Source organism: Centropristis striata, chromosome 4 (genome assembly GCF_030273125.1).
Source record: "Centropristis striata isolate RG_2023a ecotype Rhode Island chromosome 4, C.striata_1.0, whole genome shotgun sequence".
NCBI classification, from domain to species: Eukaryota; Metazoa; Chordata; class Actinopteri; order Perciformes; family Serranidae; genus Centropristis; species Centropristis striata.
The window spans coordinates 42028959-42089906 of record NC_081520.1 but is presented as its reverse complement, the minus strand read 5'-3'; the positions used below and the strand labels follow the sequence as shown (position 1 = coordinate 42089906).

The 60948-nt window shown below is 37.2% G+C and overlaps 5 protein-coding genes across 6 annotated transcripts; 3 read left to right on the top strand and 2 right to left on the bottom strand.

Annotated features, from left to right (window-relative positions):
* The first annotated feature begins 9630 nt into the window (after positions 1 to 9630).
* otol1b (otolin 1b) lies at positions 9631 to 16308 on the top strand. The gene is made up of 5 exons (XM_059332170.1): positions 9631 to 10015; positions 10564 to 10872; positions 10956 to 11045; positions 15169 to 15240; positions 15321 to 16308. The coding sequence occupies exons 1-5, from the start codon at positions 9631 to 9633 to the stop codon at positions 16217 to 16219; spliced, it is 1755 nt and encodes a 584-aa protein (XP_059188153.1). The 3' UTR covers positions 16220 to 16308.
* Positions 16309 to 18457: 2149 nt separating this feature from the next.
* LOC131970055 (high affinity immunoglobulin gamma Fc receptor I-like) lies at positions 18458 to 23143 on the bottom strand. The gene is made up of 6 exons (XM_059331314.1): positions 23119 to 23143; positions 23001 to 23033; positions 21735 to 22013; positions 19943 to 20215; positions 19393 to 19668; positions 18458 to 19252 (listed from the first exon to the last, which is right to left on the bottom strand). The coding sequence occupies exons 1-6, from the start codon at positions 23141 to 23143 to the stop codon at positions 18750 to 18752; spliced, it is 1389 nt and encodes a 462-aa protein (XP_059187297.1). The 3' UTR covers positions 18458 to 18749.
* Positions 23144 to 26451: 3308 nt separating this feature from the next.
* On the bottom strand, positions 26452 to 34583 carry rabgef1l (RAB guanine nucleotide exchange factor (GEF) 1, like). The gene is made up of 9 exons (XM_059330999.1): positions 34457 to 34583; positions 33169 to 33363; positions 32846 to 33018; positions 32254 to 32429; positions 31941 to 32022; positions 31706 to 31838; positions 30907 to 30998; positions 30542 to 30798; positions 26452 to 29657 (listed from the first exon to the last, which is right to left on the bottom strand). Exons 2-9 carry the CDS (start codon positions 33339 to 33341, stop codon positions 29226 to 29228), a joined length of 1518 nt encoding a protein of 505 aa, XP_059186982.1. The 5' UTR covers positions 33342 to 33363; positions 34457 to 34583; the 3' UTR covers positions 26452 to 29225.
* LOC131969797 (caspase-1-A-like) lies at positions 33325 to 43629 on the top strand. Of its 2 annotated transcripts, none has more exons than XM_059331003.1 (3): positions 33325 to 33407; positions 42234 to 42512; positions 42716 to 43629. In XM_059331003.1, exons 1-3 carry the CDS (start codon positions 33368 to 33370, stop codon positions 42730 to 42732), a joined length of 336 nt encoding a protein of 111 aa, XP_059186986.1. In that variant the 5' UTR covers positions 33325 to 33367; the 3' UTR covers positions 42733 to 43629. The 2 variants fall into 2 exon arrangements, with proteins under 2 accessions (XP_059186986.1, XP_059186987.1); XM_059331004.1 differs by lacking the exon at positions 33325 to 33407 and adding an exon at positions 40228 to 40583.
* Positions 43630 to 44350: 721 nt separating this feature from the next.
* caspa (caspase a) lies at positions 44351 to 55621 on the top strand. The gene is made up of 8 exons (XM_059331000.1): positions 44351 to 44481; positions 50432 to 50710; positions 50824 to 50912; positions 51889 to 52065; positions 52165 to 52402; positions 53350 to 53520; positions 54226 to 54335; positions 54461 to 55621. Exons 1-8 carry the CDS (start codon positions 44475 to 44477, stop codon positions 54563 to 54565), a joined length of 1176 nt encoding a protein of 391 aa, XP_059186983.1. The 5' UTR covers positions 44351 to 44474; the 3' UTR covers positions 54566 to 55621.
* The last annotated feature ends 5327 nt before the right edge of the window (positions 55622 to 60948 follow it).

The following is a 60948-nucleotide window of genomic DNA, read 5'->3' as shown; positions in this document are numbered from 1 at the left end:
GCCACATGTTAACGCTCTTTACTGCTACAGACACAAGTTAATCAGCTTTAAGGATGATAATCACAACCTGTTTTTAATACTTACTGGTAGAATAATGTGAAAGTAATGGTGCTGAAATAAAAATGATCTGGAATATTGTCAGCATTGATGTTAGATGAGGGAGCAGGAAACAGTTTAGGGTATGTAAGGTTATGCTTTGTAACCAGATACCTCCACCTTGTTTGTCCTCCAGTAGCTGCAGACCCTCAGTTGAACCTGCACATGTAATATTACTACACTGCAAAAAAAGAAAAGTTGGGTGAACTCAAAATTTCAAGGCAATAAACTTCGATAAAATTTTAAGTTGGACAATTAAACTAAATATTTTAAGTTTCAGATTTTTGTCAACTCAACTGTAAGTTGTACTAACTTATAATTTTACATTATAAGTCATAACAACTTTTAATCCTCACTTCTGCTAACTTCTGCAATGTGCTGAATTGGCACAATTGTAACACCGCTATGAAATGTCAGCTAATGTTGCGACCACAATTTTGAGTTAGCATTGATACGCTAATGGCTACTCTTGTAGCTGTAACAAGCAGCGCCGCTAGCATCAGTTAGCCGCTAGCATCAGTTAGCCGCTAGCATCAGTTAGCCGCTAGCATCAGTTAGCCGCTAGCATCAGTTAGCCGCTAGCTTTCGCTAATGACCGAATTTCCCAACAAAGAAATAAGAGTTATCAGAACTATTGTCCCTTGTTGTGAACCCCAACTTAAAGATATAAGTAACAACAACTCACCAACTTGTTTTTGAGCAGACAACTGGCTTCCTTTGTTGTGCTAACTTACATTATTGCTCTAAATGTCAATAATTTATATTTCCAAGTTTTACCAACTTAAATCACTGTTTTAGGCCAAAAAATACAAGTTGGCTTTTTTGCAGTGTACTGATGCTCTCTCTACATTGTTTCCTTCTGTTATTTGTCTTTACTTTGCTTTGCTTCTGTTTCTTTACCTTTATTTACTCTCCTTACGTCCTTTCCTTCATTTCCTTTTCCTTTCCTTAAAGCTGGGGTAGGTCATTTTCTGGAAAAGGCAAAACAGAAAACAATCCTCCCACAGCTCTCCTCTCTTTGTCCTGGTCAGATCCATCATCTATTTTAGCTTCTCCTGATTATGATTGTGATCATAATGCTGTTACATCGTGGTGATTCTATGAGAATTACCTGTCCTGTTTTCTCTGCAAACTTACTAACTTACTTTGGACTGAAACTCAATTAAAACACCCGTACCGAGCTAATATCAATTGATTTAAGCAGATCAAAGGATTATATTATTACTCCATGTAAGTTGCATCACTTTATGTGTCAGGAGTCCACAGTTTCCCCGTTCCTATTGCTGCCTGATGCATATCTTATTGCTTGTATCCATATTTGTCTCCTTAAAAGCTCAGTTTGTTTGTTGTCATCTTATAAAACGTGTTGAGTTAATAACCTGTTGACATTCCACCACACAGCAGCTGTTAGACTTTTTTTCAGGCATCTCCACACCAGACAAAGTCAATAAGAGCGATAAAAAAAAAAATCAGAGTAAATTCTGCTCTGTCTGTATTATGAAAAGTTATTAAGTTATCTTTTAATTTTTGCCCAATGACGCACAATTATTATGTATTATGTAAAAATACCAAGAAACAGGCACATTTCAACGGTATGCAATTTTACGTCTTTTTTGGTCAATTTGTGTCTTTTTTTGGCCATTTTGTGTCCCTTGTTTTGTCATTTTATGTCTCTTTTGGTAATTCTGTGTCTTTTTGTGGTCAATTTGTGTCCTTTTCTTGGTAATTTTATGTCTTTTTGTCAATTTCTGTCCTTTTGTTGGTCAATTTGTGTCTTTTTTTGTCAATTTGTCTTTTTTTGTCAATTTGTGTCTTTTTTTGGTCATTTTACGTCTATTTTGGTCAATTATTGTAAGTCGCTTTGGACAAAAGCGTCTGCTAAATGACATGTAATGTAATGTAACAAAAACCTTCCTGTTGCAGTTTTAACTCTGCTTCACATTCTTCTTCTTTCCTTTCTCTTTTATTCCTTTCCCTTAGTTTTCTTGTGCCATCCTCCATGGTCCAGTCTGCTTCAGGCTCTTTGAAGAGTCGTCTTTACTCTCCATGTTAGTTTGTGTCTCATAGAGGAGGTCAAAGGTTATCTCCGTCAGGACAAAGTGTAAACAAAGCTATGTGCAGACTCAAACGCTCTCAAAACACTCAGAGGGAGGGTGTAGTGTTTCTGCTGTGTTTACATGTGGCCTGTGACCCAAATCAAACCGGAGGGGGGCGCGACGGCGGCGACTCCTAGCAACTGTCACGTCTTTAGTTCAGCTCGCTATTCCTGCAGGTGCCAGTACAATGAACGCTTCCATGGTTATAACCCAAGACTCCCTTTAGCCACAATGTATGACAACAATAGACACGTTGGACCGCACACACACACACACACACACACACACACACACACGGCATTACAGCAAAACAGAATCTGCTATTATGTAATTTTCTTTAACTGGAGTGCATTTTTTATTTGTCTTTGATTTGTTTCCTGTACATACGAGCACAGGCACTTCTATTGTTGCTTAAAGTAATATGTTTTAACCCTTTATCAGGCAAAGAACTATATCTGGTAACTTCAGGTAATATTTTGAGAAAAAAGTTGCAAATTTACTAGATTAAATAGTATAATTAGTTGAAATAGTATAATTCAATTGCTCAGTGGTCTTGAATGGCAAATACAGTGAATTCTATGTAAAAAAAAAAAAAAAACTTACAGTAAAACCTTTTATTTAACCCTTTATCAGGCAAAGAACTATATTTGGTAGTTAGAGTCAGGTAATATTTCGAGAAAAAAGTTACTAGTTTACTAGATTAAAGTGGCAAACCTACAAGAAAAAAAGTTGCAGATTTAAGAGATTTAAAGTGGCAAATCTGTGCGAAAAAAGTCGCAGATTTACGAGAAAAAAGTGGGAAAAAAGCTACTTTTTTCTCCCAGATTCACCACTTTAAATCTCATAAATATGCACATTTTTTCCCCCGTAGATTTGCCACTTTAATCTCGTAAACTTTTTTCCTCAAAATATAATTTTCATATGTTTTTTTTTACACATTCTGGCTGTATGTAATATCCTCCAATATTCTCTAGGGTTGAAATTTGGAATTTGCAGGTATTTCAATGAGTGTCCTATTAAGAGTTAAGGCTTCCAGTGTTCAATAGAAGCATTAAACACATTTATCAGGTGTGTTAATACACATCATGTTGACACAATTGACAAAACTACTGAAAGTGTCTGTCTTCTAATCGCAGGACAACCTTTAAAAGATAGTGATCTCATCTGTTTTCATGACCCAGTGTATTGAGAAAAGTATTCAGAACCTTTACTTAAGTATGAGTATTAATATCACACTGTGAAATTACTCCACTACAAGTAAAAACCCTACCTCTACTTCGTAAAAATGTACTTAAAGTAAAAAAAAAAGTTCATATTATGCAGAACGGACCCATTCAGATTGTTATTTATATTCTAAAATATTATCAGAATATAATTATTGATATTTTTTATGTAAGCAGCTTTTTTATTGTCTCAAGATACAAACCTTTCCAACTACTCAATATGCTGTTATGAGGTTTAATAAAGAAAAAAATATCCAATCACTTTAAATTGATCATGTTATTTGTGTTAAACGTAACTAAAGCTGGCAGCTAAATGTAATAAATGCAATATTTGCCTCAAAATGTAGTTGATAGATTTAGTTGATAGTTGATAGTTGGATAGTAGTATAACGTTATATTAAATGGTAAAAAGTACAATACTTGAGTAAATGTACTTGCTTACGTGATGTTTTTTTTTAATCTGCTCCATCTGAAAGAAAAAGATTTTGCCAAAAAATCAGCACATTTTACAAAAAAGTCACGTGAATTTGACATGTTTGATATGATTAACTCATGTGACCAGTGTTTTCCAGTTGGCTGCATGACTCAGTCTTGTGATTTATTGTGAAACCTAAAGCTGAAACCACTGGGCAGAGTTTGAATCACTTGAGTAAAAGAAAAAACGAAACAGGACAAGACAATACCCTGCTATTATGATGCATTAGAGTGTCATTTAATAGGCTTGTTTTGAGGGAATATTGTGTTTACTGTTGGGTTTATGTGCGTCTCTGTTTGTGTGTCTCCATGTCTCTTATTTAACTGTCTTTGTTTAACTAACTCTTTCACTCGTATCTGTCCTCGTAATGATAAGAAAGGTCAGTTGTCCAAAAAGCCCCATCCATTCTGAATTGATGTTTTTATGGATATATGAATTAATTACCTCATTAAACCCTAATCTTTGTTGGCCAACAAGCTTCTGTACTTCTTTAATAGTTGATTTTTTTTGCTTTTTAATTTAAAAAATGTTCATAAATGGAGAAAAGCAGAGGCTCTAAACACATTGTTGGCAAATCACTGAGCAAATGATAAGCAGAGATTAGATTAGACTCCTGAATGTAATCACATCCACAACAGAGACCAGCTACAGGATCATTATCCTCATGTGGTTGGAGGATAAATTAATATATTGTTTTATCTCCATGTCAGCAGCAGATTCGGTGCAATCAGACATGGTTTGTGCTGTGGCATTTAGAGTGATTGTGCAATTATATTGCCATTCTTTGTTGATCAAAGATGGAGGAGGAATTCAGCCCATGACACAGCTCCCAGTTAAAGCCCAGTATATCTGAACAATGAATCAGTCAATATGAGTTAAGGAGTGGTCGCCTGATAAAAACTGAGCCCAGCTAGGCGTTAAACCACAGCTGGAGCCAAACCCTCACATGCTCAATTCACTTTCACTTCAAATGAAAACATGTTTTGCTGAATTTTGCTGAAGAGCAGTGAATATTAATAAAGATACATGGATGTAATGCGCTCATATACACTTATGAAAGCAACAACTTCATCACAATCTGGATATTACTCATTTTAAAGCCTTAACCCTTAATAGGACACTCATTGAAATTCTTGCAAATTCCAAATTTCAACCCTAGAGAATATTGGAGGATATTACATACAGCCAGAATGTGTAAAAAAACATATGAAAATAATATTTTGAGAAAAAAGTTTAAAGATTAAAGTGGCAAATCTACGAGAAAAAAATGCGTAGATTTATGAGATTTAAAGTGGTGAATCTGGGAGAAAAAAGTTGCTTTTTTCCCACTTTTTTCTCATAAATCTGCGACTTTTTTCGCACAGATTTGCCACTTTAAATCTCTTAAATCTGCGACTTTTTTTCTTGTAGATTTGCCACTTTAATCTAGTAAATTTGCAACTTTTTTCTCTAAATATTACCTGAAGTTACCAAATATAGTTCTTTGCCTGATAAAGGATTAAGAAATGAATATAGTAAGAGAGTAGAGTGGAGTATATATGATACATGTGTTGATATGTATTTATGTGCATCAGGATCCCTGGTTACACCTGAAACAAGTCTGCCACCAAGTGGTTAAGTAAAGGAATAATCTTCTGCTCAAAGTCCAGATGTGCTGACAACCATCTCATTCTTTGCACAAGTTAAACCACCACAAGTCTCTGAATCTAGTTAGAAGTGCTAATAATACGTTGTGTCTTTTTTGGTCATTTTGTTTCCTTTTCTGGTCATTTTGTGTCTTTTTTTTTTTGTAATTTTGTGTCTTTTTGGTCATTTTGTTTATTTTTTGGGTCATTTTGTGTCTTTTTTTTTTTTGGTCATTTTGTTTCCTTTTTGGTCATTTTGTGTCTTTTTTGGTCATTTTGATTCTTTTGGGATCATTTTGTGTGTTTTTTGGATCATTTTGTGGTCAATTTGTGTCTTTTTTGGTAATTTTGTTTCCTTTTTTGGTAATTTTGTGTCTTTTTTTGGTAATTTTGTGTCTTTTTGATCATTTTGTGGTCAATTTGTGTCTTTTTTGGTCATTTTGTGTCTTTTTTTAGTCATTTTGTGTCTTTTTTGGTCATTTTGATTCTTTTTGGATCATTTTGTGTCTTTTTTGGATCATTTTGTGTCTTTTTTGGTCATTTTGTTTCCTTTTTTGTTAATTTTGTGTCTTTTTTTTGGTCATTTTATGTCTTTTTGATCATTTTGTGGTCAATTTGTGTCTTTTTTGGTAATTTTGTGTCTTTTTTTGGTCATTTTGTTTCTTTTTTGGGTGATCTGAACTGTGCGTGTGAGATTGTGTTCAGTGAGTGGGGGTCGCGGACAACATGTATGTTAAATTGGGGGTCACGACTCAAAAAGGTTGAGAACTACTGGTTTAGACTATCTGGTTCACATTGTGGTATGGTGCTGTGTATTCACAGAAAAGAAGCACATTTTCATAAACATCCGAGTGCTGCTGTGAAGGAATGTTTGACAAGTTACCAAGGATTTTAGAGTAAAAACACAAGAGGAGGGAGTGAGACAGAGTTTTGTCATTTTCACTTGATAGCTGATCTTCACAGGGTCATGAGGCTGTTAGCTGAGCTGCAGCCCTGAAATTGAGTGGTGCTGAAGGCAGAATGGCCATTTATTTTATATTTCTTTGTAGGGGTGTTCTATGATTTAGGTGCATATGGGAGCAGTTTGTGTTCTGAGTACAGGTTTGAGGTAGGAGAGATAGAATGATGTACACAAAATGTGCAATATCAGTACATTCAGTACTTCATTCAGGTGTATTATCATTCCACTGTGCAATATTAATATTTTTTCTGTGTGTTATGATGCAATTTCAACTGTTGAGTCCGTCTATATTGTATATATTGTTCCTTATTAGGGCCCGAGCAGGCAACGACCTGCGAGGTCCCGATTGAATTTCGAATTATTATTATTTTTTTCTTCTTCCCAAATGATCGCATTTTTCACTGCCTGAACATACCCCACAACTCATGAAACTTTAAATATAAGTCACACCTGGCGAAATATTTTATAATCTATTGTCATCCTGAATTTCCACCACCAGGTGGCGCTATAATAAAGGAAAGTGCGTTTTGGCTAATAACTCCCACATACTTCATCGCACATTCAATAACCTTATATCCACACGTTCACTGAGTTGTGCTGAATCTCGTGATAAAGGCCACTCCCATTTTAGAGTTTTTTTCCCCGCAAATTCGCGAAATGTCGTGAACCTACTTTTTCGAACTCCTCCGAGGCAATTTCATCGTTTTGCACCAAACTTTGCACACAGCATCTATGGACCCTATTACTTTTTTTTTTAAAGTAATATACTGAACCCCAAATTGCTCCAGATACCGCACTTATCGTTGTAAAAAATTAATAAATATATGCCTGATGGTGGCAGGTAACCCCCGTCCACCAGTGAATGAATGTGTGTGAATGGGTGAATGAGCGGAGTCTGTAGTGTTAAATTGCTTTGAGTGGTTGCTAAGACTAGAAACCATTAACATATGAGGCTAGAGCCACCAGCTGGTTAACTTAAAGGCACAATGTGAAGGATTTTCCTAAAAAATATTGTATAGATTCATACAAAAATACCCTTTTAATCCACACTTATGACCTATTAGAAGGAGGTGTGGAGGTGGAGGTGTGTAAAGGTTTTACGCAGGATTATGTGTTGGAATGTCATGGGACATAAGTCTTGTTGTGACTGTGAGGGGCAGACAACATGTGGAGATTTAATTTGTTATTTATTGAGCATTAGAGGCACAAATAGACATTTTTAACCTTTGGATACATGCAGGCTCTGTAGTTGCACATTTAACAGATAAAATACAGAGTGATATCATATATCTTTTTATCTAGATATTGGGAAGTAAATTAAAAAATGACAAACTATTGACTATCTGAAGCTCCACTGCCTTCATCAGTAGAAGTAAAAAATAGTAAAGTGCTGAGTAAGCTAATGAAGAACTCAATCAATAATGAATTAGAAATAAAAACACAACATGTTTTTCCAAGAATGCAGAGCTCAAAAACAACATCCAATGACATTATGAAAAAAAATCACAGATCTCTTTTCCATTTTAATATCCTATTTAACATTGAACTGTGCCTGTTGGACTTTTCTCTTCATGTTTACACATCGAGCACATTAAAACCAGCTCCTACCATCAGAGAGGCCTGTCGGGGAAAGTGTGGCAGGAGAAAGTGTTTTTGTATTCGGTCTGACTACATGAGAAGCGTCTTCACTGCCAGCAGATCTCTCGCCAAAGTCATTAGCTGCTAATTCTGCAGGATCTAGATTTTCTTTGATAAGAACCCACAATACAGAACAAAAAAAAAAACAGTCCACGGCCTTGTTAGTGCTTGAATAATCAAGCAGAAAGTGACTGGTTGCTGTGTTGGTTACTAAACAAGTCTCTGTCTGATTGTCTCACTCTCACCCTCTCTAAGTCGCTCTATACACATTCACTGTAGCTTCAAGATCTCCTTTACATGAAAAGGGGTTAATGTAAGGCAATACACCTCCATCCATCCATCCAAGTCATCTTTGGTCCTCGCTCTGCTCGGCTGCACCGTTGAGTAAGTTAACTCTTCCTTATCCCTGGTGTGTGTGTGTGTGTGTGTGTGTGGAGGTGAGGGCAGGGCTGGTGCCAGAGTTAAATGAACGGACAGGTGAGCGGCGCCTGAGTCCTCTGTGACCAGCTGGGCGCTGTAAGCTGACCGCTGCTGTTGTGTGTGGTCTGAATGGAGCTGAGAGACGACGGGGTTGAGGTCGGGCCACGGAGAACCCCAGAGGAACCCCTCTCTCAGGACTCCGCTGCATATCCTACACTCCTTCTGTTTGTCTTTTAATGGAGGGGTGAGTCAGGGACACTTCACCTGAGCTGCTGGGAAGGAGGGAGAAGAAGAGCGTGTAAATGGAGGCGAGGAGGTAAGGAAAAGTATACGTAAGAAGATAAAAAATGGTTTAAATCAACACAATCTCCTTTTTAGTCGCCCTCATCACCACCATTACCCCTCTCTGTTTCCCAAATTTCATTTCCCTTCTTCCTGCTCCCTCACAGCTGGTCATGGATCCCTCTGAGGACGTGAGGTCTTTGACAACTGAGGCATGTCCGCTGCTCAAACATTCATTCAGTGGCCAGTCGGGAGTTTCGACTAGACAGCTAACAGAAAATCACTTTTCTACAAAAACCCGATGCTATCTTGTTACAGCGTAAGAATGAATCTTTGTCCAGCAACACAGTTTGAATCATAGTTAGCAAATGTAGCTGCCAGCAGACCTGGGGGGCTCATGTGCAGAAACTCGGTCACAGTGATCAGGCAAGCATTGCAACTGCAGTGATTTAAAGCAGATAAGCTCGTTCCTTTGACAAACAGCTCAGGTTTAGCAACTGTTGAGTGAAGAGATTATCAGTGCTCTTAAGCTAAAGCTTTCTCCTGGATCTTCACCAAGTGCCAGTAGATTGTAAATACTGAACTCCCTGTGCTGCGTGCCAGCTTGCAGGTCCAAGTCATTTTAAATGAATAGCTGCAGGTATTGCCCTCGAGGTGTACTCAGAAATTTCACTATAGATGTAAAAGATTTGCAAACAGCTGCACCTTCCTGCTTGCGCCTTCATGGAAAATACTGTCCGAATCCATGGTTGAAAACAGGCTGTTGTAGTGCCCTGGCCTCTGTCACAGAAGCCTCTTTGCTTGGCTTTGTCAAATGGTAAGAGCCTGGGTAGTAGGTTGGCTGTTGGAGGAATGCCTCCCGTATCAGGTGACCCATTGCCCCACGGCCTTTGCTCCTCACCTAGCTCGCAGCGAGGGAGTGCTCCTGGCGGGCGCTGTATCCCGTGTCACAAAAGCACCTTTCTACACAACAGGAGTACAGAGAATGGGCCACAGCACAGTGGTTCTCCTTGGGTCGGCTCCAGACTGCCGTAGTTGGGTTTCAGACCTCCCCCTGTGCTTCCAGCAAACACCCTCATTGGTGGGGATGTTCTTTCGCCCAAGCCTGGCAGAGATATCACAGAGACCTGGAACTCCTGGTGCTGCCTCCAAGCCACCGCTAGAGAAGATAAATGACCATACCACTGGTGCAGAACTGGGTGAGTCTTTTCAATTTTGCTAAATTACACATTTTGCACAGAAAGTTAAATGTCAGCATGATGGGTTGGTTATTAAGATGACTGAGTTGTGTGTAAATAATGGCACATAGATGATGAAGATGCAGGTTTTTCATTGCAGCTAAACATTGTAGTGGCTGAATGACTGATAAACAACATAAACTCAGCTTTGGATGGTCAACTTATTTAGGCAGATTACAGAGGAACATAGCAACAAGCTCAAGCTGGCAGTGTATGAACTGCACAAGTGGAAAAGCTGCAGAAAAAATATTGTGAATGATAATTCTTGTAGATGAGTGCTGAGTGTTCTGCAGCAATGAACTGATTATCAGCATATTCTACTTTTATAACATCTCAATTCCAAGTGGATGGGAAATTAAATATATGTGCAGATGAACAGAAGAAAAGAGGCATGAAGCTTTTGAACTCATCTGTTCTCAGATCCCGGTCAACCATGAGGAATATCTCCTGTCAGTCGCCTCTTGTTGTTGTGGTTGTGGTTACACTCACTGTGATGTCCTGCGCTGAAGCTAAGACGACACCCAAACCAAAGTACCAGTACACCAAGAAGCCCGTCCCTCAGATCACCGTGCACAGCCCCGTGACCACCAGCATGCCCAAGACTCACAAGATTCAGCCGAGTGCAAACCCTGTGGAGCCCCATCCACTGCCCCCAACGGAGAACGTCGATCCACAGTACTACACAGAGAGGACGGAGCCCCCTGGTGCCGGCCCGGAGAACTACACTCTAGATTACAACGAGTGCTACTTCAACTTCTGTGAGTGCTGCCCACCTGAGAGAGGCCCCCGGGGGCCGAAGGGAGACAGAGGTCCTCCAGGTAAATACTTTTGATTTAATCAGCTCATTTTTCAGTATGTTTGCTTTCAGTATTTTCAACTTTGCATGTGTTTGCTTGTCTAGGACCACTCGGTGACCGAGGCTTTACAGGAGCAGCTGGTTTACCTGGCCCAACAGGGGTGAGTGGCCCTATGGGCCTAAGAGGGGACAAAGGTGAGAATAAGCTCATTATCTAAACATTACAAATATATATATATATATATATATATTTATTTTATTTTATTTATTTAACCTTTATTTAACCAGATAAAAACCCATTGAGATCAAGACCTCTTTTACAAGGGTGACCTGGCCAAGAAGGCAGCAGCACACGTCAAAAGTTACAAGACAGACGAACAATAAACAGGCAGCGAAAAGTCCAACATATTAAAAAGTACTAAAGTGCGAATGAATAGGCGGTATAAATAGGTAGTATAAATAAGCAGTATAAAGTGCAGCAGTGATAAATACAGTAGCAAATTAGGAACATGAGCACTGTGCAAAAGATTTACATTGACGTTTTTTGAGAGTTGTGCTCCCAAAGGAATAAGTTCTGATAGTTTCAGCTCAGATTGAAGGGTATTCCAAGCAGAGGGGGCAGAGAAACTAAAAGCTTTTTTACCTTTTTCGGTCCGGACACGAGGGACAGAAAGGTGCACAATATCATTAGATCTGAGGTCATAACGGCTACCAGATCTCTTAAGGAAAGTGCATAGATATATGGGAAGCAGGCCAAGAAGAGCCTTATAGATCATGGTCATCCAGTGCGTATGACGTCTTACAGTAAGGGAGGGCATGCCAGCTTTAGCGTAGAGTTCACAATGGTGGGTGAGGCGGCTACAGCCAGTGATGAATCTCAGGGCACAGTGGTACACAGGAGTTAAAGATTGTAGGCAGGTGGCTGAAGCTGACATGTATACAACATCGCCATAGTCAAGTGCAGACAAGAAGGTGGCTGAGACCAGAAGCTTCCAAGCCCTGAGGGAAAAACATGATTTGTTTCTGTAAAAGAAACCTAGCTTCACCCTTAATTTTGAAATCAATTTTTTCACGTGCAGTTTGAAGGACAGTTCTTCATCAATGGTGAAGCCCAGATACTTATAATTGGTGACCAGCTCAAGAGTTTCACCCCGGACAGTTTTGATTGACGGAATATTTTCCAACGGAGTAGATGAATTTGCAAAGATCATTAGTTTTGATTTATCAGCATTTAAAACCAGTTTCAATTTTTCCAGACGAGTCTGCACTGTATTAAAGGCAGATTGCAGAAATTCAAAAGCCTGAGCAATGGCATGTGAACAACAGTAAATAACAGTATCATCCGCATAGAGATGATATGAGGCATTTGATATGTTGGCACACAGATTATTTATGTAAATTGTAAAAAGGATGGGTCCTAAGACTGAGCCTTGCGGTACACCTTTTGTGACCTTAAGAAAGGAGGAACTAACTCCGGCCATCTGAACACATTGTGTTCTGTTTCCCAGATAATCAGCAAACCAAGAAGCAGCCTGCTTGGAGATACCATTTTTCAATAAAATTTGCAATAGGAGATCATGGTCCACAGTATCAAATGCCTTAGACAGGTCAATGAACAAAGCCACACAAAACTTTTTCGAATCCAAAGCCTCAAACACATCATTTAAAACTTTCAGAGCAGTAGTAACAGTGCTATGCTGCTTTCTAAAACCAGACTGAGGAGAGAGGATTTAGTATATTCTTCAGTTCCAAGAAATCCTTCAATTGATCACAGACCAATTTTTCAAAAATTTTGGCCAGAATACATAATTTAGAGATAGGCCTATAATTATTTACAATTGAGGGTTCACCTCCTTTTAGAAGTGGGAGGACAAATGCAGACTTCCAAACTTTCGGAAGTTTGTTTGTGCTGAGGCTTAGATTAAAAATACTGGCAAGAGGCTCAGCAATTAAGTCGGCAGCCAGTTTAAGAAAAAAATAAAAAATATATATATATATACAGTACAGGCCAAAAGTTTGGACACACCTTCTCATTCAATGCGTTTTCTTTATTTTCATGACTATTTACATTGTAGATTCTCACTGAAGGCATCAAAACTATGAATGAACACATGTGGAATTATGTACTTTACAAAAAAGTGTGAAATAACTGAAAACATGTCTTGTATTTTAGATTCCTCAAAGTAACCACCCTTTGCTTACTAGAATATAAGACATGTTTTCAGTTATTTCACACTTTTTTGTTAAGTACATAATTCCACATGTGTTCATTAATAGTTTTGATGAATCTACAAAGTAAATAGTCATGAAAATAAAGGAAACGCATTGAATGAGAAGGTGTGTCCAAACTTTTGGCCTGTACTGTATATATATATATATTTTTTTTATTTTATTTTATTTATTTATTTATTTATTTTATTTTTTTATATATTTTATTCTCTCTCGAAGTCAATGTTTTTTTTAATGGGTTAGCTATGGTGGCCCTGAAGTGCAAATCACAACGGCAAATCAGAAAACACAACAACATATCTTAAAACACAACAGCAAATCATGGTCACTGATTGGACGGTGGTCTGTAGTCACCAGTCCAATCAGTGACGACTCATGTTGCCCGAGGGTACCGACCTTCTGCGGTTTGGTTAATGTCGTTGTCGTTTCTGATTTGTCATTGTGTTTTCTGATTTGTCGTGTTTTCTGATTTGCCGTTGTGATTTGCACTTCAGGGCCACCGTAGTTAGCTGTCTAAAATAAGGTCTGTGGTTAAAAAAAAGCTTAAATTATACTCGGAGACATTCAGTACATTTGTAAATACATTCTGTAATCACTTGTGAATTACAAAGCTTTGAGCTTTCTGAAGGTTGCTAAGAAGTTGCTAAACTGGTCTTCAGCTTTCACTTTTTGTGATTTAATTTACGGTTCAATAATCCTAAAAGAGGTGGTCATTTTGGTCAAGATTATCTTATTGAACAAAACATGTAAGCATAAACTTTTGTTTGCCACAGTGGTAGTGATCTATCAATCACAAGGTAACCCTGCCCTAAATTATACTATTATTATTTCCTTATCTGATTTGCACTAAATTGGAAATGACCCTCATGCTGTATTGAAGAAGAATTGAAACCACAAACTGAGACTATAAACTATAAGCAAGAAAATGTTTACTGAGGTGATAAATCATAGGAGAAAAAGATAATTTTCTCATTGACTTCATGCAATCTGATTTTTTTTTCGAGTCGCCTCCTGCTGGCCATTAGGAAGAATACAGATTGAAGTTAAATCTGCATTCACTTTGCAACATTCTTTGGTTCAGTTTCTTTCTTTCACTTTGAAAATTCTACCTGTGCCCTGTATATAGTTTAAATATTTTGTTCTTCTTCACCTAATAGCAGTAGTTTTAAACAACAACAACAAAAAATGTTGGTGTTTTCATATATCTCGAAGTTGAGCAACACTTGTGTGCATTTCACGGTTCAGAAGTGTATTTAGAAGGAGATCAGAATTATAGCTAATTCATCTAAATCAGTCTCATAAAGTTACTAAACTATCAATTTGGAACACTGAACAACATTAAATGGACAGTATGTTTATTCCAAAAGGTATTTATTCATAAAAAGAAGAAGAAAGGTAAAGCAAAGGGTCATGAAACCAAACCAATTGTGTAGAGAAGGATGGCATTTTCATGCCTTGGAGGACAAAATACTTTGTGCCAACTTTGAATTCTTCTTCAAAGCTGTATGTCTGTTAGAAAGCCAATTTATAGTATATTGCATGTGATTTATTGTGCCAGAATAAAGAGCTGGTTGGTAGAATTCAGTTACATGCACGTAGCTGCACTGTAAAAAATAATCTGTTTAATTTACGGTAAAATCCCGGCAGCTGTGGTTGCCAGAACTTCACTGTAAAAAATACAGTGAGTGGGTTTTCGACTGTAAATTTAAATATCAACAAAAACTGTAATTTAGAATGAAAAGTCCCGTTATTTTTAGGGTAATTGTGTCATTCATTCACACATCATGGTATTTCTCCATTAAATTTACATCAGTATGTTATATTTTACAGCAAAACTGTGTGTTTTCTACAGTTTATGACAATGAAAGTTAAAGTTTTGTGCAATTCTTTGATTTACAGTAATTAAAAGTGTCTACTACAGTGACATACAATTTTTAATTTTACGCCCTATTTCTGATGTAATTTGACAGTGTTTTACTGTAATTTGTACAAACATTTTTTACAGTGTGTGTGTAAACATTCAACATATTCATGTTGCTTATATTGTTATCATTCTTGGAATTTTAGTATTATTTTGTCAATGTCCTAGGGGAGAAAGGTGACAGAGGAGGCAGTGGGACCGGCGGCCCACCAGGAGCTCCAGGGAAACCAGGACAAAAAGGTGCAAATTTGTTCAGATGACTGTTGAATTGTTTTATATTGTTTCCAGTCTTTAATATTTCTGACTCCCTTTCCTTTCAGGTGATGTTGGCTCAAAAGGTGAGAAAGGTGAAATAGGGTGGCAAGGTGTTAAAGGTGATAGTGGGGGGAAAGGGGAACCTGGTCAGAATGGGACTGCTGGTGAGAAAGGAGAACCTGGAAAAGAGGGGCCAGTGGGACCTCCAGGAGTGGCTGTTGAGATCGGTCCCAAAGGAGACAAGGGGGATAAGGGAGAGTGTGGCACGTTCGGGGATAGAGGACAGAAAGGAGAACGAGGAGATCCTGGGAGTCCTGGAATCCCAGGAGCAATGGGTATTCCAGGAATGGACGGCAAGCATGGTTCCCCAGGTCCTGTAGGGGTCCGAGGGGATCAGGGGCCTACTGGACCACCAGGAGAACCAGGGTTTAGAGGACCTCAAGGACCACAAGGCATAAGAGGGATGCTTGGGCCCAAAGGGGACAGAGGTTACCCTGGGATGAGAGGTGAGCGGGGCTTTCGTGGACTGAAAGGAGCAAAGGGATCGTGGGTTCCCCAGAAACGCTCAGCCTTCAGTGTCGGTATCTCCCCGAGGAAGTCCTTCCCTCCCTCCGGCTTCCCGATCCGCTTCGACAAAATCTTCTACAACGAAGAGAACCACTTTAACGTCACCTCCAACAGCTTCACATGCGTCCACTCTGGGGTTTATGTCTTCTCCTTTCAAATCACTGTACGCAACCAACCGCTGCGAGCCACGCTGGTGGTGAACGGGTCGCGGCGGGTACGAACGCGGGACTCTCTGTACGGCCAGGACATCGACCAGGCGTCCAGTCTGGTGGTGCTGCGGCTGGCGGAGGGGGATCAGGTCTGGATGGAGACCCTCAGAGACTGGAATGGAGCGTATGCCAGCAGTGAGGACGACAGCATCTTCTCTGGCTTCCTGCTTTACTCAGACAAGGCCTGATCCTGAAAATATTCTCTTCTGGACTGTTTCAACTTGATCCCTAAAAAGGACAAATACTGGTGGTGCTACATTATACTCATTACAACCTGGTCTCACAGAAATCCGTGAAATAGCCACGGATTTCGCTTAACTCAAAATCCGTGGAATAGCCACGGAATCGCTCAAATTTCCGTGAAACTGACATGGATTTCGCTACAATGCAAGTTAATGACAGTCATATTTTTCTGGCGAGATCTTCACCACAAAGTGATTATGTGCATTCACTGAGTGAATATTTAGAAAATAAAACATATATTTCTCGCTAGAAATGTGATCAAAATCCATTTTTATGCAGAAACAAAAATATTGATTTTTTCACTAAAAATGAGAGAACTGTCCGCCATGTTTTTTGTTCTGACCGCCGGGACCTTGAAAGTCACGTGACTTGGAACAAACCAATAGGAACAAATATCCATGGAATAGCCACGGGATATGACTGTCATTAACTTGCATTGAAGCGAAATCCGTGTCAGTTTCACGGAAATTTGAGTGATTCTGTGGCTATTCCACGGATTTTGAGTTAAGCGAAATCCGTGGCTATTTCACGGATTCCTGTGAGACCAGGTTGACTCATTACTTATGAACTGCTCCAAAGCTGTACTGCACACGAGTTTGAAAACTTAAGAACTAGCAATATCAAGATCAAGTTTATTGTATTATGACCTCACTAGTATCTTCTTTTTTATACATATTACCTTTTGAATAAAGAGAAATGTCTTGACTGCTGGTATATTTATTTTAATGTTTTTGTTCCGTAGTATCTTTACCAGGTATATGAGCATGCATACATCACAACAGATCTTTATATTTACATCGATGTGCAGTAAATAAATTGTATCTAATCCACAAGAATGAGGTCAATCGGTCAATTAAACATCTTATGAAAATACCCAGCTAAGTAATCAAGAAAATTACATTATAAAAAGACTAGCCAAGTGACAATGTGCCAATATTGATCTTAAACAAGTCATACAGTTATCATATTTAAGGCACTATGATAGAAACCTTATAACCAAACTATCTGATGGTCTAAGGATTAAAAAGAGAAAAAGCTGTTCTTGATGATCAAAATGATAAGATTAAAATTAATGCAAAACTTTTTAATATAATTTATGAAACTGTTGTGATGCTTATATATATACTTATAGACAAAAACACTGTAAATAAATAAACCAGCAGTAAGTGAGACAGTGTGCAGGAGCTGTTTTTTTTTCTTTAAAATTCAACTTGTGTTTCCCAAAAATGCACCTGTCACGTATTCAGGTGTGCAGAGCTTTTTTCTGTGTTTTGAGGACACCTGTTGAAAAGTTGAAACATTGTCTAAGAATTTGCTAATCCTTTTTGATGTATAATCAATTGAAAACTGTACAATGAAATATATTTTATATTAAAACTATTTTTTTTTCTATTTTTATAATTATACTCTCTGAATTCTGAATTTGATGCATTCTGTTTTTGTTTACATTTGAAACAGTGTCCCAACTTTTCATCCTTTTTAGGCATAATGTGATGGCCTTTTAAGAACAGATTAATAATATATTAAATTGACAAAAATCATGAATACATATATATATATATATATATATATATATATATATATATATATATATATATATAACTTGATTGGATGCTGTCGGAGTGGTTCAAAGAGAAAGTGGATTTTAGGATTTAAATGTTGATGAAGGGAAATGAAGGGAAATTACTTTATGCATTGCACACTTTTAAAAAAACACATTTTTTAATCATGGGGCTTAGGGGAAGGTATCAAGTATTTTCAAGTAAAAGGGCTGAAGTCCATGTGAAGTCACGAGTCATTGGTGTTTAAGTGGAGTTGTTGTTGTTTTTTGTCAAGTTGAATCTATAATCATCAAATTTGACTGACTTGTCTAATTTAAGTCAGTCATGTGACTGAAGTGCCTGAAATGTTTATTGATGATCTATGTGCAGTTTAGCAGTCAGTTAAATGACCCTGACAAAAAAAGTTTCATCACCGTTTTCTTTGTTCTTCCTCCTTTGTAAACTCCTTTTGTCACTCTACTTCCTGTCCATCCCAACATACAAATATAAGATGTATGTGTAACTATACAGAGAAAATCACTGTGACCTGATACTGTGTTGATGTTTTCTTACTGGTAATCCACTGTCTATGTTATTACATCAATACTTCAAATATATAAGCAGTGTTGCTGTACAATAGGGTTGTTTATTATAGAGTTTATTTGAAATAAAATCCGGTAGTACATACAGTATGATTCATGGTCAGATTTATTTGCTTTAACCAATATGACATTAGTTATTATTCCCAACACACCGTTAGTTTTGTACAGATGAGATCAAGAAGCTGACACTTGGTAAAATCAATGTTAAACAATTTATTATTTAAAAAAAAAAATGTGCACTGGAAGCACAGTGGCATCATGCATGTGATTGGTATCAGACAGTTTAAGATGTGGCAGATGTGCATTATAACTCTGAGCTAGGATCATTCATTTTAGCAATGTTTTGCCACGCATGAAAGGAGTCCACTATAGGACAGTTTCTGGAAAGACTTCAGGCAGGTCACCAGAGTCTTTGAACATGAAGGAGGATAGGAAACATGAAAATCGGACTTGTCACCTGGTTCTCCAGACATGTCACCTGATTCTCCAGACATGTCCCCTGATTCATCAGACATGTCACCTGATTCATCAGACATGTCCCCCGATTCTTCAGGCATGTCCCCTGATTCTTCGTCACCTGATCCTGACATTTCACCATTTTCCTCATATATATCGAAAGCCGTAGCAGGACTGTAATACGCCTGAGGTGTAGATTGCAGAGTGCTTGGCGCTGGATGTGAAGGCTGAATAAAAGGAGGAGTAGCGGTGGGGGAGGGCCGGGCGGCTGTTGGCTCGGCTGCAGGAGGGAGGGAGTGGTCCGGGGAGGAGACTGGGGGAGCTAAAGGCCACTGGGGGTCACTGGGAGGAAAAGTTGAAGGCTTCACCGTCTGTGCTCCTATTGGATCAGAGACAAGTTGACCTCAGAAGTTGCGCAACTACTGCGCAATTATTCACAGTTTTGACAAATCAGGAAGAGCATTAGGGTTTAAACTTTTAGTCGAGGACACACAGCAGGTCATATTTACTTCAAAGTACCTCTCACTGGTCCAAAGTCTTTGGGTTCACTCCAGCCGGAGAGCCCCAGTTCCTGCACCTTGGCCTTGCAGCTGTACTGGCCTGGAGTCTGTTTGACCAGATTCTGGTTCTCAGAGGTTGCTGATCCCAGTTGGTTGTTGTTCTTATAGAAATAGTAGTGTACTGGAGGGGCGGGAGCTCGGGCGTTGTATTGGACGTGGCAGATGAGCTTCATCTTGTTTTCTGGAATCAGGTTATCATCGGCAACAATCTCCAACACTGGCTGAGACAAAACCTCTGAGATAGAACACAGAAGAAAACATTATAGACAGAAATAGTTAAAAAGATTTTCTAAAGAATGTTTTTTCTCTGTTGTATGCTGAAAATTAACTGAGCGAGAGCAACTGTGCTCAATCCTATTTACAGCAAAAATGAGAGTTAAATGAGAAGAATGATATGAGGTCATAACAGTGGTATCATCTTCTCATCTAACTCTTCCAACCAGTGCATTTCCTAAAGTGTAAACTATTCTTGTAACATCTGCAGCCACATCCAAACACCGTAAACTCACCTAAGACCTGCACTGGAGAGTAAACTGAGATGACGGAGCGAGTGCGTCTGTCTGCGTCCCAGGAGGCTCGGCAAGCATACATCCCTTCGTCCCCGAGGGTCAAGTTGGTCAGGTAGAAATGTGGGTTGGGGCCGTTTTGTCTCTTGATTTCAGTGCCGTCTTTGTAGAGGATCACCTCGTGAAGTTCGGGCGTGGCTCGTACGCGACACGTGACCTTCAGGGTGTCTCCGACGAGGCTGGGACGAGGCGCCACCTGCAGAATCGCCCATCCTCCTGAACAACGATAACAGAGAAAAAAGTTACGGAAAATATTATATCTTGTGATCTTGTATTGATATTCACAGTAATAAAACATGTCTGAGATGTATGGGCATGAAAAAGGCCCAACTATACTACATAGGAGCAGCTCACACAAATGTTATGCCGGTTTAGCTGATTTTTGTTGTAGTTTTTAGTCTCTGTGTTAGTTTTTCTGTGGTTTATTGTCTCTTTATGGTCATTTTGTAGTTATCACTTGACAACTCTGACTCCCAAAAAGTTGTCTAGAACATAAGTAAAACTGAATGCAATAACTGCTGATTCAATTAAAAGAAATGTACAAAGACAATGTATTTAATATTCAAAATGATAAACTTCTGTTTTTGTCTATTATTTACTCTGAATTCTGAATTTGATGCATTCTGTTTTTTACGGGGTTTTTTTCATTTCACACAGCGTCCCAACCTTTTTCAAATGGGGTTGTAGTAATTGTTTTATGCATGTGTGTGTGTGTGTGTGTGTGTGCTCTTTGTGGTTACTTTTAGTAAATTTCTCGTGTTGCCTTCAGCTTCAAGTTTATAAAAACTGTCTCTGTGCCTCCTGTGTTGTGCTCTTTGGTCCCTTCATGAATTTAACACTTTTTGGTCTATTTGCAGCTAACTTGCGTCCATTTGCTTGGTTTTCTTTTTTAGTCTTTTTTATGTCTCTTTGTAGGAATTATATGTTAGTGATCAATTTGAGTCTCTTCATGGTTGGTAAAATGTCTCTTTGAGTGATATTTTTGTAGGTGAGCATCTACCTATTACTGTCGCTATGCACTTTGTTTTTTATGCACACTATTCATTGCACCTTATTTGTTTCACAGTACCAAACATTTTTATACTGTATATTCATATTCATTCTGCACTGGAATTCTAATTCTACTCCTTAATACATACTCCTTCTTAAGACACTTTATTTTTTATTGTATTTTTATTGTATTTTTATATTTTATTGCTTGAAGTATGCCTAGGTTGTTCTTATTTAATTGTGTTGTTATTGTCTCTGTGTGTAATGCTGCTGCTACACTGTAATTTCTCAGCTTGGGATAAATAAAGTCTATCTATCTATCTATCTATCTATCTATCTATCTATCTATCTATCTATCTATCTATCTATCTATCTATCATCTATCTATCTATCTATCTATCTATCTATCTATCTATCTATCTATCTATCTATCATCTATCTATCTATCTATCTATCTATCTATCTATCATCTATCTATCTATCTATCTATCTATCTATCTATCTATCTATCTATCTATCTATCTATCTATCTATCTATCTAATCAATCCATGTTGAAATGTGACAAAAAAATGCAAATTTGTCATATTTTCTAAAAACAAAACCACAAAGATCACCATGCAATACTTAAACACAAGTCAGGGCACACAGTGGTTCCTCTCAGAGTTAACCAGAGTAGCAGAAGTTAGAAATAGAGGAACAAAGAGCCCTCTTCTGATGAAATGATACTGACTAACAAGATCTCACCATCCACATTCAGCTCCACAGGAAGACTCCTGAGGGTGTTTACACCTCTGGCTGTGACTCCCTGGCAGTAATATTTGCCACTCTGTTGAACCCTGGCTCTCCACAGATAGAAGTGCTCCCCTCGCGGTGAGAGCTGCTCAGATCCCAGGAACCAGAGGTAATCCAGGGGGGACGACTCATCAGGGACGCTGCATTTCATCCGGACGCTTTCTCCAGAGAAGACCCGGGACTCTCCTGACACCAGCTGCACCACGGCTCTGACCGGGGTCACAGGGGGAGCTGTGGGGACAAACATATGTTGTTGTTTTATGGCACTCTCTGTTATAAATATTACAGTAACGCTTTATAATAAGGTCCTTAATAACCATTAATTAACATATTAACTATTTATTGTTATTTTATTGATGCTTCTCTTTATTTTTGCTATCCACTTGCTGCTGTAATACTGGAAATTTCCTCGTTGACGGGCTAATAAAAGGAATGTCTTATCTTGTAAAACTGAGTTTCTCCACAAAGAATAAGAAGGCACCAGTTTAAATCCTGTTGTTACCAGAGAAGTTTTTGGGTTTAAGTCATTCAGCCTGAAAAAGGAAATCTTTGTCAACTCAGAACAAAACAACCGATGAGTTGACTAACTGACTAAGAGAGGGCAGGCAGAGAATAGATATGTTTTATATACTAACAGGAAAATTTGTCTTTGGCTTCACAGACATAAACATCCGCTTAAAAACATCCTCTTCCTCTGGTTCAGATACATGAGAATAAACAGTCAGATAATAATTAATTGGTAACGCTTTATAATAAGGTCCTTAATAACCATTAATTAACAAGTAATAAGGCATTGTTCTCACTTTAGATCCGGTAGTTGCAAAAAGCATAGTTAACTTATAGTTAACTTATAATAGATGAGCAATAAAGTATATTCTAATATCAATAAGCAAACAAAATAAGATTAATAAAGGCATGGCAGAGACATAATGGGTGGGTCATGGGTGTTAGTAATGCCATTATTAACACTTATATAAGCTTATAAACACACAATAATGTTAATAAGCATCTTGTAAGGACTTACAAGGGCCTTATTACTTGTTAATTTAATGTTTAACATTTAATTTAATGTTTTAATGTTTAACATTTAATTTAATGTTTTAATGTTTAACTTGCTAATAAAGTTACCAATATTACTGTTCAGCTCCTGTTAATGACATTTTGACATTATTTATTTGTTATATATTTATTATTGAATAACAAAAATATGTGGTATACCTGCAGGTACAAGCTGTGGTAGAGTTGAAAGAACTGAAAAAGAGAAATAATTCAGAATTAGATAAATGAAAGCAGATAATATTTGTGAGAAATTCTGACTGAACTGAAGAAAACTCACCAAGGAGGGAAACCAGCGAGTCCATTTTGATCGCCTGTGAGAAACTGAGACTGACGGAGATTCTTTTTATTTCCAAGGAGGAGGGAAGTGAAAATAATGTTCTTCTGAGTTTCAACACCTCATGCACGCCGTCCCCTTTTTTTTAAAACAACCAGTTTATTTTTTATGGAAACTGGAGGGGATTTATTTTTGCAAAAACAACAAACTGAATAAGAATTTATGGCAATATAATATCAGGCAGTGATTCTCAAATGGCAAAGTGGTGTTTTTAGGATTAATTAATTTATCATCATATAAAATCTTTATACATTTATTTATTTATTTATTTATTTATGTGTGTGTGTGTGTGTGTGTGTACAGGTGCATCTCAATAAATTAGAATATCAGGAAACGTCAATTTCAGTTTCCAAGTCAAATAGCCAACCGAGTTTGAGTCATAAAGATGGACAAACTTTTCAGAGACAAACATTTCCATATCAAACATACTTTTTTAAATTGGTCTTTTGTAATATTACATTTTTTTGAGACACTGAATTTTAGGTCTTCATTAAATGTAATGTCAGCTGGGATTGGCTCTAGCGGTTAAGGATAATTTTTATGTCTAATGTCTTTCTAATACAAGTCTTTTGTGTTTAGATTATAGATTAAGTGTAAAAAATAGACTGAATGTCAAACTATTCCACTGGACAAACATGAAGGGGCATGCTGGGTATTTTCTGTGTCTTGTTGATGTTCCTTGGCTGAAAAAAATGAGACTCTCTGGTATAAAGGACTATTATATTAAAGTTAATATAAATTATGTGATCTGTTATTGATTTTTTACAGTTAAATCCTGTTAATTTTGTCCTTCATTTCTTTAACCCCATCTGACATTTATCTCAATCTTCCACATTTAGTGAAAAACAAAGGGAAGTGAAAGTGACACACCCTGGTTTCCTGAATTTCAGTTGAAATGTCCCCACGCCCATTGAGAAATAAATATTGGAGAACAACGGAACAAAACACACTATAAAGTGTTGAAAAGTGACTAATTAAATTAACTTCTTCTAACTTCTAAATCTGTCTCCAATGAGGCATTTTATCCATTGAACAAACTTCATCTTCTAGGACACTTCTACTTCATCTTTTTTGTTCCGTCTGTTGTATTTTTAACCTCATTGAAAGGAGAGTTTCACACTTTCTCCAAGTCTAAAATAAATAGTGACACTATCCTCTCACTCATGCTAAGGTGCTGTGATGTATTTGAATATAGCTTCTGTACAGTAGTGTTCAAAATAATAGCAGTCCAATGTGACTAACCAGATTAATCCAGGTTTTTAGTACATTTTTTATTGCAACATGATAAACAAGGTACCAGTAGGTGCAGTAGATTCTCAGAAAACCAACCAGACCAGCATTGGTGATATGCTTTATTTTACAAACTATTTTGTACAAACTTTTTTGTTTCTAGGATTTATCAATCCTGTGATCACTAAACTAATATTTAGTTGTATGACCAGTTTTTTATAACTGCTTCACATCTGTGTGATGGATCAACCAACTTGTGGCTCCTTTCAGCTGTTATTCCATCCAAGATTCTCTAACAACATTCATCAATTCAGTTACATTTCTTGGTTTTGCTTCAGAAACAGCATTTTTGATGTCACCCCACACTGCAAAAAAAGAAAAGTTGGGTGAACTCAAAATTTCAAGGCAACAAACTTTGATAAAATTTTAAGTTGGACAATTAAACTAAATATTTTAAGTTTTTGAATTTGCTCTGAATTTCTCTGGCACAATTGTAACGCCGCTATGAAATGTCAGCTAATGTTGTGACCACAATTTTTAGTTAGCATTGATACGCTAATGGCTACTCTTGTAGCTGTAACAAGCAGCGCCGCTAGCACCAGTTAGCTGCTAGCATCAGTTAGCCGCTAGCTTTCGCTAATGACAGAATTTCCCAACAAAGAAATAAGAGTTATCAGAACTATTGTCCCTTGTTGTGAACCCCAACTTAAAGATATAAGTAACAACAACTCACCAACTTGTTTTTGAGCAGACAACTGGCTTCCTTTGTTGTGCTAACTTACATTATTGCCCTAAATGTCAGTAATTTATGTTTCCAAGTTTTACCAACTTAAATCACTGTTTTAGGCCAAAAAATACAAGTTGGCTTTTTTGCAGTGCACAAGTTCTCAACTGGATGAAGGTCCACTCCATAACATCAATGTTGTTGGTTTGAACCAGATTCTGCTGGTTTACTGGTGTGTTTGGACCCATTTCAAGGCCATGTCCTCTTCAGCAGAAGGCAACATGACCTCTTCAAGTATTCTGACAGATCAAACTGATCCATGACCCCTGGTATGAGATAAATAGGCCCAACACCATAGTAGAGGAACATCTCATGATGCTTCATGTCTTCACTGTGTTCTGGGGTTGAATTCAGAGTTTGGGGCTCGTCTCACAGACTGTCTGTGACCCAAAAAGAACAATTTGACTCTCATCAGTCCACTAAATGTTCCTCCATTTCTCTTCAGGCCAGTTGATGTGTTCTTTGGCAGATTGTAACTCTTCTGCCTTTTTTTAACCGAGGGACTTTTCGGGGGATTCGTGTGAATAGATTATCTTCACACAGACGTCTTCTAACTGTCACAGCACTAACAGGTAACTCCAGACTGTCTCTGATCACCTGGAGCTGATCATTGGCTGAGCCTTTACCATTCAAACCTGGATTCATCTGGCTCGTCAGATTGGACTGCTATTATTTACTGCTGTATGTCTTTTTGAAAATCTTACTTTGTTATATTTGTTTTAGATATTAACCCATTGAAGCCTGGAAAGTGGATACGTCGTTTTGTAGTATTTGTATAAGCTCTCAAATACTTTTTGAATTTCATTTCTATCTGCTACAGAGGCTGAAAAATCTATTATTTAGTAGAAGCGTTGACACTTCTGTTGAATTTCCAGAAAAACTTTTTAGGTTTTGGTTTTAGGGGGTTATTTTAAAATCGCCCAGAGGTTTTACAGGCATTTTAGGCATCAATGGGTTAAAAATAACAAATCCGTTTTCTACCTTTTGATCGTCTTTGTGCTACAGTGGCATTAAATGAAGGCTTTTGTTCTTGAGAATACAGCAAATCTGAAATTACTTAATAAATTCACAAGCTCCTGACCCAAAATGAAAAAAAATGATGAGCCTAAATTGGAGAAAATAAGTGAATAAACTCCAGACACTCGACTATCTTTGTCAGTATGATTCAGAACCAAATAAAAAGTTAATTTCCAACTTGTTATTCACTCATATCGCTTGCATAATCATGAATCATGTGAACAGGAACTGCACACGACTGCACGTGCATTTTCCGTTTTTATTAATCATCTTCACACACCCAAAGAGGCAAATAAACCAATACTGCCCCAATAAGTTACATTTAAATAAAAGACAGTATTGAGTTACTTTCTCCCATGTGATACAATAACAAACCTATAAGGTTACAAAGATGATGCTTTAAACTTCTTAAAATACCTGATAAATGGCTTCTGCATACAGTGCAATATGATGTTATTCAAGCTATAGTTTAAGTTTGCATTAAAAGTCATTTCTCAAAATAAAATTGGTCAGCAGCTGCACACTGACTATACGTGCTGCAAATAATAATAAAAAAAGATTCAAATCTAGCAACATATGAACCTTAGCTCACGATCAGAGGAAAACAAACATTTCTCCCACTACAGCACACCACTGCCACACACACAGACAGGTTTAACAACACTGTTTCCACCAATTATCCTTTCAACTCAACATAGCCACTACTTCCTTCATTAAAGTTACTTCTGAATTAAGTTTTAAAAAGCAAATGAAAAAAAAGTGCTTCAAAATAAGTTAAATTGGTTACATTAAACCAGCCTGAAAAGCGTCTTTTATGACTTGCGTTTATAGGAAACAGCATCATCTTCTTCTTAACTATTTAACCCAACAGCTCCGACAAAATAACCCCAAAATAAAGCACCTAAAACAGATTTTTTTTTTTTTTTTAAATGGGACATGCTCTTGAGAAAAAATCGACTAGAAGAAAATTGTACTATTCAATCATTAGAATTTGTGTAACATGTCTTCAAGCAATGTTCTTTCACAAGAGTACTACTGTAAATATTACAGGATTAATGTCTCCTATTGCATCCAAAAAGAATTGATACCTGCTGCCACTCTATAGAAAAATAAAATCACTTCTGTACATCCAGCTGTGACTGGAGGGTGAGGTCTGCCATGAAAACAAGACCACAATACGCATAACTTTATGATTTACTGACATTAAAGGAACATGTCCATGCAACGCACGCTCGCTTTCACACACATACACACTTTGCCCCATGCACAACCACCACACACACACACACCCACACACATCTCTTTCTTGCCAGATATTTCTCTGCAGGATAGGGAAACACACAGTCAACAGCACAGATCACGAGCATGAGCTTTTTTTAGTGAGGGGAAGTTAAGTTTCCAGATTTCTCCATTCCCTTTCTCAGAAACATATTTCACTTAAAAAACTGTTTGATGTTACTTCTTGGGCTGTAATGTTTTCCATTTGTACTCCCACTTGTCAATTTACATCTGGAAACATCACAACAGAATAACACAAACATTTTGTCTGAAAAGCTGCGAAAAATGTCAGAATCATGTTAAAAGAATCTCATCCTGTCTGCACAAAATGTAACGACAATAACAAGGATGAAGAACTACTGAGGTACTGAAGATGCCGTCATGGGTGACCAACAGGTTGACTGGGAAGAGCTCGGAGTGGAGTCGGTCTGCTCCTTTGCATTAAAAGGAGCCAGTTGAGGAGGTCTGGGCAGCGTATTGGGACGCCTCCTGGATGTCCCTCTGTGGAAGGTTTCCTCTCACCTGGAGGAAGCATCTGATCTGGGATAACACTTCCCAAATGGCCTGGGAACACCGAAGGGACACGAGTGGGTCAAATGCCATTTGTAGCACGTCAGATGCTGCATCGAATCCTTTGCAGCCAGGACTGAATGCTTGGAGTGTACAGACTTTCTCTGGGACATTTTGGGAAATTTGCTTTCTTGCCTTGAGTGAGATAAGAAGAGTGATAACACTCTGATGCTTGTCTGTTAAAGAGGAACCAGAGCTGGTCTGGTAAGAGGCTGAAGCTTCACACAAAAGCTGAAAGTGAGTCTGACACTGTCCACGGGTGAAAAAATAATTTGTCTATTGAAAATTAAACAAACAATATGTTTATAATGTCTTAATAGTGAGCTTTAGAGATGCTGGTTAGTAGATTTTTGTTACCTTTGGACTGAGCCAGGCTAGCTCCCCCCCATCTCTTTCTAACCTTTTTGTCTTAGTTTCATATTTACAGACATGAGTTCATGGTTCATACAGCTTTAAGAGTAAAATTCAAGATGTCTAAACTCTTGAAGGCTTTAACATCACATCTAAATTGTTCCTATGAATGCAATTGCTAAAAAAAACTTTACAGAATTAATTTATATCTACAGCAATATTGACATTTTGTTTATTTTACAAACTGTTTTTATTAACTTTGACTGTATGTTTCAATCAAGAGTATTTAATGCTTGTAAATTTCCAGAGTAAGGGGGAATTATCTCGTTATGAGCAGCTCAGCTCGTTTGGTGTGAGACAACGGGATCGCTTCATTTCAAACACTCAGATTGTTGGTTAACATGAGTGATTGTGTCGATGCAACATCATATTATGTTGAAAATCAAGCACTCTTTAAATTCAAGCATTTTCCGAACCTTGAAAACGATTTAATTGAAGCATTTTCCGTACTTCAAACACTTTGTATGAACCCTGGTGGTTATTGATCTTCTATTCTAACTCTTGCAAGAAAGCAAATACAGTAAGTCTGCTTTGCTAAATGCCAAACTGTTCCTTTAATTTAATAGTCACTTTTGTAATTGTGTAGTGTAATTTCAGGGCCTCTTGGGCGATGGGTGGATGGAACAGATGGGGCTGGAGTGGAGATGATCCATGTCAGAATGCTGCTGTATGTGCATGCGGACAGCAAAGTTTACCAGCAGGGAGCAGGGGGAGGGGGGAGGAGGAGTAAAGCCTCGAGAGGATTTATTTTTTCTTCACATCAACCAGCAAACACCTGCGGCTGCAGCGGAGGGGGCAGGTGTTCGTTCTCAACGTTATCAGAGTCGATAGCTGATGATGCTGCGGAGGCTGTTCCACCAGCGGTGGTAGCAGGGGGGGTTTGTGTCTCTGGGGAGAAGCTCTCCAGAACACTGTGCACCTTCTGCTCCACTTCGTCCGTCCAGTCGATGAGGTCGCTCTCCATCTTGCGGGCCTTCTCCATGACCCGGTCCTGCCTCTGGCCGAGCCCCGTCAGCAGGTCCAGCCGCTGGTGGACCTGAGTGAGAGCGGCGCCGCCTGGCGAGCAGGAAGAAGCTCCGCTGGACGGTGGCCAGTGAGGCGACGCCTGGCCCGACATGTAGAGATCAAACTCCTCAGCGCTGAGGTTCAGGGACTGACCGTCCAGCTTCTCTATGAAGGCCACAGCGCAGCACTGGGGGAACAGGATGAGGAGGGTTGTTAGAAGGAAATCTCACCTATGATGTCAGCAGTCTGTAGCGTCAATTTTATACTTAAAAAATATGAACGTACAGACATCACCAGTAAAATAGCAGACCAAAACGCTTCAATATTTCAATATAAAACACACTATTCTTGATGTTCAAGTGTTTAAGTCAGGGTGTCAAACTCAAATACACAGTGGGCCAAAATTTTAAACTTGGACAAAGTCGCGGGCCAACATTGATATTTATTGAAAAAATTGACCTAAACAAGTTCAAACGAAATGGAACAAGCAAAGCTTGATATAACTTAATATTGCAAACATGCAAAATCGAACATCAAATAAAACAAAAAAACACATCAATGGCATTAATTTCTTAAATAAAAATCGTATGTCCCTTTATTTTATATGCGGCCTTCTTTAAATTTAAATTTAACAGTAATCTTTTTCCACAGGCTAAAAATAAATATAAGAATAAAATAACAATAATAAACCAAATGACTAATAATAATAATATCCTTCAATGAATGTGCAACCATTCAAGCCTTGGACTAGCAAGAAAAAGTGCATAAAGACAACTTTAATTGTTGCTCAGTTTGCTCCACACTGATCTACTGTGTTCAAGCCAAAACACCAGCAGAGCATTCTGGGATTTGTAGTGTTATTTGTGCTGTATAATACCGGCGGGCCAGCTCGGGTTGTCATTTGGTATTTCCTCGCGGGCCAAATATAATTATACTGCGGGCCAAATTTGGCCCACGGGCCAGAGTTTGACACCTCTGGTTTAAATCATGAGCACACACACACACACACACACACACACACACACACACACTATAAGTCACAGAGATGCAGGCATGTACTGATTCCCTCACCAGATTAGTGAAGTAGTAGCCGTCCTCTCCAGTCATCAGTCTGCTGGGGTTGCTGAAGCGGGTGATATACTGGATGTTGGACTGCAGCCTCGGAGGGTTTGCTTTCAGCACGATGTAGATGAGCGTGGGGAGGAAGTCATCGGCAGACGCAGCCTCTTTCTTGCTGATATTGATGGCGTTGAAGATGTGCTTGCTGCAGCGCGTGATGCACGCCAGCTTCTCCTTGGGCACGCACTTTGAATCCATTTCAATCACATCTGAGACATGCAAACATTTGAGAGGATGGCATTTTTTAAAATCTGAAAATCTTACTTGATCTCTGCTGCTAAGCTAATAAAGGCCTTCTGAAAAACACTGAAACTTACCTGTGATGGCTTTGACTACACTGTCCGACACGGCAGCGATCTCCTCGTCTACAGGAACACACAGCATCTCTATGGTGACCCAGTGCAAGGATCTGTAACAGAACACACAACGATTTCAATCATTTTCAAGTAGGGGTGTGCCATATCGTATCGTTCACGATAATATCTGTATATTTTTTTAGGGTTAAAAAAAATGCATATCATGATATTGGCAACATTCCTACTTCTTGATGTAGTGGTGTAAGGCTAACAATTAAAGTTGTTTTAATCACAAAAAGCTACTTACTCTCTGTAGCTAAACACATGCAGGTTTCAAAATAAGAGCATGGTGTGTTAACATAATCCACCACAGAACTTACAAGAAGACTGTCAAAATAAGATGCCTTAAATAAAACATACAAGAACCTTTATTCCCCTTTACAAAATGTCATTAAAATATGCCCCCGGAACCCCTAAATGGTTATTTTTTATTATTTGCTCATACTCAAGAGTCAACGTATTTTGTATTTGGCAACTGTTGAGATTTGCACTTCACACTACATTTTAGATTTTTATTTATTTATACAGACTAAAAAAAAACATTTTATATATCTTTTTAAGTATTTCGTAATATCGTGAAGAATAATCGTTATCGCAAAAATAGCCTGAAATATCGTGATATTCTTTTAGGGCCATATCGCCCAGCCCTAATTTCAAGAAAAACGTAACAATTTTACCAGCAATTGTGTTTTTTGGTGCTTAGCTGGAATGCAGAGAAATTAATGAATATTATGCATTATGACAGCTTTTGTTTGCTGACCTAATTCTCTTCTGAATGGCCAGGTCTTTCTTCTCGTCATCTGTGGTCTCAGGACAGAAGACTTCTTTATACAGACGAGTCATCATGTATTTCTCTACTTCATCCATAACGCTCTCTACATGATCTGACGAACCTAGAAACAGAAATAAAAAGGTATTAGAGGGAAAGGTATTAAAAGCACTGCATATTAATACCTCTTGATATATTGTTCTTAAGTGTCAGAGTGGAGCAGGACCTTTGGACTGGGTGTGAAGGCGATCTGAGAGGTTCTGGTAGAAATCCTGCACACACTCTGACAGCTCATCAGCTCCCATGTCCTGAGCAAGCAATGGAAATAAACATTTCAGATCATATTTCATTAGATTTCATCTTGACAATACCCTAATGGTGCAGGGTGACAGACACAATTTAATTTAAAAAAATAATAAAATAAGGGAAAGTATCTTTTAACAGGTTGTTCAGATGTGCAAAACTATTAATTTGTAGGAAATAACATAACAAGCTTATTTCACCCACAAAAATGTTATGAATAATGTGTTTCAGCTCACCCGTTTGTAGACCATGCTCTCAGTGAAGGCCCGGCACTGTTTGAAGATCTCCCTGCCAGACTTCAGCGGTTTGAGAAAATCAATGAAGTCTCGCGTTGCGTGGTCGCTGTCCACGGAGGAATGGCGGCTGGTGGAGGAGCTGGGGCTCGGGCTGGAGTGAGCGTCAAAAGCAACATCTGGAGGAAGACATTTAATATTATTTTCATAATAGCCATTGCAACTTGCTGCAATTGACCCACATACTGCACTTATTTTACTTATTTTAACCAGACTGTGTGTAGGTTATCGAGTAACACATTTAAGGAAGTGGTTCAACTGAAAACAAAAAAATTAGGTGACCTCAGTTCGGTTTTGCTTGTTAATGTGTTTCCAGTAAAACAGGGCATCACAAGCAGTTCCGCAAAAAATTGCACGCACAGAAAAAGTTTGATCAAAACAAGCCTAATGTAACGAAAGAGAATAATAAATAAATACATCACCACCAAATGATAACGACACATATTATCAACTCGGGAACAGCAATAAAAACGTTTCAAATAAAGGTTTCATAAATCACTAGCATCTCTTGCGGCAGTGTGTGAATAGTGCGTACCTTTTTTTGGTGGTGTTTTTGTGGAAGGGCTAAAAAACTTAGTGACCGTGTTGACTTTGCTGGACTTTTCTTTAGTTTTTCTCTCCTCAAACTTGCTGAAGGGTGTAATGGAAGGCTGTGATTGGGTCTTCTGCTGTCTGCTTGCGTAAGCTTCCTCTTCCTCTCTCTGCAGCCTGGGAGGGAGTTATAGTATTATAAGGGTAACAGTCGTTGGATGGACAGACAGACACGACAGCAAGCCAAGAAAATGAAGAGGCGAAGGAACTTAAGACATAATGTTAAATTGTTTTTGAAGGAATAATTGTTCACAGAGACAAACAAACCTCTCAGCAAGTGCCCAGTCTTCCTGAATCTGTTTTTGCTTTTCTCGCTGATTTTCCTCTCGCCAGCACTTCGAGCACAGGCCCTGCCAGCCAGTGTTGCCATAAAAACCACATCCTTTTTTGCAGAGCAGCTCTGATTGGTCCAGATGGATCCCACGCCGCTGGCTCATCATAGTTCACCAAAGTTGGAAATGACTGCATGGGGCACCAGAACACAGACAACTTTCACAACCAATGCAGTGAGTACAAACAGCAATGCCAAATGCCAAAAACAGTGTATTGTCATGTGTAGAAGAGACTCATTGCATTTCATCACCCTGTTAAAATAATCATCTTAGTCATTTTTTGTCAAAAAAAATATTTTTTTTTGCCAAGTGTGTGACTTAAGCGGATTTATTATACCTAAGTCAAAATAAAATGTGACTTAGGCAATTTTTTGAACATGCCTTTGTGACTTAAGCAAGATATGGTAACACTTTATTTTGAAGGTGTCTACATAAGAGTGACATCAGTGTGTCGTAAACATGACATGGATGTGCCATGAACATTAATGACACTTTGAAGTAACATTAATGCTCATGATACTTGTCATGTCATGTTTCTGACAGGCTTGTGTCACTCTTATGTAGACACCTTCAAAATAAAGTGTTACCATATCTTGCTTTAGTCACAAAGGCATGTTAAAAAAAATTGCCTAAGTCATTTATTTCTCTTAAGTTACATACTTTAGATACAGTGTTATTACTAGGCCAATAGCCATTATAGCGATTATTTTAACAAGCTGACGATTTGCTTCTTAAAATTGCATAACAACTTTCCACAGTGTTGACTTAGCTGAGCTCAAGTCCAAATATCAACAGAACGAGCAAAATTAACTTTAGTACTTTATTGTAGCATAGCCAGACCAATAATTATTATTATTTGATGTCTTTTATGAGCCAATACATCTGCTGAAGCTTTGACCTATCTACCTGTTAGCATTAGCTGAATTAGCTTGTAGCTTTCTCACAGCACTGAACTGACAGAACAGTACACCCCAAAACAAATTATCCTCTTAAAACAGTGTCTCTTATTTACATATTATTCCGAAATATGGTTATATCAAAGCAGCGTTAGGCAAGAGTGTTTACACAGCAAAGTTTACTGAAAAAAACGCGAAATCAACAAGCTAATCTACAGCTAGCTACCACTGTTAACCCAAGCTAATTACAGAGCTAAGCTAGCTAGCTAAATAGCTAAATAAACGTTATGTCAGTGAAGATGCTACGTGGATTTGGTGCCAACGTACACGCTCATCCGCAGTGTCACAAAGCAATGTGGTGAGGTTTTGTTCTCTCCAGCTCCAGTCTGCTGTTGAAGATGTTTACATTAGCCGAGCAGCTAGCTCCGTCCCACAGCCATTTTGTCTGTTTCTTCTTCTCTGATTTTTTTTGGAATGTTACAAATCAGGTTAAATGGAATATCGCCCTCTAGCGTCACCACACTGCAATACCCCACGGCGGGTTTTTGTTTCTATTACTCACTTTGGCCTTGTGTTTCACTACAAATAAACCTTAAATAAACAAACAAACCTGCAAATAAACTTTCAAAGACCTCTTTGTGGCCTGACGTCACATAAATCATAAAAATAGAAAAGCACAAGTTGAATTCCGTCACCCTGTTAAAATAATCGCCTAACTCAAGTTTTGCAGGAAACACAAAAAACTTCACCAAAATTGTAACGTTGCTGTAATGTTACTTCAAATTTTGAGAAGCAAATCGTCACCCTGTTAAAATAATCGCTATAATGGCTATTGGCATAGTAATAACACTGTGTGTAAATTATGTAATTTAAGAGAAATAAATGATTTAGGCAATTTTTTGAACATGCCTTTGTGACTTAAGCAAGATATGGTAACACTTTATTTTGAAGGTGTCTACATAAGAGTGACACAAGCCTGTCAGAAACATGACATGACAAGTATCATGAGCATTAATGTTACTTCAAAGTGTCATTAATGTTCATGACACATCCCATGTCATGTTTATGACACGCTCATGTCACTCTTATGTAGACACCTTCAAAATAAAGTGTTACCATCTTGCTTAAGTCACAAAGGCATGTTCAAAAAAATTGCCTAAGTCACATTTTATTTTGACATAGGCACAAATTGACATAGGTCATTATCTTAAAGGGGTAAAATCACATGATCACCAATTTTAAAAAGTATGTTTAATATGGAAATTTTGACCTCTATATACTTTTCAGAGAGAAAAGTATATATATATATATATATATATATATATATATATATATCATATATATATATATATATGAAACATACTTTTTAAAATTTGTCTTTTGTAATTTTTAGACACTATATTTTAGGTCTTCATTAAATGTAAGCCATAATCATTATAATTAGAAGAAATTAAATAAATGAAGACAGGAAATGTTAATTAAAATATATATATATATATATATATATATATATATATATATATATATATATATATAAAACTTTCGATGATATTCTAATCACATGAACAGTGTGACGATTTGTCTAATAATTTTTTTTTAACTGGAATAATATGGAATTTATATATCCAACATTTTTGAAAATGTATATATCCCACAAGTGTCATAAAAATTGAAGAGAAAAAAATTGGTCTTCAGATGCTATACATATTGAACTATTATGACCTCTCCTGTCCTCTCCTCTCCAGTTCTGTCTGTTTGTTTTGGTGAATATTTGTCAGGTGAGGAGAGCATTATTTAATGTTTTTTAACAGGTTCTAGGTATTCCAAACATGTAGTATTAATAAACTTAATGTAGATTTTGACGGACGTTGTACTTAGTAAGTAATGACGGTGTGAACCAGCACAACTACAACCCTTAAACTGAAGCAGATAAATGCAATTCAACCATTGCTCATTTTATTATTTACACAGACTTTGCCTAAAGTTTGCAAAAGAAAAAGGCCTATTCTAATAAGGCCCTTTACACAGATCTGAAGTTTTGTGTTACAAAAACTTCTAATCTTTAACTACACAAGTATTAGATAAACGTCCTTCAAGTATCAAAAGTAAAAGGCCTCATAGGCTATTTACTGCATTTGATATGAACATTTTTAAATGGGTGGTGGTAAGAAAGTAATCTATTAATTTAGATCAGGGGTGGTCAACCTGTGGCTCCAGAGCCTCATGTGGCTCTTTAGGCCGCCTGCAGGGGCTCCCCGTGGCTGAGACAAAAAAAATGATGTACATATTTTTACATTAAAATGTTCATTTATCAATGGTGTAGACCAAAAGCTATTTGTATTCCTCAATTGTAAAATTGTATAGCCTTTTTACAGCATATTAAAAAAGACATTTAAGTCAACTAAAATATGCTTCATAGCTTATGAAAGTCTCCGGCCCGCGACTTAACTTTTAAGTTTTGCCAATTTTGAGTTTAGTTTTGAGTTCCCCGGGATAGACTCCTTTTCAAAATCATATTAATAAATGCTCAATATGACTATTAATAATGTTGGTAGGCTAATTTAGACTTATTAGGCTGTTTAATTTTCATTTTAGGCTCAATATAAGGCTTGCGGCTCCATTCCGCGATTTTCTTTTTTCTTTTGGCCAACAGTGGCTCTTTAGTGAGTAAAGGTTGCCCCCCCCTGATTTAGATGAACTGCCTTTGTTCAGTGCTTGGGCCTTTCTCATTTCTCTTATTTGCATCCTTGTTTACCTGACTTGCATCGTTTCCTTGTTGCATGGAGAGACTCAAGGAAACGAGGCGAGGAGAGAGGAAAAGTTTCAGGAGCCATGAGGAGTCCTTTCTTCAGAATAATAATAATTTATCATAATATAATGATAAATGATGTCACTCATATCAAAGCTACACTCAGGAATGATCAGCCTCACATGGGACTGAATGAAAATGATAAATGATGTAAAAGCTTGATCATCCAACCACCGAGAAGCTCTGGAAGGAGAAAGTCAATGATAGAAATGTTAGTCAAGTATCTCACTTGGTCTTAAAGCAGGGGTGTCAAACTCTGGCCCGCGAGGCAATACCAAATTATTATATTATTATTGTAAATTAATGACATTGATGTGTTTTTTATTTGAAATTTGATTTTGCATGTCTGCACTATTTAGTTATATATTGTATGTTTATAAGCGTTGCTGGTTCCATATTTAATGTTAAAGCAAAACATGTTTGGTATATATTAAAAGGTTTATTTGTTCAATGTTGGCCCGCGATTTTATTCAAGTTTTAAATTTTGGCCCATTGTGTATTTGAGTTTGACACCCCTGTCTTAAAGGGACAGGTTATATGAGATACTTATTCAGAGCCAGTGTGTTGCAGCAGGTTCAGGAACAGGTTTTTCCCGTCAGCCTGTTGAACTCTACACAGAGGTGACCACCTGCTGTCCTGTAATCTGCCACATTAATGACTGTTTATGACTGTTTATGACTATTTATTACCATCCATTCATCTACCTGCACTGCTGCTTTACTGTACATTCTTTACTGTATATATTTCTATAACATATTCATTCACAGTATATATCCTATAGCATATTCAATTCATACCTGCACTATATTTATACACTGTGTTCATATGTAAATACCTTGCACTTTACTGCTCTAATAACTAAATACTAAATACTAATACAAAAAAACTTTCCTTCCACATGCCATCACACTGTACAATAACAATAACAAATAATAGTCTGGTTCATTACATACTGTCTATGAACTTTATGTGTTTTTTATGCACACTGTTCATTGCACCTTATTTGTTTCATAGCACCAACATTTTTATACTGTATATTCATATTTATTCTGCACTGGAATTCTATTCTACTCCTTAATACATACTCCTTCTCTAGACACTTTATTTTTTATTGTATTTTTATATTTTATTGCTTGAAGTATGCCTAGGTTGTTCTTTTTATTTAATTGTGTTGTTATTGTCTCTGTGTGTAATGCTGCTGCTACACTGTTATTTCACAGATTGGGATAAATAAAGTCTATCTATCTATCTATCTATCTATCTATCTATCTATCTATCTATCTATCTATCTATCTATCTATCTATCTATCTATCTATCTATCTATCTATCTATCTATCTATCTATCTATCTATCTATCTATCTATCTATCTACTCTGCACTTCTGGTTAGATGCTAAACTACATTTCGTTGTCCTGGTACTTTTACTCTGTTCAATGACAATAAAGTTGAATCTAATCTAATCTGAAATCGGCACACCTCCAGCTTGGAGAAGCAGAAACCTCACCATCAGACAGCCTTTTCTGACGGAGAAGTAAAGACACTTTTCTATCAGTGATCTCCTTAAAGCCACAATATGTTAGTTTGTGTTTTATCCCACGGTCCAAAAACATGCACTCAGGTTTAATTGGTGACTCTAATTTGCCCGTAGGAGTGAATGAGAGCATGGTTGTCTGTTTCTATATGTCAACCCTCCAGACCCGTGACCCGAGGATCAGGATAATGAATGGTTGACTATTTTGTTGTACTTGACATAACATCAACAGTTTTTCAGTGACAAGTTTGGTAATTTGGGACAATTTTTTGCCTTGAATTTTTTTTTTGCCTTGAATTATATATTTCAAGGCATATTTTAAAGTGATTTATTTTTCTTAAACTTAATTATGTATCTTGCACAATTTAGGGGATTACCATCAATTTGGAGTTAATTAATTAATCATTAAAAAGTCTAAATCAATGTGAAGTTAGCTGTAGAATCTGTGCTTGTGTTGACATGTGAGGTGCTTCTTTTTATCATGTTATATGAATATGACATTATCCCAATTTACCTGAACCATGCCGTCCCCAATTTCCAAATGGGGACGGCATAAAAATGTATATATCTTATATATATAGAATATATATATATATATATATATATATATATATATATATATAGAATATCATGGAAAAGTCAATTTCCAGTAGTTAAAGTCAAATAGCCCCAACCAAGTCCATATATATATATATGGACTTAAATATAAATGATAAATATATGATATATATATAAATATATGATATATATATATAAATATATGATATATATATATTATATATATATATATATATATAATATATATAAATATATTATATTTATTATATATATATATAATATATATTATATTTATTATATATATATATATATATTATAAGGCTAAATTATAATATAATATATAATAAATTTTATATATATATATATTAATTTATTTACTATTTATTTATTTATATATATGGACATACTTTTCAGAGGTTAACATTTCCATATTAAACATACTTTTTAAAATTGGTCTTTTGTAATTTTTAGACACTATATTTTAGGTCTTCATTAAATGTAAGCCATAATCATTATAATTAGAAGAAATTAAATAAACGAAGACATGAAATGTTAAATAATAAAATAATATATATATAAAAACTTTTCGCTGATATTCTAATTTATTTAGATGCACCTGTACATCTATAAAACTTGATGCACACCTAAAAAAAATACATCTTTGGAACAGATCCATAATGCAAAGTTTTTCTCATGCAACCATGAACAGGTAAAACAGGTTCAGGTGTGTCCTGCATAGAAAGGGTTCTGCTTCTTGATTCTCTCACAGGAAGGTGTCACGTCACATACAGGTTCCTCTCAATAAAATAGAATTTCATGGAACAGTCCATTTCCAGTAGTTAAAGTCAAATATCCCCAACCAAGTCAATATATATGTATGTGTATATATATATATAAATATATATATAAACTTTTCTATGATATTCTAATTTATTTAGATGCACCTGTATATCTATAAAACTTGATGCACACCTAAAAAAATACATCTTTGGAACAGATCCATAATGCAAAGTTTTTCTCATGCAACCATGAACAGGTAAAACAGGTTCAGGTGTTCAGATGTCACCGAATGCTCTAAATATGACTGCAGTAGAATTTTGCAGGACTTTTACTTGTAACTTGTACTTCAGTAAAGGATGTCTCAAACATGAAACTGGCACATGTCTGACCTCAGTGACAGGGCAAATTTCCCCTAAACGCAAACAACTTGTTCTATTTTTCCAGACTGAGATAGGGAGATGGGCCTTTTTTCTTTAAATAATACAATATCTTGGATAATAAAATCCCACACTCTCCTGGGATCAGCACCTTGACACTAGGAGCATTGGCTCTGTCTTTTTATTTTTATAAAGCCACACCTCGTTGGCCTGCAGCAGTAATCTAGTGATGTAAAGAAGGCTGTTTCTCGGTATTAAACAGGAAGCATCGTTATCATCTCAGCCAGTACGCATTACGCAACCCGCCTGCACACATGCTGCTACAAGTTGGAGTTTACATGTGTAACTTTCAGGCTTCACTTTAAACATTCTGTGACTGAAGATTTGAGAGATGGCAGGTAAGGGATGACGCGTTTAATACATTTTACCAGGTAGAATAACTTTGGTGTGTGTTGGCAGCATTATACAGGCGATCATTTTCTTGTCTTCCACGTCTTAGTTTCACTTTGCCCGCCCTACTTTGTGCTGCCAAGCCTTCAAACTAAACGCGAGTTTATGGCGCTGAAATGTCCAAAGTCCGCTGGTTAACCCATAAAGTCTTATAATTCATGCTATGACGTGAAATCGTAACAAAAGCGTGTCTAACTTTTCAGCTGAAGTTAGAAAACCACTGGCACGATGGGAGGAAGAGCATAAACCACAGCCAAGCCTCCACCAATACAGGTCTTCAAAATAAGGCTTCACTTACTCTACTATGTAGCCTAACTATAGGACATTATTCAAATATAGATATAGATTTAAGGTTATACATTAGAGTAAGGGTGATGCACAATGATGATTTGATTCAGGATGTATCCTTCAGTTAACCCTTTGATGCACAACAAGGTCTAAAGTGACCAGACTAAGTTTTTATATTCTATATCTTTGCAATAAATTAATTCCATCATTCAATATTCCAGGTTTTCCTCAAATAATTTGTTCTTGATCATCATACATCCTAATTTTTTGTTTTCATTTCTTACTTTTTGAATAAAACCCTTGCACAAGGTGATTTCTGACCCATGTTGTGCATTAGAAGGTGTTTATATGTTGTCACCAATTTAAAACCTGACAAAGAAGACACAAATATTAACTATCCTATTTTGTCAAATTGGTGTTTTTCCAATGGAAATTATATATTTTTTGGCTCTAATAAGTCTCAAATTTTAAAATATGTGATTTTCCAATGTAACCTGGTGGTTCTAACAACTCTTTTAAAGTTAAACCTTCAAAATAAGACAAACATAGTTACAAATATACTCACATTGTTCATTCAGTGAATCACTTTTTGTATCACTACGCTTCTAATGCACAAGGTCATTTTTGACCCGTGTGTGTAAACTTGATGTAATAATACAAAAGCTATTTTTCTTCATAAAAGTATGAATGGAAAAATGGATATAATGATCTGTTGTAATAAAAAAAAGATATTCAAACACACAGCAGCATGAAATAACATGGGAAATGAATGCAGGTCACTTTTGACCCATGTTGTGTATTAGAAGGTGTTTATATGTTGTGCATCAAAGGGTTAAGAAATGACCACGTCACTATGGATTAATGCTCATTTGGATAATACATTTATATGTTGCTGAATCTCAACTAATAAACAGTTAAAATGTTACAAATACTTTATCCTAATAAAGTGATTTATGATTCTAACTAAGACATAAAAAAATCGATTGAACTTGTACTTCTCACTCAGTTGCCCATTTATTAGGTACACCTAGCTAAAGCTAATAAAGTGCATACAACCAGTGTTGGAATGTAACTAAGTACATTTACTGCACTTGAGTACAGTTTTGAGCTACGTGTGTTTTATTTGAGTATTTCCACAAATGAAACGTTATACTTCAAGTTCACTACATTATAGAGGCAAATATTGTACTTTTTACTTCACTACATTTAGCTGCCAGCATTAGTTACTTTCAGATCAAGATTTAACATGAAAAAAATATGATTAGTTACATCTGTTGAAATTCACATTTGTTCTGTATTCACTCTTTCAGCTGAGCTTGCCGGAGTGAGACGTAAGTTTGTGGATAAGGTGTCCAACACAGTGCTGAAGCAGCTCCTGGACGACCTTGTAGGCGACGTCTTGAATGAAGGCGAGAAAGAGTCAATACTGGAGGAGAACCCTGCCAGAGCAGACAAGGCACGCGTCCTCATTGACACCATGAAGAAGAAAGGAGATGCAGCCAGCAGGAAGATGATGGATCACCTTCTCAGCAATGATCCGACACTTTACGCTGAACTTGGTCTGTCCACTGATCAACCTGATCAGCCGGGTGAGCACACATACATTTTTTTCTTTTTTTTGGTACATTTGGACACTGTCTTGAATACATGATGAGCTTTTCAGAAAAGTAAGTAGAAAGTAACATGAGTTTGTGAGGCAACAGCACCACAAACGGAGCAGTTATGATGGTGGTCTTGTTGTATTAGTTTTGGCCCTGCCTAATGTTATATCTGGTTTGTTTCAACCACACAGGTCATGCTACGCTTTGAAGAATTTTCCGTTCAAACCAAAAGGCAGATGGCGACCAAAGACAGATGCAGTCTGCCAAAGCACTTCTACTTCTACCCCGGGCTCTAAGGGAAGGTTTGCATTTGTTTAACAAAACTTGAAGCCGTGTTCAAACCATGCTTGCATCATTTTTTGAGGTGCTACTTGGTGAATAAATGATAGTTAGGACACAGGCCCTCCAAGGGGCAGAGCAGAGGGATGCAAAGACATCAAAACAATAACAAAGAGATGTAAAATGACGACAGAGATATACAAGGACTGCAAGGAAATGTAAAATGACTGCAAAGACTTGCAAAGCAACTCCAAAGAGATGAAAAGTGACATCAAAATGATTAAGGACTGCAGGGAAACACAAAGTGACAGCAAGGGGACAAACAATGACTGCAAAGAGACATCAAATGACTTCAGGTAGACAAAATGTATTATCAATTTTATATTTTTTTATTTGACATTCAAGTTGCAAAATGTCTTCAAAGAAACTGACAATAAAGGGACACAAATTGACAAAAAGGGTGATGCAAAATGACTTAAAAGAGAAAAAAAGACTTCTAAGAGACACAAAATGACAAACAGATACGCCTACATTGTTGTGTGTCTCTTTTGTTGTGTGTGTGTGTGTGTGTGGGGGGGGGGGGGGTTCCATCCTTGACAATAGTAATAGAATTTAAAGCATTTATATTTTTTATATATAATCAACAGCATGTAAGAATGATATGATCCTAGTTCACTGTGATTCTCTTTATGATCGAAGCAACATTTAAAAAGGTGTTTGTTTTATTTATCTATGTAATTTTTAAACCATTTTAAAGTTATGAAACAACGTATGGTTGTGAACGTCAGCCTTCCATGTAAAAAATTAAAGAAATGTTTAAACAAAACTGTTTATTGTCATTAATTACAAATTGCAATTGACAAATGATTTTCCTAATGTCTCATAATTTAAAAGAAGTGGTGGCATTTATTGAACCGGGATTATAATGTATCGACTGTTTTATTACAATTATTTAAATTTCTCAGATCTTGTTTTAATCGGTTTGCAAAAATAAGCCAGTGCAACATTAAGCAGACTATAGAAGCTGCTTTTGATTTATAGTGTGGGGCATTTACTTTTGTTTTTCTCTGTTTTCTTTTTGTCCAGTTCTTTAAACCACAAATGAAAGACTTACAATCAACACTACAGAGATTTTTTTTGTTTTGCAAATGTGTTGGAAATATCTTCTGATGTTGGCCTGCTATGCTCTGTAATAAAATAAACTAATATAAACAACATTTGCATGTGGAAACTGTTGGGAAGAACTCTCAGTGTCTCTGTTCCAATGATGCTGGCCATGCAACGCATCATTGAAACAGAAGATTTCCCTCGGAGAATGTAAAAATATTGTTCTGTTTTTACAGACTGAGATAGGGAGATGGGCCTTTTTTCTTTAAATAATACAATATCTTGGATAATAAAATCCCACACTCTCCTGGGATCAGCACCTTGACACATAGGAGCATTGGCTCTGTCTTTTTTTTTTTTTTATAAAGCCACACCTCGTTGGCCTGCAGCAGTAATCTAGTGATGTAAAGAAGGCTGTTTCTCGGTATGAAACAGGAAGCATCGTTATCATCTCAGCCAGTACGCATTACGCAACCCGCCTGCACACATGCTGCTACAAGTTGGAGTTTACATGTGTAACTTTCAGGCTTCACTTTAAACATTCTGTGATTGAAGATTTGAGAGATGGCAGGTAAGGGATGACGCGTTTAATACATTTTACCAGGTAGAATAACTTTGGAGTGTGTTGGCAGCATTATACAGGCGATCAGCCAAAAGTCTACTAAAGCTTCCTTTACCGTCAGTGGTCTGTGCTATGGAGGAGAAGCTATTTGGTCTCTTACACCTCCTTTACTTTTCAAAAATTCTTACTGTATCTGCATTTTTGTAGTCTTCCACGTCTTAGTTTCACTTTGCCCGCCCTACTTTGTGCTGCCAAGCCTTCAAACTAAACGCGAGTTTATGGCGCTGACATGTCCAAAGTCCGCTGGTTAACCCATAAAGTCTTATTCCATTCAAGTCAATTCAGACGTCATTCGTGGTATAATAATTCATGCTATGATGTGAAATCGTAACAAAAGCGTGTCTAACTTTTCAGCTAAAGTTAGAAAACCACTGGCATGATGGGAGGAAGAGCATAAACCACAGCCAAGCCTCCAGCAGCTTACTTACTCTACTATGTAGCCTAACTATAGGACATTATTCAAATATAGATATAATAAACATATAGATTTAAGGTTATACATTAGAGTAAGGGTGATGCACAATGATGATTTGATTCAGGATGTGTCCTTCGGTTAACCCTTTGATGCACAACAAGGTCTAAAGTGACCAGACTAAGTTTTTATATTCTATATCTTTGCAATAAATTAATTTCATCATTCAGTATTGCGATTTTCCTCAAATAACTTGTTTTTGATCATCATATATCCTAATTTTTTGTTTTCATTTCTTACTTTTTGAATAAAACCCCCCTTTTTTTTTTATCACTACGCTTCTAATGCACAACGTCATTTTTGACCCATGTTTATATGTTGTCACCAATTTAAAACCTGACAAAGAAGACACAAATATTAACTATCCTATTTTGTCAAATTGGTGTTTTTCCAATGGAAATTATTATTTTTTGGCTCTGATAAGTCTCAAATGTTAAAATATGTGATTTTCCAATGTAACCTGGTGGTTCTAACAACTCTTTTAAAGTTAAACCTTCAAAATAAGACAAACATAGTTACACAGATACTCACATTGTTAATTTAGTGAATCACTTTTTGTATCACTATGCTTCTAATGCACAAGGTCATTTTTGACCCGTGTGTGTAAACTTGATGTAATAATACAAAAACTATTTTTCTTCATAAAAGTATGAATGGAAAAATGGATATAATGATCTGTTGTAATAAAAAAAAGATATTCAAACACACAGCAGCATGAAATAACATGGAGAATGAATGCGGGTCACTTTTAGATAGATAGATATACTTTATTTATCCCAAGCTGGGAAATTACAGTGTAGCAGCAGCATTACACACATAGACAATAACAACACAATTAAGTAAAAAGAACAACCTAGGTATACTTCAAGCAATAAAATATAAAAATACAATAAAATATAAAGTGTCTAAAGAAGGAGTAGAATAGAATTCCAGTGCAGAATAAATATGAATATACAGTATAAAAATGTTAGTGGTGAAAGAGTGAAGTGGAAGGGAGAAAGCACAGTTCCCTGCGGAGCTCCTGTATCACTGACCACCACATCAGACAGGACACTGCCCAGACGGACAAACTGTGGCCTGCCTGTCAGGTAGTCAGTAATCCAGGAGATCCTAGAGTCGTCGACACCCATCCCCCGCAGCTTCTCACCCAACAGCAGAGGTTGAATGGTGTTGAAAGCACTGGAGAAATCAAAGAATGTGATCCTCACAGTGCTTCCTCCACCATCCAGATGCAAATGGGCTCGTTGCAGCAGGTAGATGACAGCATCGTCCACTCCTAAATGGGGCTGGTAGGCAAATTGCAAGGGGTCCAGAAACGTCCTCACCTGTGGCCTCAGCTGGGCCAAGACCAGTCTCTCCAGGACCTTCATCACATGAGATGTGAGGGCGACAGGTCTGTAGTCTGCTGGGTCAGATGGTCTTGACTTCTTGGGGACTGGGACCAAGCAGGAGGTCTTCCACAGCAGCGGGACTTTCTCCTGACTCAGACTCAGGTTGTACAGGTGTCCTAGTACAGGATAGGCCTGGGACGATAACAAATTTTGCTGGACGATATATTGTCCCACAAATTATTGCCGATAAACGATATTATTGTCAACATGATAATATATCATAATAATGCACACCCTTTCAAATACAATACACTTTTATTTCTCAGTGTTTTTTACCATTGTAATTGTAATTTTAAGAACGTTTAAATATCCTAAATAAATAAAACAAACATTTTTTTTTTTTAAAAGGGCAGCATTTATTTTGCGATGTAGCAAACTCCACTTTCTGTGAGCGCACAGCGTTTATATTTACTTTGTCGACCAGTGTTGACTGTCGGGACGAAGGCTCTGCATCTCCAGCTGCAGTTTTTTTCCCCAGCTGGGAAAACTGGGTCGGGTGGTTCTGCTTTAGATGGGCATGCAAGTTTGTTGTGGTGGCTTTTTTTGTTGCCACCACTTTTGAACAAATTGGGCATACAGGCTGGTCCGTGTGTTGATGGGCTCACCTTTTTCATTCGGTTTGAAACCGACATATTCCCACACCGGGGCTGTGGCGTTTGGCTTTGCAATCATCTTTTTTCCTGGCATTGCTCCGCACGAGGCTCACCTGCTGCACTCTGTGTGTAGCCAATGCTAGTGGCCCAGCCTTCCCCACAGAGACAAAGAGACTGGATGACTGACAGGAGGGTTCACTCCGCTCATTCTGCTATGGAACAAAAGCGCCCAGGTGCTGAGATCGAGCACAGAGTGAACCCTCTTGTCATCCAGCCTGCTTGGAGGCAACAGACGAGGAAAACAAACACGCATGCGCATGGCGATATATCGAGGCCGGCAAAATTATTGAGTTCATTTAATTTATCGTGCGATTAATTGATTTATTGATTATCGGCCCAGGCCTAGTACAGGAGACAGCTGGCTGGCGCAGGTCTTCAGGATCCTGGGTGCGATACCATCAGGACCTGCAGCTTTACGCTGATGGAGTCTTTCCAGCTGCCTCTTCACCTGGCCTGTAGTCACCGCTGAGGGGGGGTTGGTGCAGATGTCATCAGTGTAGGAGGAGGAGGGGGGGGGGAGAAGGAGGGGGGGCAGATGGAGAGGTGCTGCACTGGAGAATGCTGGGGGGAGGGGGGAGCCATTCGGGACAGTGTGGGTGTGTGGGGGGCAGGGGGTGTAGAAGGGGTGGCAGGCGGTGAGCTAAACCTGTTAAAAAAGCTGTTAAACTGGTTTGCTCTGTCCAGGCTCCCTGACATCTGCCTGTCCTTCCCCTTCATCCCTGTGATGTGCTTCATTCCAGTCCACACATCCCTCACACTGTTCTGTTGGAGTTTGGCCTCCAGCTTCCTCCTGTAGGTGTCCTTACATGTCCTCAGCATCTCCCTGAGTTCATGCTGCACTCTCCTCTGCTCCTCTCGGTCTCCAGACATGAAAGCCCTCTTCTTCTTGTTCAGAAGTGCCTTCAGGTCACTGGTAATCCAGGGCTTGTTGTTTGAGAAGCAGTGTACGGTCCGGGCTGGCATGGTGGTGTCCTCACAGAATTTGATGTACTCTGTGATGCAGTCAGTCATGTTATCAATGTCCTCCCCATATGGCTCACAGAGTACATCCCAGTCTGTCGACCCAAAGCAGTCCTGCAGTGCCTCAGAGGCCTCGTGTGTCCACCTCCTCACCGTCCTGGTGTTCACAGGCTGCCTTTTCACAAGAGGAACATACTTTGGGGTCAACATGACCATCCATGGTGTTAGCATACAGGAGATCCAGCGTCTTATTGTCTCTGGTGGGGCAGTCAACATATTGATGGAAGTTATTTAATGTCTTGCCCAGAGAGGCATGATTAAAATGTCCTGTAATAACCATGAATGCATCCGGGTGTTCAGTCTGTAGTTTGGCAGTGACAGTGCTGATGACTTCACAGGCCACTGCTGCATTAGCTGATGGGGGGATGTAGACAGCAATAAACATGGTGGACGTGAACTCCCTCGGCAAATAATACGGTCGCATTCCCACCGCCAGCAGTTCAATGTCCGCGGTACAGAGCCGTTCTGACCCATGTTGTGTATTAGAAGGTGTTTATATGTTGTGCATCAAAGGGTTAAGAAAGGACCACGTCACTATGGATTAATGCTCATTTGGATAATACATTTATATTTCTGTAACACTTCATTTGCATAGTAAACATAACTAGAAAATTTCCTCTGGGGAAATTTTGAAAGGGCCACGGGGGCTACTGCCGGTGTGTGTACACTATGATGAGATTCTTCAGAAATTCAAACTATGCCCTTTAACCTCAAAATGTGTGTGTGTGTGTGTGTGTGTGTGTGTGTGTCTGTGTGTGCACGTGTGTGTTTGAAGCATTTGTATGCATGTGTGAGGAGTGTGCACGCTTACGCACGCGCGCGTGTGTGTGTGTGTGTGTGTGTCTGTAACTGTAATCACATCAAAGATCAAAGGCAATCAACAGAATTAACTGGCACCTGTTCCGGCATAGTGACAGCAGAGGTGGAAAGACTGACATTTCTGGCCTCGAACAGAAAGCATTTTTGGCAAAACCAAAATACCTATCATTGATCTGACTTCACTTTGAGCGTCCTGAGTTCTTCCTGAACGTCTACATATGTTTTTTTTAAGAAAAATGAAAAAATAGCTTTGTTAGAGCGATCTAAAAAAACTGTTAAATGTCCCTTTTTTCTGAAATCTCCCTGCGTTTTTAATATGGGAGCCAATGAGGCTGGTGTTGGTGGCGCATCTGTGCGTCCTACGCCCAAACTATAACTCTGACAGCTTTACCAGAGGATTGTGAGGGAGAAGACAAATTTACCTACGTTTCTATGTATAAATTATCTCTGTAGAGTGAAATTTGCGGTCTGGAGCGCAGTTTTCAAATACATTTTTTGACAATTTCTTCTCTCCCTCTACACTCTGGCGATGACATCACACACTGTGACACGAACATTCCGTGCAATACACACCAATTATAATCTCAGAATTTCTCCAAAAATGATCATGGTCATTGAACAGGGATTGATAAAAAACTATATGACCTATCGAAATGTGGATTAATACACCGATACACAAGACTTGTGTCTACTGTTTAAAGTTTAAATGGAGTCTCTAGGTGAAATTATGCCGGAGAAGTAGACGTTTAAAAATCTCCAATTATTGTTCTTTTTCGCTCATTTTTTGTCGGCCGTCCCATTCATTTCAATGCAAAATTTTGGGCAGTTTTTCGCGACTTACGTCGCAAAAAATTAGCATTCTGTAGAGAAAAGTAATAGCACACCGATCCCGATCAAACCGCACGTTTTGATGTATAATTTGTCCTGCAACTCTTCAAGTTGTAGGACTAGTAGCGGGACGAAATTGCGTCCGGAAGAGGAAGAAGAAGAAATCCACAGTATAACAGTAGTGCAGCACTGGTCCCTACAGATATACTGTATACTGGTGAGATTGCCCCGAGGCCATAATAAGAAACTATGTTGTATTTGGTCCATGTATGCACTTAAAGTAGTGCATACATACTGATAGAGTATCAACTAATAAACTGTCAAAATGTTACAAATACTTTATCCTAATAAAGTGATTTATGATTCTAACTCAGACATTAAAAAATGGCTTGAACTTGTACTTCTCACTCAGTAGCCAATTTATTAGGTACACCTAGCTAAAGCTAATAAAGAGCATCCAACCAGTGGTGGAATGTAACTAAGTACATTTACTGCACTTGAGTACAGTTTTGAGCTACGTGTGTTTTATTTGAGTATTTCCACAAATGAAACGTTATACTTAAAGTTCACTACATTATAGAGGCAAATATTGTACTTTTTACTTCACTACATTTAGCTGCCAGCATTAGTTACTTTCAGATCAAGATTTAACATGAAAAAAATATGATTAGTTACATCTGTTGAAATTCACGTTTGTTCTGTATTCACTCTTTCAGCTGAGCTTGCCGGAGTGAGACGTAAGTTTGTGGATAAGGTGTCCAACACAGTGCTGAAGCAGCTCCTGGACGACCTTGTAGGCGACGTCTTGAATGAAGGCGAGAAAGAGTCAATACTGGAGGAGAACCCTGCCAGAGCAGACAAGGCACGCGTCCTCATTGACACCATGAAGAAGAAAGGAGATGCAGCCAGCAGGAAGATGATGGATCACCTTCTCAGCAATGATCCGACACTTTACGCTGAACTTGGTCTGTCCACTGATCAACCTGATCAGCCGGGTGAGCACACATACATTTAGTTTTTTTTTTAGTACATTTGGACACTGCTTTGAATACACATGTATAAACAAAAGAGTACATAATTTTGAACAGAAATGTTTTGTGGTTTCCAGCTCCAGAGCCACAGATGAACCAAGGATGGTCATCCACTCTCAGGCCAACCACCGAGAAGTTCTGGAAGGAGAAAGTCAATGATAGAAATGTTAGTCATTCATAAAATCCATGTCAAGTATCTCACTTGGTCTTAAAGGGAGAGGTCGTATGAGATACTTATTCATAGCCAGTGTGTTACCTGCAGTAGAAGGCACCTCCAGCTTGGAGGAGCAGCAACCTCCCCATCAGAGAGGAGAACTGAAGACACTTTTCTATCAGTGATCTCCTTAAAGCCACTAGATTCTGCCTTGGAGTTGTTCGTCTACTGCTGCCTCGATCAGTTTGTTTGTGTGTTTCAATGTGTGAGTTTGTCTTTAAAATAGTTCCACAAAGTCACACAACAATGGAGGCAGCAGTAGAACAACAACTCCCATGTGGTTGAAGGTAAAAGTGCTGTTTTGTCAGTGGAGTCTGGTGGCTTTGAAGAGAGCAGAGATCGATATCAAAGCTTCATTTCCTTCCCTTTGACATCAATTTAAAGCAGTGATTTAATTCTGAAAATTCAGTTTTGATTTTTTTAGGTGGCTCATTCACAGCAGTACATAGTTTAGCTTCTGTTCAGTACACTTAGAAAGATCAAGTTCATTATACTTGCTATTTTTAAGTTTAATAACTTAACAAAAATAAGTTAACACAACTGTTCAGTTAAGTCAGACTAACGTGGCTTATTTAAGTTGGTAACAATTAGAAAGATCAAGTTTATAATACTTGCTGTTTTTAAGTTTAATTAACTTCAAAAAACTAAGTAAATACACTTAAGTTTAAAGTAAACTTAACAAGTAAATATCAAGTAAACCTAAGTTAAGACTATCAGTTTTATTTACTTACCTTTTTTTAGTGCAATCGGTTTCCTAGATTCTTTAAAGTAAGCTCAACTACTGTAGATAATACACTGACTATGGATAAGTGCCTAATACAGTCCCACTTAAAAAAAACCCTGAACTATCCCTTTAAATGACACATTTACACACTTCTAGACATATAGTAGATTTATTTGACTTTGTTTCTTTAAATTTGTTTTTCAGAATTACCCTGCGAGCAAACTTTCCATGAAAAACCGTGTGGCCCTGCTCATCACTAATATAAAGTTTAGTGATGTGAGAATGAACAGAAGAGGGGCTGAGACGGACGAGGAGAACATGGAGAAGCTGCTCACCGCTCTGGGATACGAGGTGGTGAAACACACAAACCTCACAGGAAAGGTACCTTTATTACACGGAAACACACTTATTTTATATTATATTACATTTGATTAATTCAGTGATGCAATAACTGAATTCTGACTTTTTTTGTTGTCACAGGCAATTAATGATGCTGTAATTGAGTTCTCCAAACATCAGAAACTTAAAGAGACGGACAGCGTGGTGGTGGTTATCATGTCTCACGGGAAACTGGGAACTATCCTCGGTGTTAACTGGAAAAAAGACACATGTGAGGATGTGTTCCCCATTAACAACATTTATAAACACTTGAACTCAAAGAATTGTCCAGCACTGCTGGACAAACCCAAGGTCATCATCATCCAGGCCTGCAGAGGAGGTGATTCTCATCTATTCTCACATACACTGTAAAAAATGTTTGTAGAAATTACAGTAAAACACTGTCAAATTGCATCAGAAACAGGGCGTAAAATTAAAAATGTAATATCACCGTAGTAGGTTGTAATTACAGTAAATTAAGGAATAGTGCAAAACTTTTAAACTGTAGAAAACAGGGTTTTTTTTCATGTAAAATGAATGGATATTTAAAAAGTTAAAAACCAGAACCAACACCAAATCACGATGCACCACGGTAACAGCTGTTAATTTATGGAACAAATTGGAGAAAGACTTGAAAACTTGCAATACCATTAACTTATTCAAAAAATTACTTAAAATAGGATGATTCATTTATATAAGTTAGAGTAATGAGTAATAAGCTTCTTTCTTTTCTCTCTTTTGTGACTGCTTATTTCTTTTGTTGATAAATAACAGATTGTACATTTCTAAATTTTAAATTTACTTGAGTTGTAACAGGGTAGGCGTAATAAGCTGCTTCAGCCTTTTCGGTCCAAATGTCTATTATTAATTTTCTCTCTCTTTACATGTTGTTTACTTTGATCAATGTTTTGTTTTAGTTTTTTTCTGGTTTGTTTTGATGACATGTATTGACCGAAATAAACAGATACGAAATGAAACGAAATGAAAAATGGAGAAATAATTAATTTAAATACCATCCTGTCACAAGGACAAAATTACCCTAAAAATAAAGGGACTACTCAGTCTAAATTACAGTCTTTGCTGATTTTGACATTCAAATTTACAGTAGAAACTAACTGTATTTTTTACGGTAAAGTTCTGGCAACCACAGCTGCCGGTATTTTGCCGTAAATTTAACAGATTTTTTTTACAGTGTACAACACAGAATTTTCATGATCTGAGTTTGATGGTTTATTGTCTTGCAATGCTCTCATGCTCTGTATTAAAATGATCCTGTGTGTGTTTCAGAGGACGAAGGATCAGCGCTGGTTAAAGATGGAGCAGACATGGACGTGGTCAGTGATGATGTGTCACAGCCAGAACTGTCTCACTTTACGGGGGACGGCAACATTGAGGAAGACAACGTGCGATGTGTGCACTTAGAGAAAGACTTCACTTCTCTTCTTTCCTGCACCCCTGGTCAGTTCACTTTAATATTATCAGATCTCATTCTGCACCAATGAAGATTAATATTAATAATCTGCATTAACCCTTTGATGCACAACATGGGTCTAAAGTGACCCGACAGTTTTTATATTCTATATCTTTGCAATAATTCATCGTTCAGTATTCCAGGTTTTCCTCAATTAGTTTGTTTTTGATCATCATACATCCTAATTTTATGTTTTCCTTTATTCATTTTTGAATAAAATCCCTTTTTCTGTCACTACTCTTCTAATGCACAACATGGTTGAAAAATGAGCCATATCCATTTTTTTTTAGCTAAGTAGCTTGTTAAGCTAACTTCTTTGCTAAGTATTTAGCTAAGTAGCTTGCTAAGCTAGCTACTTAGCTAACTTCTTGGCTAAGTAGTTAGCTTAGCAAGCTACTTAGCCAAGTAGTTAGCTATGTAATAATACAAAAACTTTTTTTCTTTATGAATTACGAGAAGCAAAACGAAAATAATGATCTGTTGTTATCAAAAACAAGATATTTAAAGAATATTTAGAATGTTCAATCATAAAATAAGTTGTTATCAAAAGATATAGCACAGAAACACACAGCAGCATTAAATAACATGGGAAATGAACGCGGGTCATTTTTGACCCATGTTGTGCATCAAAGGGTTAAAACAGCCAAGATGAATTACTGTACATAGTAAAAAGTATGTATGTTTTCCTTCAGATACCGTCTCATACAGACAAACAACAAACGGGTCTTTTCTCATCCAGTATATTGTTGATGTACTGAACACCTGCGCATGTCAGGATCACATTGATGAGCTTTTCAGAAAAGTAAGTAGAAAGTAACATGAGTTTGTGAGGCAACAGCACCACAAACGGAGCAGTTATGATGGTGGTCTTGTTGTATTAGTCTTGGCCCTGCCTAATGTTATATCTGGTTTGTTTCGACCACACAGGTCATGCTACGCTTTGAAGAATTTTCTGTTCAAACCAAAAGGCAGATGGCGACCAAAGACAGATGCAGTCTGCCAAAGCACTTCTACTTCTACCCCGGGCTCTAAGGGAAGGTTTGCATTGTTTAACACAAACTTGAAACCGGGTTAAAATCATACTTGAGGTGCTACTCGGTGAATAAATGATAGTTAGGACACAGGCCCTCCACGGGGCAGAGCAGAGGGATGCAAAGACATCAAAACAATAACAAAGAGATGTAAAATGACGACAGAGATATACAAGGACTGCAAGGAAATGAAATGCAAAATGACTGCAAAGACTTGCAAAGCAACTCCAAAGAGATGAAAAGTGACATCAAAATGATTAAGGACTGCAGGGAATCACAAAGTGACAGCAAGGGGACAAACAATGACTGCAAAGAGACATCAAATGACTTCAGGTAGAGAAAATGTATTATCAATTTTATATTTTTTATATATATTTTTATTCAAGTTGCAAAAGAAACTGACAATAAAGGGACACAAATTGACAAAAAGGGTGATGCAAAATGACTTAAAAGAGAAAAAAAGACTTCTAAGAGACAAAATGACAAACAGATATGGCTACATTGTTGTGTATGTCTTTTGTTGTATCTTTGATAATAGTAATAGAATTTAAAGCATTTATATTTTTATATATAATCAACAGCATGTAAGAAGGATAGGATCCTAGTTCACTTTGATTCTCTTGATGGTCGAGGCAACATTTAAAAAGGTGTTTGTTTTACTTATCTATGTAATTTTTAAACCATTTTAAAGTTATGAGACAACGTATGGTTGTGAACGTCAGCCTTTCATGTAAAAAAATAGAGAAAAAAACTGTTTATTGTCATTAATTACAAATTGCAAATGACAAATGATTTTCCTAATGTCTCATAATTTAAAAGAAGTGGTGGCATTTATTGAACCGGGATTATAATGTATCGACTGTTTTATTACAATTATTTAAATTTCTCAGATCTTGTTTTAATCGATTTGCAAAAATAAGCCAGTGCAACATTAAGCAGACTATAGAAGCTGCTTTTGATTCATAGTGTGGGGCATTTACTTTTGTTTTTCTCTGTTTTCTTTTTGTCCAGTTCTTTAAACCACAAATTAAAGACTTACAATCAACACTACAGAGAATTTTTTTGTTTTGCAAATGTGTTGGAAATATCTTCTGATGTTGGCCTGCTATGCTCTACAATAAAATAAACTAATATAAACAACATTTGCATTAAATAATATAATATATATAATATGGAAACTGTTGGGAAGAACTCTCAGTGTCTCTGTTCCAATGATGCTGGCCATGCAACGCATCATTGAAACAGAAGATTTCCCTCGGAGAATGTAAAAATATAGTTGGGAATTGAAATAGTATAAGAGACCAGATCTAAATGGGAAAGCATGTCTATTTATCTTATGGGGGAACTTAAGCTTTAATCAGTAGTTTTTAATTTTTGGGCTGAGCTCCAACACATCAGGAGCTATTGGGAGGTAAACATTTAGTTGTTTTCGTACTCTTTAGATCAGGTTCACTAGCTTTTACTTTTGTGTGTGTGTGTGATGATTCACTGTTTCCTCCCCATTCTGCATGATGCTACTAGACATGTCAATACTAGACATGACAAAGTCATACTATATTATGTGGATTTTGGTTAAAAAATTGTCAAATTTACAAATGCCTTAAAATGCTAAAAATGACCCAACAATACCCTGTTGATACATGTGGTAGTATAGTTTTTCCACAACACCAAACTATGGGACGTCCAAAAATTACCCCCTCAAAAAAAAGTCATATGTATGTCGATTTTGGTCAAAATTTGTCAAATTTTAAAATGCCTATTAATGCTAAAATGGGTCAATTGATATTAGAGCAGAATATGTCCAGACATTTGCATTCTTCAATTTTTGGAAATACTATATAGTGTGTTTTTTGTGTCTGTTAGTTTTGGGCAAGCTATGCAATTACCATCATTAAGAGGCTATTATACATGGCATTTTTGGACAAAGTAGTATAAGAGACCAGATCTAAATGGGAAAGCATGTCTATTTATGTTATGGGGGAACTTAAGCTTTAATCAGTAGTTTTTAATTTTTGGGCTGAGCTCCAACACATCAGGAGCTATTGGGAGGTAAACATTTAGTTGTTTTTGTACTCTTTAGATCAGGTTCTCTACCTTTTACTTGTGTGTGTGTGTGTGTGTGTGTGTGTGTGTGTGTGTGTGTGTGTGTGTGTGTGTGTGTGATGACTCACTGTTTCCTCCCCATTCTGCATGATGCTTCTAGTTTATTCAGCCGTTTCCTGTTTAAAGATAACGATATAAACAACTCTACCTACTATATAAACCACTGGTCCATCTGTGTCTGCTGCTACACAGAAAGCATCGAGTGATGCAACATGGTGCTCTGCCAACAAGAGTTTTAAATCTCGAAGAGGAAGGCAGTGTTCTGTGTGTTCTTCCTGTGTAGAAAAGGGAACTTCAGAGTTCAGACAAAGGCTGATGGAAAGTCATAATTGTCCTACACAACACAAAATAAAGGACTGTAGTGTATGACTCACTACCCCTCTAAGTGAAAAGAATGGATTGACGACCAGGTGAAAGTTCCTTTTAGTCTTCTTTATTATAACTCATCAAAAAATACAGGAACATTGGAGGAGACTATTGTCCAATTTTAAGGCTGTTGAATGAAAGGTCCCACACCAAATGTAGCCCTGTCTCCTCTCCAAATTTCTATGTGTGAGGCGTTTTTAAGCCTTCGGTTCTGGCCCATGGGCGCGTCTTCCAGGGGCACAAATACACCCACTAAATTTACTTTTTAACCTTATTTGGCTGACATCCAAAACCCCTCTTCTTTCTGATCGATGTTCACATTCCAACATCTCCACTGTCAAAACAGCTGTCCCCAGAGTCTCCCCGAGAAGTCCTGATGTCTCTATTTTCCGAAGGGTCAGGATGAGCCCCAAAGGGTCAGAGAGGCCCCTCTTTACTGGCGCCAATATCCTCTGGCCATGTCACATACAGTATACTATTTGTGGCACGACAATATACTACAGGATCCAACCTGACATAACACAAGAAAATAGATATGATAAGGGACATTAGAAAAGGTGAGAAAAAAAATATTTCTGTCATTAAAAGTTTACTTAACTTACTGATGTGGGATGTCCAAACAGAGAGAAAGAGAAAATAAAATATTAGCTTTGTAATTTGGAAAAATAGATTTACAAACAGTTGTCAGATTAACCACTTACCAAAGCGAAGACATTGATGTCATTTATCTCCTTCTGGGGGAGAGAATCCGCCTTCAAAATAAAAGATGAGCATTTTGGCTGCGCTCCAAACATTTTTGAACAAACTTCACTAGGACCGATCTTTGACATTTCTCAATGAGGTTTTAGGACATTATAGGGTCTATTATACTCTGGTGATACATTTGGTGCTATAGTTTGTCCAAAAATAGCGAAAAAAACAAACAAATTATGGGATGTCCAACAACGACCCCCTAAAAAAAGTCATACTATAATATGTGGATTTTGGCCAAAAATTGTCAAATTTTAAAATTCCTAAAAATGCTTGAAATGGGTCGATTATGGTCTGTTGATACATATTAGAGCAGAATATGGCCAGAAATGACAGAAAAACCCCATGTTATGGGATGTCCAGAAATGACCCACTAAAAAAAAAGTCATACTGTGGTATGTCGATTTTTGTCAAAAATGGTCAAATCTTAAAATGCCTAAAAATGCTTAAAATGTGTCTATTATAGATAGATAGATAGATAGATAGATAGATAGATAGATAGATAGATAGATAGATGGATAGATAATAATAACAAATAAAATAAAATAATATAATAAATAAAATAATATGATATATAATATATAATAATAATAGTAATAATAATAATAAAAATAAGGCCGGTATAATAATAATAATAGTAGTATATCACATTATATAGTAATAATAGTAATGGCAGCAACAGTATATATAATAATAATAATAATAATAGTAGTAGTAGTAATAATATTGCCTATTAATGCTAAAATGGGTCAATTATAGTCAATTGATACATATTAGAGCAGAATATGTCCAGACATTTGCATCCTTCAATTTTTGTAAATACTATAATATGGTGTGTTTTTTGTGTCTGTTAGTTTTGGGCAAGCTATGCAATTACCATCATTAAGAGGCTAATATACTTGGCATTTTTGGACAAAGTATATTGCATTCAATCCAGTTCAATTCAATTCAGTTCACTTCAATTTTATTTATGTAGCACAGAATTACAAATTTGACATTCCTTCTATCATCATGAGCTGGACGACAGCAAGAGAAGCTTTCCCCAATCTGAAGACAACCAAGATCCAGCAATGGCACTTTACCGTGTTGTGTGTATAAGGTCCCTTTAATTACTTTTTTTTGGTGGTAATTTTGTGTCTTTTTTTTGGTAATTTTGTGTCTTTTTTAAATACTTTTGTGTCTTTTTTTTAATAATTGTGTGTCTTTTTTTGTAATTTTGTGTCTTTTTTTAGGTACTTTTGTGTCCTTTTTTGGGTGGTTTTGTGTCTTTTTTGGGTCATTTTGTGTCTTTAAAAAAATAATTTTGTGTCTTTTTAAAGTAATTTAGTGTTTTTTTCTGTCATTTTGTCTTTTTTGGTAATTCGGTGTATTTTTGGCCATTTTGTGTCTTTTTAAAGTAATATAGTGTTTTTGTCATTTTGTCTCTTTTTTGGTAATTTTGTGTCTTTTTTTTGTAATTTTGTGTCTTTTTTTTTAAAAAGTAATTATGTGTCTTTTTTTTGGTCATTTTGTGTCTTTTTTACGTAATTTAGTTTTTTTTCTGTCATTTTTTTTCTTTTTTTGGTCACTTTGATACTGACTCCAGCGGCCCCCAGGTAATTTGAGTTTGAGACCCCTGCTATAAACCTTCACTACTGACGGCTCAATAGAGCTGTGACTCAGTGTTGGAGGGAAAGCTGGGGTGTGAATGGGTAAAAAGGTTTTGCAGCTGTCAAAATATGTTTTGAATGTGTGAAAAAAGTGCCCACACATCATTTTCACATGTAAAGTAGTTTTGTAGCTGAATAAACATTTTATAATGTGAGAATACGTTTTGTGACACAAATGCATCTGAATGTAAGACACACATTTCCTCTCTGTGATGGTGTGACACTGAAGTTACAGCTACAAGCTGTAAGAATTTGAATCCTGTGGTTTTACACCTAAGAGCTGACCTCACTAACTTCAGATAAACTCAATATATTAAAGTCGTCTTCTCTAAATGCTACTCTGCAGCGGTGAAACAACAACATCAGTAGGCAGCGTTCATACAGTAAGTACTGTCAACACATCAATGCAACACAAACATTGTGTGTTACTCTCTCATATGTATCCTGCAGCAGGTACTAGTGAACCACAGAGCTGTATATCTGTCAGTGGATGACTCAAAACATCCACCAGAGGGAGCTCACAACCAAACCGTTGAGCTACTTACTGTCAATCTCCAGAAATCGAACAGACATAAACAGAAATACAGATTGACACAGAAACAAATACATGTCAGCAAATAACTATATATACACTACCGGTCAAAAGGTTTAGAACACCCCAATTTTTCCATTTTTTTATTGAAATTCAAGCAGTTCAAGTCAAATGAACAGCTTGAAAGGGTCCAAAGGTAAGTGGTGAACTGCCAGAGGTAAATAAAAAAAGGTAAGCTTAACCAAAACTGGAAAATAATGTACATTTCAGAATTATACAAGTAGGCCTTTTTCAGGGAACAAGAAATGGGTTAACAACTTAACTCTATGGAGTCTTGGGCTATTTTGTCCATTTTTGAATTCTTTTCATGTCTTTGTAAGTCATTTTGTGTCTTTTTTTTAGTCATTATGTGTCTTTTGGTGTCTTTTTTTGTCATTTTGTGTCTTTTTTTAGTCCTTTAGTCCAACATAAAATGTGATTTTGAATCTTTTTTTTACTTTCAAAACACTATCATGCTCAATAAAAAATTTTAAATGTTGCAAATGTGCATTAATTTCAGAGTACACTGAGACATTAAACTGCATCATTTTCAATTAAATTCTGGAAAAGTTGGTGTGTTCTAAAACTTTTGACCAGTAGTGTATATATATATATATATATATATACAGTTGAAACCAGAAGTTTACATACACTATATAAAAAGACACATATGCTTTTTTTCTCACTGTCCAACATGAAATCAGACAATCACTTTTCCTGTTTTAGGTCCGTTAGGATTACCAAAATTATTTCTATTTGCTAAATGCCAGAATAATGAGAAAAGGATTTTTTTAGACAATTTTTTATTACTTTCTTCAAAGTCAGAAGTTTACATACACTAACATTATTATGCCTTGAAACTATTTGGGAAAGCCCAGATGATGCTGTCATGTCTTTGGAAGCTTCTGATAGGTTCATTGATCACTATAATTTTCTAATGGGAGA

What these genes read in the sequence shown, in the direction of transcription:
- LOC131970055 (XM_059331314.1), bottom strand. Translation starts at nt 23,143, where the DNA reads ATGGACTCGCTGGTTTCCCTCCTTG. An exon ending in CTCGCTGGTTTCCCTCCTTG is followed by an intron (nt 23,034 to 23,118) that starts GTGAGTTTTCTT and finishes TCTCTTTTTCAG; the next exon opens with TTCTTTCAACTCTACCACAG. An exon ending in ACCACAGCTTGTACCTGCAG is followed by an intron (nt 22,014 to 23,000) that starts GTATACCACATA and finishes TTGTCCCCACAG; the next exon opens with CTCCCCCTGTGACCCCGGTC.
- LOC131969797 (XM_059331003.1), top strand. Translation starts at nt 33,368, where the DNA reads ATGGGGCACCAGAACACAGACAACTTTCACAACCAATGCA. An exon ending in CAACTTTCACAACCAATGCA is followed by an intron (nt 33,408 to 42,233) that starts GTGAGTACAAAC and finishes TCACTCTTTCAG; the next exon opens with CTGAGCTTGCCGGAGTGAGA.
- rabgef1l (XM_059330999.1), bottom strand. Translation starts at nt 33,341, where the DNA reads ATGATGAGCCAGCGGCGTGGGATCCATCTGGACCAATCAGAGCTGCTC. An exon ending in AAAAACACCACCAAAAAAAG is followed by an intron (nt 32,430 to 32,845) that starts GTACGCACTATT and finishes GTCTTCCTCCAG; the next exon opens with ATGTTGCTTTTGACGCTCAC. An exon ending in GCTACTACTTCACTAATCTG is followed by an intron (nt 29,658 to 30,541) that starts GTGAGGGAATCA and finishes CTGTTCCCCCAG; the next exon opens with TGCTGCGCTGTGGCCTTCAT.
- otol1b (XM_059332170.1), top strand. Translation starts at nt 9,631, where the DNA reads ATGGTAAGAGCCTGGGTAGTAGGTTGGCTGTTGGAGGAATGCCTCCCG. An exon ending in GGGAGACAGAGGTCCTCCAG is followed by an intron (nt 10,873 to 10,955) that starts GTAAATACTTTT and finishes TTGCTTGTCTAG; the next exon opens with GACCACTCGGTGACCGAGGC. An exon ending in GGGCCTAAGAGGGGACAAAG is followed by an intron (nt 11,046 to 15,168) that starts GTGAGAATAAGC and finishes TCAATGTCCTAG; the next exon opens with GGGAGAAAGGTGACAGAGGA.
- caspa (XM_059331000.1), top strand. An exon ending in TGATCAACCTGATCAGCCGG is followed by an intron (nt 50,711 to 50,823) that starts GTGAGCACACAT and finishes TGTGGTTTCCAG; the next exon opens with CTCCAGAGCCACAGATGAAC. An exon ending in CATCCAGGCCTGCAGAGGAG is followed by an intron (nt 52,403 to 53,349) that starts GTGATTCTCATC and finishes TGTGTGTTTCAG; the next exon opens with AGGACGAAGGATCAGCGCTG.